This window comes from Hordeum vulgare, chromosome 1H, assembly GCF_904849725.1.
Source record: "Hordeum vulgare subsp. vulgare chromosome 1H, MorexV3_pseudomolecules_assembly, whole genome shotgun sequence".
Lineage (NCBI taxonomy): Eukaryota > Viridiplantae > Streptophyta > Magnoliopsida > Poales > Poaceae > Hordeum > Hordeum vulgare.
The window spans coordinates 503,677,226-503,749,314 of NC_058518.1; the positions used below are offsets into that span (position 1 = coordinate 503,677,226).

The window sequence follows — 72,089 nt, forward strand, 5'->3', positions numbered from 1 at the left end:
CGTGACAAGTTGGTATCAAAGCAGTACCGACCTAGGAGCCCCCTTGATTGATCGAACTTGGCCGAGTCGAGTCTAGTGAAAAACTGCTTGAGTCTAGTTATATATCGGAGAGTAGGATTCTTTTTTCTCCTCTTCTATGCTCTCGTGAGGAATCTTGATGTAATAATTTAATTCTACTCCTCTTCTCACGCAATTTTTTTTTAGGATCACGCGGATATTTTTGGAATCTATATGATGCCGATGTGACGGAGTTCTGTCCTGGTGCCTCCTATCTGCTTTGAGTTTCAGGGGAGTTGAGCTCCAGGGGATTCTTGAGCACATCGTTATCATTCAGGTTTCTTAGTATCTCAGAATGAAGGATGTTCGTAATTGCTTCAATACTAGTAGTGGCGAGATAACCCCGATGTCCCCAGTACTGGTGCAGATTGTTCGGGAGTACTGCCATACTTTGTATCGTTGTGATCACGAGGGTCTGTTGTAGATGAAGGTCCGAGATTCTGGTCGTGTGTTAACGGATGTGATACAAGTGACGGGTTAGTATAGGAATTGTGTGATATTACTCCTTGTATCCGTGTACCAGATTGCATGACCAGATATTTCGGGAATTCATAGGTGGTAATTCTAGTAGTTGCTTATAGGACAATCTTCCAACAAATGCATGATGTTAGGTTGGGGTTCGACATCTAGTGGATTCGTTTGTTGACAGTCGACTTACAGCGGTACACGTTGTGTCTTGAAGAGTCCTTGTAGCTTGCTACGACTCGGGGACGCTTCGTATGTCGGGTGCACTGCCTTGCATTTGATGGCTACTGTAAGGATCGAGCCCGTGCGATCCTGTCCACGAAAATATCGAACGAAAATCTCTCTCATGAGTTTGTTCTGGCTTGTTTCGTAAGCCTCACCCTTTGTTTTGTTGGAATATGGTAATTCAAGTTGCTTCGATGTCAAGTGACGATTTCAGATCTTTCCTAAGACGTGTACTCATATTTTTATGGGTATGCTAATTCTTTTGCTCAAATCAATTCTCTTGTCAATTCTTGTCAACCGGAGTTGTCTTGTTAGTTCTTTTTCAACCGGTGTGCTTCTCTTTAGTGAATTCAATCCTCTCTTATTTTGCAGACCATTCTCTCGATTCTTACCGGAGTTGTCTCATCTGTCTCAAGTTGTCTTTGTTTTTCCCCGCCCTCCCGCCCTTTTCTTCAATGATTAGGTGTTCATCCTGGTGCATTTCATTTTGTTGTTGTTTCCGCTATCTTATTCTTTCTCTCCTATCCGGTGATTCATTGCGAAGTTTATCAGGAGCTTCGTGTTCATCTTTATTCATTCTGTCATCTTTTTCGGTGAATTTAATTTAGCTATCCGTGTTCATTATATCCTATTCATCCTTGTATTTCTTTCTATGTCGGAGATTCTTATCAGCCTATCTTGTTATTATTTCCTCTCTCTTTCTATCCGGAGTGTTAAACATATTTCAAAAGTCCGGGTTCTCGATCCTTCAATTATTTCGAGGTGCTCAACCTCATCTAGTTTTCATTGTACCGGTGCAATATCTCTCTTTCTAGCAATCCTTTCAATGGTGGTTCCTTTGAGTGGGCCCATAACCCACAGGTTTTTCCCAGGATCTTATATAGCTCTTGTATTTTTTTCGGAGATCTTTAATTCTTTTCAACTATGACGTAAGTATGAATTTCTTCAGTCATATCCCTTTGTCAAGATCTATTTGAATTAATTCTCATATTGGCTCAACCTTTCATTCTTCTTTATTCCGGAGTGTCTCAACTATTCTTGGTGTTGTTTCTCGTCATCATTCTCAGCTTGCAAATTCGGTGGAGTGTTTCTCTCAAATCTTGGTTCATTCTCTTGCAGATTCATCATTTCAGCTTTATGCCATCATCTTAATTGTTGTCAATCATGAGTAATCTCTTTCTTGCTATCCGGTGATTTTCTGAGTTGTTTTCATTCTCGATCCTCCGAAGGCCATCATTTTAGAAGATTCTTCATTCTCAGCTTTCAACTTTCATCCTCAATTCTTCTCAGTTGGTGTCTCTTCGTTCGTCTCTCGTTTATCCGGTGCCTTGTTCAAAATGCTTCTCTCAGGGGGCTCATGATCTCTTCATTCTCATGTATCTCCATTAATTCGTGGTGTTCCCATTTATTTGCGAATTCTTACCGGTGCTTCCTTCAATTATGCCTCAAGTGGTGCTTTTCTCTCTGCCCCTTCAAGATTCTTTCAAGAGGAATAAGTTGTATGCTAAATCCGTTGCTGGTCATCAATTAAACTTGATGAAGGATAAACATAACATAATTCTTATTCTTGTTCATAGTAATCTGAATTCTTCTTCCGGAGTGCCTCATGATATCAATTCTTTTCTCAAGTGTTCTTATGTTTTATTTTCCGGAGTTTCAAGTTTTCTCAAGAATCTCTTTGTGAGGCTTCATCTAAATCTTGGCAAGGTCATAATCTTATTCTATTCTACCTTCATATCGTTGCGTCATTCATTTTGATACGGAGGCTCGTCATGCTGGTTCTTCAAGGATGTGATTCATTCTCATGTGTTCTTCAAGATTCCTCTTGGAATACCTCAAGTTTTCTTCTCTTGCATTTCCAAGTGTAATTGTTCTTCCTTTATCCTTTGAGGTGGTATTATAGCATTCTTATTAGTGTAGGAGCCTCGAAGAGTTTTCCTTTCAAGAATAAGATAATTAAATCCACCAATTCTTTGATCATGAGATATTTTCAACCCATGATTCCTTCATTGAGCTATCTTGGTTTGGATTTCACCTAAAGCTTTTCCTATGGATTGTTGCTATCATGGTGCTTGTCATTAATCCAAGTTCTCATTATATCCTCTTGCTGTAAGAAATTGTCCATATCTTGTTTCTCCCAAACAACCCCTGTCCTGTTAGTGGCTGGTTGTCACTTCATTAGTTTGAAAAGGTTTCCATAAGCCCACTACTATCTTGTTCCTTTCGTTGTTGTTTTTTTCAACAACTCCGTCCAATTCTTCTTGCAAGGGTGCTTGTCAAGTTCATTGGAGTTAGTAGTTGTCATTCTTTTCTTCATTCTCTTCTTTCGTATGAGCTAGTTCCTATGCTATTGTTCCGGAGGCTTTGTGATGTTGCTCTTTTGGGTCTATTATGTTGTTCTATCAAGATCATGATGTTCCCTTGTTCTATTTAGTTGTTTGTTATGTATATTGTCGAATTCTCTCTTCTTATCGAATTTTTTGTCCCATTTTCCTACCGAAGTGCTGCCGAAATTTTCCGTGAATTCTTGCTTATTTCTCATATCATTCCTCATCGCCTTGCAACCTTCAAAGATCGTTGGTTTCACTCGTTTGTCAAAGAAGCGACTAAGTTTTCACCTTTTGTTCTTTCTCATCCTCTCCCCCCTTTCATTCTTGGATCTCGGGGCGAGATCCTCTTGTAGTGTAGGAGAGTTGTGACAGCCCGATGCCGACGTTCCAGAAGATTCCCCTTCTATTCCGTTTTTGTCGTGTGTCTATTTTCTTTTGTCGCATCATGTGCATCATCAGCATTGCATCGGCACTCCGTTGCCGCCAGTTTTCAAAAATTTGCATCCGTTGTTAGTTGCCGGTTCTCGTCGTTGTTCGTTCTGAGCCCGACCGCACTCGCACGCGCTCGCGACAACGTTTAAATCTTGTTTTCAAAAGTGTGTTGAAAACTTTCTCTGATCGGGGTGAAACTTGGCATGGGGTCGTAATTAGATATAGCTAGGCCGCCTATCGAATTTCGTCGCGATCGGAGTCTGTCTGGTACCCGAACGGTCGACCGTAGCGGCACCGTATTCGGTCTACCGTCGGAGGGTTGTCGGTGTTTTTAAAATATGTTGTCGGTGCCCGTTTTCCCTCTCATCTCCGCCTAGCCCCTCTGCACAGTGCTTCGACCCTACACGCAACCTAGTCCGGGAACTTTCCCCGGACCTGAACCGGGTGATTGTATCCGTTGGGTCCGGATCAACCCCGTTTTCCCGCAAACCGTCATCGGTTTGTCCATTGCACTCCCGAACCTAATTATCTCGACCATCCGATCTAAATCGGAGGGTCCAAATAAACCTAGACCTAACCCAGTTATATATATATATATATATAGCAGACAAAGCCCTAGAACCTAGGACCCTGTCCCATCCATCAAACCTCCCGTGTTCAGCCGTCGCCACCCACTCCTGGCCTCTCTTCTCCCCTGGGATCTTCCCTGATCCACCTGTCCAAATCAGCCGATCCATCCATCCAATCAACGCCTGATGCCCGCAACCTCTTCCCGAGTCTACCGTGCTCCTCCTCGCGCCGTCGGCGACCGGCGCCGCTACCAGGGACCAGGAGCAGCAGGTCCTGGCCTCTCCCTTGCCCTCTCTTCTCCTCCCTTCGTTTTCCCTCTGCTCCATCTTATATCTGCAGTTATGTCTCTTTTCTGTAGAGACCAGGGAGAGAAGAAGCGGCAGGTACGCTCATGGCGTTGATAGAGCATCCTGCCATGGATCCCGCCCCAACTCCGCCTCGATCCGTTGCCCTGTGGACGGATCTGCGACCTGGCGCCCCATCCCCAAGCATCGGCCTCGAACCTCGCCATTCCCGCGCCTCCAGACCGCAGCCCCAGCTAGCCGCCGCAGCCGGCATCCCGTCCTGGCAACAGAGATATCTCTGTTTCATGATTCAGTTTCGTCAGACTCGCCCCACAGTATGGTTCATCTGGCGCAAACCCTGCAATATACCACTCGAGCATGCATAGGTCAACTGGCTTGTGACAACCGGTTCCATCCCAAAGATCCGGGGCATAATTCCTGTGTAACCAACTGGATAGCCTGTTGTATTGCAACCGTGAGGTACTGGGTTCGAGTCCCTGGTGTGCCCTTTTGTTTTTTCTGGTGTGTTAACTTGGTTCGAGTCATAGCTTCCTTGCCTAATGCCTCTGCTAGTTCAACTAGTATGGGCTAGCCCAGTGTCTTTGTGTGTGCGTGTCTGTAGGAGAGGTGCAGGGTTCGATCTCCCCACCTGCACATTTTTTTTCTTTTATTTTGTGTGTGTGTTGTGCGTTCTAGGCCCACTTGCATACACCAACTAGGGGCCCTGGTGTGCATGGCCAGTGGGACCCCCTGACGATGATATGTATATTGTTTTCTGTAGTATTTATGAAGTATTTCCAAATTTGGAATATTCTAGAAGAGGAATATGGAAAATCTGGCATATAAGAATAGCCCCCTCTTCTTGTTAATATCGGAGCTTGATCCTATGTAGTTTTTCCTTTGCTGTTTGTGGTGTTTTTCTTCATGCATATATAGCACTGTAATATATGGATTTGGGGTAGGAGAACCCAAGGAATCCAATGGAGACACTAGTTTGCAGTTCTGCAGAAGTGTCACTTTGTGATGAGGTGGCACTTGTTTACCGATGCAGGATGGGTTAAGTGCATCAATAGGGGTTGAGCATCCATGCATCATATTGGGTAGTGCATTCGGTTGTGCATGTGTTGTGGTGAATATCGTGTGTTGATGCTTGTTTCCGGTTTGCTCCATCTCGATAGAGTTCCGCAAGCGTGTCGGAATGTGAGGACCCGTTCGACTACATCGGTTCGTTCGCTTCACGGAGTCATTCTTCTTCCAAGCGGGATCTCAGGCAAGATGACCATTTCCCCAGATACCATTATTATCATTGCCATGCTAGTTTTACCGTTTCTACCGTTTACGGCTCGTTGCCTACCACTTGTTATATATGAGCCTCTCAACAATGCCATGATAACCTTCAATTGTTCAACCTAGCAAACCACTGTTTGGCTATGTTACTGCTTGCTTAACCGCGGCATTAGCGTTGCTAGTTGCAGGTGTAGTTGCTTCCATGTGATAACATGGGTCCCTTGTCATATCACCATATTAATGCTATTTAATTTAATGCACCTATACACTTGGTAAAAGGTGGAAGGCTCGGACTGTCTAGCCTGGTGTTTTGTTCCACCTTTGCCCCCTTAGTTTCGGCTACCGGTGTTATGTTCCATAATTGAGCGCTCCTAACACGATCGGGGTTGTAATGGGGACCCCCTTGATAATTCGTTTTAGATTAAAGCTGGTCTGGCAAGGCCCAACATTGGTACTACATTTGCCCAACATAATAACTTTGTTAATACTGAAAGCATAGGGCGTCATGAACCCGAGGAGTAATTTCACATAATACACGGAGGGCCAGTGCTGATGGTGCTGGTCCAAAACAGAGCACTGTGCGGGGCCACCGCGAGGAAACTCGAGGTTTGGCACTCGTACACTTCGCTTATCCGTCGTGTCCTGAGAACGAGATACGCGGCTCCTATCGGGATCGTCGACACGCCGGGCGGCCTTGCTGGATTAGTTTTACCTTTGACGAGATATCTTGTGCATCGGGGTTCCGGTGATGCTTTGGGTAATCTCAGAGTTGAGGTTTTCCACTAAGGAATCCGACGAGATCGCGAGTGTCGTGATTGAGGATTTCTATGCGACTTGTGGTAATTTGTGATGGACTAGTTGGAGCATCCCTGCATGGTTAAATCTTTTCGGAAAGTCGTGCCCACGGTTATGTGGCAACGTGGAAGCTTTGTTTAACACTGGTTCTAGATAACTTGAAGTTAACTTAATTAAAATATGCCAACTATGTGCGTAACCGTGACTGTCTCTTTCTTGAGTTCCTTCTCCGATCGAGGACACGGTGGGGTTATGTTTCACGTAAGTAGGTGTTCGGGATCATTCATTTGATCATCAGTAGATACGTCCGCTATGCGTAGATCTTCCCCCTCTTATTTCTTGTACTCGTAAGTTTAGCCACCAAATATATGATTAGTCGCTGCTGCAACCTCACCACTTAACCGTACCTCACCCATTAAGCTTTGCTAGTCTTGATACCTTTGGAAATGAGATTGTTGAGTCCCCTGTGGCTCACAGATTACTACAACACCAGTTGCAGGTACATGTAAAGGTTACTTGACGCGAGCGCGTTGATTGTTCATTTGGAGTTGCTTCTTCTTCTTCTTCTTCATCGATCTAGGATGGGTTCCAGGCCGGCAGCCTGGGATAGCAAGGATGGACGTCGTTCTTCTTTTGTCGTTTGTTTTCGTCCGTAGTGGGACCCTGCTCTTACTCTTGATGATTATGTAATGAACTGATGTGACTCTGATGTAGCTTGTGGCGAGTGTAAGCCAATTCTATTATATATCTCTTCTTTTCAGTACATGTACTTGTAACGATATCCATTCTTGCGACACGACGAGATGCGCTTCTATCCCTGACGAGGCCCTCGTGCCAAATTGAGGATAGGGTCGCATCTTGGGCGTGACACCCGCGCCGCCGCCTACAACCGGTCACGAACGGATCGGGAAGGGAGGCCCCGTGGACTCCGCCAGGCGCCAGCTCCCGCGACCTCCCGCTCCAGCGCCGCCCGCGGCAGGGAAGCGCCAGCCCAGGCCGAGCCGCTGGCCTCGCCCAGCTGCATGGGCCACCCCTTCGGCCCAGGAGCACTTCGGCCTCCCCAGCTGCCTCCCCAGGCCGAGCCTCGGCCCATCTGCTGCAGCCTACGTCGGGTGGCTCGCAAGGCCCAGCGCCTCCAGCTCCGCTTCGGCTCGGCCGTCCCAGAGCAAGGTGAGCTGCCTATTCCTCGCCCCGAGCGCCTTTTGGTTATGTTGCGCTCATGCAACTGTTGTAGTTTCGGCCCAGTAGATTTTTTTTATTTTTTTTAGTTTTCGAATTAGTGTATTCAGGAAATCTCGTAATATTAGAACGTCCGTAACTTTTATTCCGTAAGTCGGATCGCGACAAGTAGCATATGGTTTTGGTGTAGAATTTTGCGTAGAATCCGAATTTAAAACTTGCATATTTGCTTGACGACGTTTCGCATGCCGTATGCATAGATTAACGTGCTGTCCTAATATGTTTGCGTCTCGTATTTATTTTTCGCGCGTGTCCGGTTTGCCCGAATGCCTTAGATAAAATGTCTATACTCTAGGGACCCATTTGCCATGTATTTTAGAGTAGCCGTTGGTATTTTTGCACGTAGGGATTTGCCGCTAGATTATTTTCCGTGTTTAGGACGTTATCTCGCATTTACGTGTGGTAATATTTTTGTTGCGCAACCCCACATATTTTATATGTTTTTGGGGGTAGAAAAATCCATTTGATTTTTCTGTGCAATTAGTTTTAGCTTTTGAGGAAGTTAGTTCGCGCGATATTTTGCTATGTTGTCCTCTTGTTTATTTGGTAGGATTTATTCCGTGCTTCGTTTGACGGAGTTGACAACTAGAGAGTTGTTCTTGGATGTTTACTCTAGCCCCTGGTATTTTTGGTTGCAATAGAAATGCATGTTTAGGTATGGTTTGATTGCCCTCAAGTTGCTAGAAATAGTGCTGATTTGGAGGTGCTGAGATATTTCTAAGTCTGGAATCTTTTATTTTTTTGTTGCTGTTTTGTTTTGTTTCTATCTTGTGATCTGTAGCTCTTTTGAGGTTGGTGCAATGGAGTTAGTTGTAGCCCTTGTGATTCTCTAGCATGCTGTAAATTTTCATGCCATTTGGAGTCCTGTAGCTTATGGTTTTTCTGCTGTCAATATGCCTTCAGACCGAAAACTGCACTTTCATGAGGTGTAATTTTCACTAAGTCTGAAATAGTGTGTGAGATGCCATTTTGTGTCTTCTTTCCCTAGCAATCCATGATGCCATGCTAGTTGTTGTTAGTTGTTTGTAGTAGTGCTTCTTGCCCTCTTTTGTGTCATGCCTTGCTTGAGTTTATCGGAGTTGTGTAGCCCGTAGTTGTGGGCGTAGGAAATGCTATGTGGTTGATTTTGGCAGATTGTAGTGATTTCGTGTTTTGCTCGTATCTTTTGATCCGTAGCTCCGATTTGATCGTGTCCTACGTGAAACTTGCTTAGAATCTTGTGTAGTTTCATTTTCTCTTGCTGGTTGTATGTTTTGAAGTGCTCGTGTCCGCCGTTGCACACATAGTGCATTCATGCCATCATATCTTGCGGTGCTTGTAACTTTTGATCCGTAGCTCCGTTGGAGATGATCTCTATGTGTAAATTGCTTGTAAAGACGCGTAGATTCACGTGAACCTATTTTTTTTGCTGTTTAACAACCAACTAAATGTGTTAGTTCAGATCTGGACAGAATTGTAAATTAACCTGTGAGGTCGTTTCGGAGGTGCTATATGTCATTTCCGACCTCATTTAAAATGCCTAGATAGGTAGATTAATTGCGCTTCACCTCTTGCCATGTTTAACCACATTTAATATTGCCATGTATCTAATCGGGATAGAACTAAATAATTAACGTGGAGTTTCGTCAATATGCAACTCGTTGCATATTGAACTTCACTTAATGTGTAGTGTTTGTTTGTCGTGAATTGTCATGCCGTGTCTTGCATGTGTTCAGCTGCTCATGCATCATTTGTGTTGTGCATCGTGTGGTGAATATCTGTGTTGATGCTTGTTTCCGGTTTCCTCCATCTCGATAGAGTTCCGCAAGCGTGTCGGATGTGAGGACCCATTCGACTACGTCGGTTCGTCTGCTTCACGGAGTCATTCTTCTTCCAAGCGGGATCTCAGGCAAGATGACCATTTCCCCAGATACCATTACTATCATTGCCATGCTAGTTTTATCGCTTCCATCGATTATGTCTCGTTGCCTACCACATGTTAAATATCAGCCTCTCAACAATGCCATGAACCCTTCAACCTGTTCAACCTAGCAAACCACTGATTGGCTATGTTACCGCTTGCTAAACCATGTTGTTAGCGTGGCTAGTTGCAGGTGCAGTTGCTTCCATGTGATAACATGGGTTCCTTGTCATATCACCATATTAAATGCTATTTAATTTAAGGCACCTATATACTTCGTAAAAGGTGGAAGGCTCGGCCTTTCTAGCCTGGTGTTTTGTTCCACCTTTGCCCCCTTAGTTTTCGGCTACCGGTGTTATGTTCCATAAATGAGCGCTCCTAACACGATCGGGGTTGTTAAGGGGACCCCCTTGATAATTCGTTTTAGATTAAAGCTGGTCTGGCAAGGCCCAATTTTGGTACTACATTTGCCTAATAACCTAATAATAATGCATAGGGACCCGCCGACACCCTAGGAAATTTAATCAATCCCCGGGCGAGTGCTCCGCATGAGTGTTGGTGCAAACTGGCAGACTACGAGGCCACCGCGGGGCAACCCGAGGTTTGGTTCTCCTAGTGTGACCCATCCGTCGTGTCCTGAGAATGAGATACGCGGCTCCTATCGGGTTCGTCAACACGTCGGGCAGCCTTGCTGGATTAGTTTTACCTTTGACGAAATATCTTGTGCATCGGGATTCCGTTGATGCTTTGGGTAATCTCAGAGTTGAGGTTTTCCACTAGGGAATCCGACGAGATCGCGAGCTTCTTGATTGAGGATTTCTATGCGGCTTGTGGTAATTTGTGATGGACTAGTTAGAGCACCCCTGCAGGGTTAAATCTTTCAGAAAGCCGTGCCCGCGGTTATGTGGCAACGTGGAAACTTTGTTTAACACTGGTTCTAGATAACTTGAAGTTAATTCAATTAAAATATGCCAACTGTGTGCGTAACCGTGAGTGTCTCTTTCGTGAGTTCTTTCTCCGATCGAGGACATGGTGGGGTTATGTCTGACGTATGTAGGTGTTCAGGATCATTCATTTGATCATCAGTAGTTCACGTACGTTATGCATAGATCTCCCCCCTCTTATTTCTTGTACTCGTAAGTTTAGCCACCAAATATATGCTTAGCCGCTGCTGCAACCTCACCACTTAACCATACCTCACCTAATAAGCTTTGCTAGTCTTGATACCTTTAGAAATGAGATTGCTGAGTCCCCTGTGGCTCACAGATTACTACAACACCAGTTGCATGTACAGGTAAAGGTTACTTGACGCGAGCGCGTTGATTGTACGTTTGGAGTTGATTCTTCTTCTTCCTCTTCATGGATCTAGGATGGGTTCCAGGCCGGTAGCCTGGGATAGCAAGGATGGACGTCGTTCTTCTTTTGTCGTTTGTTTTCGTCCGTAGTCGGACCCTGCTCTTACTCTTGATGATTATGTAATGTACTGATGTGGCTCTGATGTAGCTTGTGACAAGTGTAAGCCAATTCTATTATATATCTTTTTTTTCAGTACATGTACTTGTAACGATCTCCATTCTTGCAACATGACGAGATGCGCTTCTATCCCTGACGAGGCCCCCGTGCTAAATTGAGGATAGGGTCGCATCTTGGGCGTGACAATGATGGTCCTATCCTTTTTGCAATTTTTTCTCAAAGGATGAAGAAGCTTACTCGGGATGATAAAGCTAGTGTGAAACAAATGTTACCATCCTCTTCGGTGTTCTTGGGGAAGCCCCTTGTGCACCGTCTAGCTAACAAAAACAAACATGGTCAAAAAGTTATGGTGAGATGTTTTATATTATTTCATCTCTTTTTGTCATAACCAAGTATGGTGAGATGTCTAACATTATGTGCTCTCTATTTTCTCTTAATGATGGGGTCTTCAGAAGTTACCTTTGAAGATGTTTTCTGGAGTGTACATCCCCGTCGTCGGCACTAATGGAGTAATCCATGGACCAAGAGGGCCTGCCACGAACGTCCAATACAAGAAAGAAGACGACGGACAGATATCATTCCACAAGGCCGACTGGCAGGAGTTCATCAAGGGAAAGAGAGAACTAAGGGTGGACACCCTTATGGTAATCACTATAAGGAAGAGCAACCGCAAGGACTATCAGATAATGGTTGTTGTTGGCCATGTTTAGAACTAAGTCATGAATTTATCAGCTGGAGAACTGTTAGTTAATTAATTAGTATGTTAAGATGAATGTGATACATTGATGTTTGTTTCTTAAGTTGAACAACTTTCAAGTGATACTGATGTTTCTTTCTATATATTGATCATGACGTTGTTGTGTAATGGTTCTTTCATTGCTATATATAGTAGCTAGCGTCGAGTTGAATGAAAAGCATAAAATAAAAATGGTAAACAAAAAAAAAGGGGAAACATAATATGAAAACCCCTAAACCCTTCATTTAAAAAAAAACAGAGCCTGGCAGCTACTGACGCGTGGCTGTCTTTTAATCCCAGTCGGTGTTACCAACCGAGACTAAAGGTCCTCCTGCTAGGCGTCCCACGGTGGCCACGTGGAGTTCCTTTAGTCATGTGTCGTAAGCCAACCAGGACTAAAAGTGATCGACATTAGTCCCGATCGTTTTGTCCCGGTTGCAGAACCGGGACTAAAGGCCCTCTGAAACTGGGACTGATGCCCTGTTTTCTACTAATGCTTCCTTGAAGTTAGATCTTTGACAAGAAAAAACCATTTGTAAAAAAGTTCAATCGGGACATTGTTATCACTAGTGAGACAATTTATGGTGAGAAGGATCTTCTAAGCTTGAGGGTCATGAAGATCCTTATGTGAAGCAGGTGGTTGATCGTACCGGATATGAATATGTTATGTGTCAATGTTGGAAATTGCCATACGAGATCCGTTCGCTGCATGGACTTGATCCTTGTCGTTGTACACCTCCCGTACGTTGAGTTTTTTTTATCTCCATGGTGATGTGATATGTGGCTCCAAAATCCATGTACCATTCTAGATCGTTAGCTTGATGACCGATGTTGATGTTGTTGGTGAATAGATTATCTTCCCTGGTAGGTCTCGTTGTAGCGGTTGTACGTTGCACTAATACGCGGAAAGGTCGTTCTTGTCGTAGATTTGGCACATCATCGCCCGACTGTTGGAGTTGCCGCCAAAGTAGTGGTCGCCGAGGTTGGTCGCGCATTCGTTCTACCAGCGAGACATCCTACATTCTCACCATCTTTGATAGGGGTGCCCCCCCTATGGCCACCTCCTTGATGTGGTAGCTAGTGTTGGACGCACCCCATAGGGTCTCATAGTCTACCATATGCGAGGAAAGATCACCGAGTGTGATCTTACCTTCCTTAGGTTGACGGAGCTGGTGAAGGCCTCATACGACTTATCGAGACCTGTCAGAAGATATATCATCATCTAACCGTCAATAATGGCGGTTATAGTGGCTCCAACCTGGTTTTCAAGGGACGATACGATCATAGTAATGAGCCATGTTGAGATATTTCTTCTCGATCAATGTCGTTTTCTTCCGGATCTGAGTGACCCGTGTCCGGGATCGGGAGGAAAACATCCTATCGCCCATGGTCCACCCTGCAACAGAGGAGCCCATGCCAAGAGTTTGTGACGACACTTCTAGCTGAGAGGAACACCAAGAGGACTAGTTGATCACGTGTGTACTACATCCACTAGTGGAGACAGGGCATTTAGTCCCGGCCCGTAAGGGGCTTTAGTCCCGGTTCACCAACCGGGACTAAAGGGGCGGGACTAAAGGCCTAACTTTAGTCCCGGCCCTGTTCCAAGCCGGGACCAAAGGTGCTCCACGTGGCCGCCTCGGAGGGAGTACCTTTAGTCCCGGTTCTACTTACGAACCGGGACTAAAGGATCCGTCTGTTTTTTTTTGTTTGACCCGAAAAGGTAGATTTCTTTTTTAATTTTTTCAAAAAAAAATTAAAATATTTTTTATGTTTTATTCCAATTTTCTAATCTTTGAATTATTTGACAATTTAATCTCTATCCTTTCACTGCTTCAGCCCGAGCACGCTTAACTTTCTGGTTCTATCGCCCCTAGTTGCCAAGTGTGCACTTGTTGTTTTCCTGACAATAGTAAGCTATCAATCCTAAACAACTTGGGTCTTGATGTCATGTCACATGATTTAATTTTTTGAATTACAAACAATTATTAAAATAAACTTAATAAGTAACAATAATAGTGAATTTCAATGAAAACAACCTAATATTTTTAAATAAAATTATTTTTCTTTTTTTTGTGTGGAAAAAACTTCTTTTTGAAATAACTTTTTTTCCATTTGGAATTTTGAGCATGTGAGAAAACTTCACCTGGCAAGCCCGGGTGAAATCGAGTACCAATTTTTTTCTAGTTTTTTTTTATATATTAATTTTTTTTGGACGTCGTATGCAAAAGTTATGGCCGTTTATTTTTTTTCTTTTTTTGCAAAAACGATCAAAATTCATATCTCAAAATTTCTATACCGACTAGACACTAAAACCTAACAACATCTCAAAGGATTTTATTTTTTTAAGATTTTATCATTTTTGTTTATTTTTTGAATATTTTACCATTTTTGTTTATTTTCTACAAAACTCAAAGTATCACGGTTTCAGACAAAAACCCATCTGCTACAAAGGCATTTTTTAAACTTAATTGAACTGTAGACTTTTTGTGCATTAAATATGCACCATACTACAACATGTTAAAATCTACAGAAAGAACTAACTAAAAATAATAAAAAACAACAATTAAATGACTAAAACAACTATATAAGCAAAACAATATTTCTTTAATTAAAATCCTAATTTAAATTATTCTAAAATAACCAAATAAATCTTACTGTGACAACAATCTAACACATGAGTGGGAGCAAAAAGAATTAAATTAAAAACTATTTGTAAACTCAAGTTATTTAAAAACTGGGTTTTAAGTAAATTTAAACAAATTCAAATTTAAACCATTCAAATTTGAAAACTAATGGCACAAACAAAAACTAGATTTTTTTTTGAATCTAATGCAACAAGAATCAATCAAAAACATCAAATATCCTAAAAGATATAAGCAATTTAAAACAGAAACTACAAACAAGAATTTAAAAACAAAAAAAAAATCTGAACACCTTTAGTCCCGGTTCAAGACATCAACCGGGACTAAATCCTCCAAACCCTTTAGTCCCGGTTCGAGACACGAACTAGGACTAAAGGTCCAAGACACGAACCGGGACTAAATCCTCCAAACCCTTTAGTCCCGGTTTGCGACACAAACCGGGACTAAAGGCTCCTTACGGGCCGGGACCAAAGCCTCGTGGGAGACAATGCGATTTGGGACGACGTGGCCGGGCCTTTAGTCCCGACCCAGAGGCAGGCCGGGACTAAAGGGTCTAGACCAAAGCCCTCTTTTCTACTAGTGATCGTGCAGGCGAAGTTGGCCACCATTGAAGCTCCAACTACGTCCGCTTCATGGACAATCTTTGCGAGTGCAGGGATGATCTATCACATAACCAAGGAGCTGGTGGCCGCGAATGATGGGGACATCTTATGATTTTCATGGAAGATGGTTGCGAGGACTAAGCTTGACAGTGACCATCAACACCATTGTCGGGATCGCGGTGTAGCTAGCCATTCAAACGCTGAGATAACAGTGCCCGGTGCCATACCGGAGTTTTGCTACCCGATTTGAGGGAAAGGATGGCGTCTCAAGCGGTAGATGATGGGGTCATGTGGAAGGTGGCGTCAAAAGTTAGGCCAACTCCACCGCGTGACCCCATCCTGTCTGCGCGTGTCCGTTTGGGGTAAAACAGACAAAACTGACGGCCTAGCGCGGGGGAGCAAACGAGCGTTTGTTCGTTTTCGACCCATCCCCGGCCCAACTTTGTGTCGATTTTGGAGTGAAACGGACAACACGCGGATGGGCGGGACGCTCACGCTCGTCTGCCCCTGGCCCGCGTGTCGGTGGCACAATGTAAAACCCACCCCGCCCCTTTTGACGCCATTCCCCCCCCCTCCCCCCAAACCCTCCCACTTCCCGCCGTCTCCCTCTCTCTTCCCTCGTCCATGGGCGACGCCCACCCGAATTCCGGCGGTCCGACCATCGACCAGCCCGGAATGGCCAAGAAGAAGAAGGCCAAGGCGCCAAGGAAGCCGCGGGCGGAGTGCACACCGGAGGAGATCGCCAAGTTGGATGCGGAATCGGCGAAGAGGAGGAACCGGAGGGCGGTCGTGAAGGACAACGCCGCCGCGCGCAAGTTCACCGCCTAGCGCGATGCGATGGAGGCCGCGCGACGCAAGATCGAGGTCAAGGAGAAGGAGGCCATCGTCAACAAAGCGCACGCCCTCCTCATGCTTGGCATTTGTCGTTCTGTCGGTTTCTCTGCATCGGCCGTCGGCCCGGCGAGCACAGGCTCTTCGGTCGCCCGGTCTCCGCACTGTCAGTCACCGACGTCGCGGACCACGACTGTGTCGTCCGGCTACCCCCCGCCAAGGCACGACGCCCACACCCGTTTTTCAGGGTCGTCGGACGTGAACGTGATCGCGCCTTACACCCCACGCCCCCCCCGGCCTGCATCGACCTCAACGCCCCAAATCACGTGTGAGTGTCTGGTACCATAGCATGTGAAAATGGACGAGACGATGGTTTTATCTTCCCATGCCCCAAATCACGTGTAGACTCTCTCCATGTGTATGGTGGAGCACTAGGGTTGCGTGCACAGATCGGATCGCCAAAACCACATGTAATTTACAATGCCAACAACATGCTGCACAGTTGGAGAAGCAAGCAAGCGTGTGACGTGGAGATGTACACATATACGTATATTATAACGTCGACGCGCCTATGAAACGGCTGGATACCCAGAAACAGCGAGAGAGACAAATCTAGCTCGTATATTTTCTGTTAGCCTTGGACAAAACCGGATTATTCTCCAGCTCAGACAAGACCTGTCCCAATGCAACTCTGCCACCAACTTGTTGCTGACCGCCTCTTCCCGCTGTCCCTCCATCTTGCTCCTCTCGTCGCCTCCCACCGATCTTGTCGCCACTCCCTAGCTCGCGGTTGCTTGCAGCCTAGCTAGCGTACGTAGCTTGTTGCCTCTGCGATGAACGGCGGCGGCGGGGGCGACGACAGCGGCAGCGACCATGAGGGCGGCGGCGCGGGCGCGCGGAAGCCGCTGCTGCTCAAGAACACGGGGAGCTGGTACAGGATGGCGGGGTCGTCGTCGCGCCAGTCGGTCGGCGCCTCCTCCATGGCGGTGCTCCGCGAGTCCCACGTCTCCGCGCTCCTCTGCACGCTCATCGTCGCCCTCGGCCCCGTCCAGTTCGGCTTCACCTGCGGCTTCTCCTCGCCCACCCAGGACGCCATGATCCGCGACCTCGGCCTCTCCATCTCCCAGGTCCCTCTTCCTCATGGCTCATGCTTGCTCTGCTCTGCCTTCCAGTACTTCCTTGCCTAAAATGTTTGCGTCGATCGTGTGTGCGCGCGTGCGTGATGCAGTTCTCGGCGTTCGGCTCGCTGTCCAACGTCGGCGCCATGGTCGGCGCCATCGCCAGCGGCCAGATGGCCGAGCACATTGGCCGCAAAGGGGTGAGAAGTTTCCACCATTTTTTTCTCTCCCTTTGACTACCACTTAGCCAGAGTTAGGAGTTAATTAGTTGCGTGTGGAACTCTGCGTTAGAAGTTGGTGTTGCAAATTTTCAGCGGATGAAGTATATAGTAAAAAAAAAGCTTAGGCTTCTCTGTTTTATACTACACTGAACTGAAGTTACATGCTTTTACACTAATGTGCTATCTGTCTGACTGAATCTTCAGTCGTTGATGATCGCGGCGATTCCCAACATCATCGGTTGGCTCGCCATCTCATTCGCGAATGTATGACATGATGCACCCACATGTTTCCCAAGCTTATTTTCCTCAACCTTTTTCCTTCCTGCTTGTTGATCAATGTTTCATGTACAGGACTCGTCGTTTCTCTACATGGGCCGGTTGCTTGAAGGATTTGGTGTTGGTGTCATATCCTACACGGTTCGTATAAATTATCTTCGATGCGTGATTATTATGTGCCTAGGATGTTCATGGCCTTATGCTTTCAGAGTTTGAGTACTTATCAGCTGGTTAAAAAATGTTCAGAAAAGAAAGAGCAACTGATATGCCAATATATTGGATGCAGAATGGGAAATAGTCTGTATAAACTTATTTTATTTCCAAAATACTATTGATCTAGTTAATAGTTTCAACACTAACCGCTATGTATGAATTATCTGATGCCATCATGCCAGGTACCTGTATACATAGCAGAGATATCTCCTCAGAGCACGAGAGGAGCGCTTGGCTCTGTGAACCAGGTGCGCCACCTATTCTCACTAGTCACAAGTACATGGATTGTTCATGTCGAGCTGACCGTGAAATCGATCGTTATGTAGCTATCTATCACACTTGGCATCTTCTTGGCCTATGTGCTAGGCATGTTTGTTCCTTGGAGGCTGCTGGCAGTACTAGGTAATGCAACCAAACACCTATCATATTACTAAAGTTTGTTCTTGGTGCTACCATTTTGCAGCTAATATCTGATACCCACTTTTTGTAACAGTTTTCAATTAATTTCAGACACCCGGTTTCTGATGCAAATCTCTGGTATCCATTCTTGTAGGGACCTTGCCTTGTACATTGTTGATTCCTGGTCTATTCTTCATTCCGGAGTCTCCAAGATGGCTGGTGTGTACTTGCACAAGTTCGATATATGAAACAGAGCATATTCTGAAATATGTAATGACATTCTTTTTATGCATGCCTTCAGGCAAAGATGAACTTGATGGATGATTTCGAGACTTCTCTGCAAGTTTTGAGGGGTTTCGAGACCGACATCACTGCGGAAGTAAATGATATAAAGGCATGCACTTGCACTCTTTTTTTCTCACTCTTATTGACTTGGAAATCCTTCTAGAGTATTTTCAGTCTAGTGTAATTTCCTTAACATTGGAAATATGTCTATGTGTGAGTCAATCTTCTAGAAGTAACATCGTCGATTTTAGATCTGAACTTCTGGTTGCTGCTGTGCAGAGAGCCGTAGCGTCAGCAAACAAAAAGGCCACGGTCCGTTTTCAAGAGCTAAATCAAAAGAAGTATCGAACTCCCTTACTAGTAATTCCCTTGCCCTTTTTCAATATTTTGGTCAGTTCCATACAAAAATTACTGCATTTTTAAAATGATAATTATGCTACATTTGGGCAGATAGGAACTGGCCTTCTAGTACTTCAAAATCTATGTGGGATAAATGGCATACTGTTCTATGCAAGTAGAATATTCAGAGCTGCAGGTGAGTTATGATGTCAGGTATTTTTTCATCGTTTAGGCATAGTATAAGTTCTAGGCATGACTTTTCAGATGGAATTAGAATGTAATAATAGGAGAGGTGTTGGCTACATAACCAACCTGACAGTGACAAGTTTCCCTTTGGAAAATAAATAAATTTCTTTAAGTCACATGATATCTCGACAGGTTTATACCCAATACTAATTCCTTAAAATTAGTTCAGCATTATGCTAGCTTCCATAAAGATAATAGCACAAATAACTTCATGGCATGGTCTTTCACTCTGCCTCCTCAATGGAAGATGCCGTTTCATTGTCTACTGAAAAATTATTGATCTTTCGCAAGTACTAGTAGTTTCATCTAATCTGAAGTACAATTGTGATACTTTGGCTTGTAAATTTGACATGCAAAGTTCTTCAGGGTTCACAAACGGTGACCTGGCCACATGTGCACTTGGAGCTATTCAGGTATGTAATGTAACATGTTTTGTGGTCATCAACTTATGCTTTTAGCAAGGTTTGATCTTGTCTCGCTGACAGCACTACCTCTATTAGGTTCTCGCCACGGGAGTTACAACCTCGTTGCTAGATAAAGCTGGCCGACGGATGCTCCTTATTGTAAGTTCCTCACTCCCCTCCCTGAATCTAGTACTCTCTCCGATTCATAATAAGTGTCGTAGCTTTGAACTGAGGTTGTACTAACCTTGGTTGAAAACTGCGACACTTATTTTGGATCGGAAGGAGTAGTAGTTTGTAAGCTGTATGTTTTTCGACAAAGTGTAAGCTTTATGTAACTGTAATATTATTTCGCACTTCAAATTTCAGATCTCCACTGCAGGGACGACTCTAAGCCTTCTTGCAGTTTCTGTTGCATTTTTCCTCAAGGTATATACAGGTCTCTTAGCCTTTGATTCTGATATATAAAAATATCTACTGCTGCATTGCTTTTTAGGATGCTGAGGGGCAATGCTATTTATCACTGAGATTGGTCCATTCTGCCAAGCCACCCTGGTCTTATCATATGGTTGTGATGGTTATCTTTCAGGATAATCTACCGCATGATTCTCACTCGGACTACATCTTAAGTATGGTGTCCTTGGTGGCTCTTGTGGTATGTCTGCAGTTCAGATCATTTCGCCGCGTTACATATGTGTTGAACCCTATATATGCCAAATGTCATCTTAACTTGTACAATTTCTTCAGGCTTATATCATCACCTTCTCCTTCGGCATGGGTGCCATTCCATGGCTCATAATGTCTGAGGTAAGAGCAGCTGGCCTCTCATAGCCCTCAAGAGCATTCAGATAGCCATAATTCAGAGAGATGCCATGAATAACAATTCAGAGCAAGCATCTGAAACAGACAGCCGATGCATAAGTGAAACATTCTGAATTCTCCAGTTCCAACTTTGAACGAACATTTTCAGATCCTTCCGGTCGGCATCAAGAGTTTCGCCGGGAGCTTTGCGACGCTGGCCAACATGCTCACTTCCTTCGGGGTGACGATGACAGCAAACCTACTACTGAGCTGGAGCGCTGGCGGTGCGTGCTCGGTGCCTCTGTTCTCCCTCTTGCCTGAGACCAAGGATTAATTCTGAACCATGAAACTTGATGCACTTTTGCATGTTCATTCATCTTCTCTATAAACAATTTCTGCAGGGACTTTCGCGTCGTACATGGTCGTGAGCGCGTTCACCCTCGTGTTCGTCATACTTTGGGTGCCGGAGACCAAGGGGAGGACCCTGGAGGAGATACAGTGGTCGTTCCGGTGAGCATTTCGTTCCGCAGGGCCACCCGGTCGTCGCAGATGGTGCGTCACTCTTCGAGTTAGTTGGAGGATAAGCCGTTTGTCAGGCAAGAATTGGTTTGCACGATCAGCAATCTTGGTCTGCGAAACTTCAACCCACTTCAGTAGTACCAGTGACATTTTCTTCTTCTTCCGCTATGTATCTTTTGTAAGACAAAAATGCAGAAAATCAAATTTTAGCGGGAACGACCACCCCACGGAAGGCCTCTGTTTCCCTGCAGTGGCCGTATGATTGGGCCTTGAAACATACGGGCTTTGAGGCTCTCTATCTTTTTGGCTGGGCTTCTGCGTCCAAACCATAATGAAGCTAATTAGATGGGAGATCTCCTGGTTAGATTAGTCCCACACTGCTTGCGAAGATTTGGTGGAGCCTGTCAGACAGATATAAGAGGAGGTGCAAGGCTGCGATTCAACTCATACCTTTCTCGGCCTTTTGGCTAAGATCAAGTGTAGTATCTGTTCTTATCAGTTTAATATCTGATATGTGAACTACATGTTCACAACGATATTAAATTTATTTTTTGTGGGGGAGGATCCAACATAGTGGCTTGCCACTAGGGTCCTCGTGTGTTCCCTGGGCATTACACTACAGCCCAGGTGTGAAGCACCCCAACCAAAACCAAATTAAATATTTAACTCAACTAGCAATTTGATTTGATTAAATCTTTCATTTCAAAAGAAAAATAAACTGAGCTGTGAAACCACAATGGCCTAGCTCAGTCAAACTGAGCTCTTGCGGCAGCTGAACCTGAATTAAATCGCTAATCATGACCAAAAGAGGTAATCCGTAGCAACCCTCATAGATTCGAAGGTTTACGAGCAAATATTTCACTGTTTTCATTGGATACCATGCTACTTTCCGTATGTTAGACATTTTTGAACCCAACTACAGAGCAGCTGACAGTCCTTGCGCACTAGCTAGAGGCAGACTTGCAGCGGTACCTGGCCCGTGCATACGTTGAAGCAGGGTGAGAAAAATAAAGTAATCTAAGTACTTCTGTAGTAGTACTGATGATGGTTCACGTAAGTGGTAACTGTTCACCTAAAATAGTACTGTATTTACAAAAGAACATGCTGTCACTATTCACAAAAGGTACCTCTGCATTGGTTAACGTTTTTATGCAACATGTGCTCGTAAAATCCAGTTGCCACAAATAATTTTCCGTGTTTGTCATTTTAATTCTACCTAGTTGTCATGTTATTTCATTATTAAGCTTTTCAGTGCTTAACGAAATTTAGTTCCCACAAATGGTTTTGTTGTGCCTCTCAATTTAATTCTACTTACTCTCTCTGTTTTTAAATATAAGACTTTTAAAATTTTAATTATAAACTGCATATATATGTATATAGACATATTTTAAAATGTAGATTCACTCATTTCGCTCTATATGTAGTGCAATATCTAATATGTTTGATATTTAGGAACGGAGGGAGTAATTGTCATATTGTCTCATAAAGCTTATTGATTATTGCAAAATTATAGGTTTCGTGGTGTTTCATTGTACTACTTGTCAATTTAATTCTATCTAGTTACTGTGTTGTCCCGTAAAGCTTGTCGATTGTTCTAAAAACCTAGTTGCCACGGTGTTTCATTGTGCTTCTCAGTTTAGTTCTACTTAGTTATCTGACAAAACCTCGTCAGTTGTTGTAAAAACTAGTTGTCGCATTATTTTTGCCACGCTTGCCATTTTATTTCTACCTAGTGGCCAGTTACTTCATAACAGAGTGTCCATTTTGAAAAATTAGTTGCCACATCTTCATTGAACGACATGAAAATTTCTAAAGGTTATATGATGAACGAATAATTAAGAGATTAAAACAAGTTTTGCCGCTCAACAAATTTTATAGTACAGAGATGTAGTGCCTGCTTCCGCATATTTTTGATACAGCTGCCAAATTTTGCAACATTGCTACCAGTTTTTGCAGAAGCAAATTGACAAACAAAAAAAATCATCTGCCGGATCGTTTTGGTACACCGAGAGCTAACAAATTGTGTTTTATGATGACATACCAACTACATTTCTTTATCTATTAATAAAGCACCTATTGCTTCTGTGGTACGTCATTAAAATTGCCTCCAAAATTATCTAATACTTCCTTCGTTCATAAATATAGGACCTTTTAGAGATTGTACTATTAACTACATACGGATGTACATAGACATATTTTAGAGTATAGATTCACTCATTTTACTTCGTATGTAGTCTTTTAGTAAAATTCCTAAAAGGTCTTATATTTTGGAACGGATGGAGTATTACCCACCAATGCCACCTATAAATTATAAAAAACGTTTTGCAGGAAATCCTTTCATGGGCCTGCCAAAACATAGGACCAGCTATACTACGCTCTTCTCGTCGAAAAATAAACAGTACGCCCACTTGGGTCAGCCCATCGGAGTGGGCCTGTTTTTTTACTTTTCGTTTTTGAATTATTATTTATCTGTTCCTTTTTAATTTTTCTAATTCAAATAAATCAAAAAAAACTTTCACAACTAAAAAAATTATATTTACATAAATTTTGATAAAACATAAAATGTTTGCGAATTCAAAAATTGTTCGAGATTTTTGTAAAAATGTTTGCATATTAAAAAAAATCGTAATTCTGGAGAAAACATTCGTGAATCAAAAAAAGTCTATCATTTTGAGCAATTCCTTTAATGCAATTAAAAAATGTTTGATAATTCAAAAAATGAATTATTTGCCAATTCACAAGAAAATACCTGAAAACAGTTCGTAATATAAAATATTGTTTGGATTTTTTTTAAATGTTTATAAATAATAAAAGATGTTCACGATTTTAAAATGTTCCCAAATTCGTAAAAGTGTTCGCGAATGACTGAATGTATGCAATTAAACAGTAATGCTTCTGAGGCTTTCTGATTACATACCTTTGTGAATTTTTAAGAATTAATTGTCGGGTGGATCGAAATATTATAGTATATTTTAAAAAAATGATTTTTAAAATGCAGAATAATTTTTTGAGTTACCAAGTTTTTTGACAACCATGATATTTAAAAAAAATACGAACATTGTTTTAACTTGTGATTTGTGAATAAAATTAAAAGAAGAAATATTTTCTTGCATTTATAAATAATTTTTTAAAATCATGCGATGAGATATGAACATAATGTGGTAATCGCCATTGAAGATGGTGGTTTTTTTTCTCCCGTTGCAACGCACGGGCCCTTTTGCTAGTGGTTATCAATTCTTTTATTCTAGAACCGTCCATAACATCATAACAAAGACTCAGAGAGGATGCGTGTACATAGCAAAAATATGTTATTTTACTACTTTAACATGGCCTATTATAAAAGTCAAACAGTTGCCGGTGATATCTTCCAAAGCAAACCTTCAACTTATAGATGAAAGCTAAATCAAACCCTGAACTCCCAATCCTTGAAATTGGCACACCAAACTCTTTTATCCCAGTCTATTTTGAACCTTGAGAATATTTAGGTGGGATTCGCTGAATTGGGCCAGCCCATTGATGCAGTCGCTCGCGCTGGTCTGGTTTTCATTGATTTTTCTCTGGAATTTTCCATCGTTATACTTTACTTTTTTGCCGATTTTATCTGGTTTTTCTTTCTTTGTTATACATTTGGTTTCTCTTGTTTCTTTCTTTATTTTCTTGAATTTTTTACTTTTGTTTTGTTTCTTTACCAGTAACCGGCTTCCTTTTTTACACATGTCTAGTTATTCTCAATGCCATAGTAATTTTTTAGCACAAATATACTTTTAATACATTGTATTTACATTTTTTTGGATACTAGTTTTTCAAAAAATAGAATACACGCTAATATTTTTCAAATAGACGCTTTACATTTCTTCACGAAAATATATTTTTATAAAATTACATGGTTTTTTTAAATTGTTAGACATTTTAAAATTATCTAAACTTTTTCAAACACATGTCACATATATTGTTTTAAGGGTATGACACATTTTTTACATCATGAATTGTTTTTACATTGTATACACTTCTTTCTGAAAATGTCACGAGCACATTTATTTAAACTCGTGAACAATCTTGAAATGCAACGTACTTTTTTCTAAACTCGTGATATTTTTTAGATGTCACAAATATTTCTTTAAAGATTTGTTCAGGTTTTAAACTTTTTTTCCCATTTTTAAAGTTTAGAAAAAGTGTTTGCACTTAAAAAAATTCTGGATTGAAAATAAATATATTTCAGAAAGTGTTTGCTTTTTCGAAATTGATTATTTTTCAAAACAATAGCTTTTTTGGAAGTATTCAAAAATTTCAAAAAATTCTCACACCCTAAAAGATGTTCGGACATTCCGAAATAGTTTACATTTTGAATATTTGTTTGCCCAAAAAATAAATTCGAAGTTCATTGCTTCAGTTTTTTCCAAAACATAAATAATTTACAAAATTGCGAAAACATTAATTGAAAAATGTGACACAATTTTGGAAAATCCGCATCATTTTTCGTAGCATGTGAAAAACTGTTGGAAGTGTGAAGTTTTTTGACAAATGTGGTTTTTTTGATATCACAAACAGTTTTAAAAAATGTGAATAGAATTTCAAAATTCTAAACTTAAAAAAAAAGGAATTGAGTTCTGCCTAAAAAAATAACATTTTTTAACTTCTGGACAATTTTAGTAATGCGTCAAAAAAATTTAAACTTCATGAATTCTTGTTCTGGTAAAGTGGGCTGGCCCAAATTCTCATCCCGGAGAGTAGTACATAATCTCGGTCGGGATTGTAGTATTCCCGACGTGCCAAACAGATCTAAGGTCTAAAATAGACCGGGATTACAAGTTCATAGTGTCAATTTCCGGGATTCAAAGTTCAGGGTTTGATTTAGCTTTCGTCTATCACTTCAAGGTTTGTTTTGGACTTTTTCCAATTTTTTTACCAGACTCGGTCACATGGGTCTATATGAGATCGAACGATCGCGTCTGGCCACCGCACGAGAACACGGTGGTGCGGCACAGCTAGTTATATTTTTCCAACATCTTTTGTAGACAAGTACTTCCTGCGTCCCATAATATAAGACGTTTCTGCAAGCTACGTTAGCTTAAAAAATGTCTTATATTATGAAACAAAGGGAGTATTCTAAAGTCTGGTGCCTATTGGTAAAAACATTATTAAGGTGTAGGGCTCAATTTAAAGTTTGTGGGCCCCATGAGGTCAACTCATTTTTTGGTTTGGTTAAAAATGAATGACTTGGTACAAGCTTCCCTTTTTTATATCGGTTGAAATATGAGCTTAGTGTGGGTGAACCAAGTCTAGCTCGGAAATAGGTTAAGCTAGCGTCGTAGGCATGTTATCTTCTGTATACATAATGAGCTAATGAGGAATAAGGGGGAATTCGACGAAATCATTACAATGTGTCACCTCTATACTTCGGAAAAATAGGTTGCCTTTTGATAGGTGCGACAATTTTTGGGTTCCACACCCCCCCCCCAACACACACACACAAACACAAGTTTATCTTATCAGTCTGGAAACCGGCTCATGATGGGGAAGGTCCTTCCAAACCAAGTATGATCCAACATTGGAGTTCAAACTCTCAAAACAGTCTCTAACCTCACTTTTTATGTAAAGCAATAACCGAGCAAAATACACGAACGAACGATACAAGATGGAGAGGTAGTCCGCTCACAAAGCAGATCCTGTGATAACCGGACCACGCAGAACACACACAACTACACTAGCGAAGGAGGATGCCAGAAGGACCAGGTACAATACCATGCTACTTCGTAGCACACCTAAGCTCGTCGACATCTTTAAAACTAGATTTCATATTAAAAATCCATTTTAACCATTAAATCCGTCTCGGTGAGATCTTCAAAACTAGAGCTCATATTAATATGTTTCGACAACTTTTTTTGGGGCTACAAGTTGCCACATATTACGCTCAAGTTGCCAGAGGGTTTACAATAAAGTTGCCACATTATATTTCATCTAGTTTTTTCTTCTAGATTCAAAGCAATTACTTTTTAGTGCAGTTATGATTAATTGGCCATGGCAAATTTTAGTAATTAACCACGACAAATTTAATTCATGGATCATGGAAATTTTTGGTAATTCATCATAACAAATTGAGTTTATAGATCATGGCAATTTTAGTATTTTGACCATGACAATTCTAGTAATTTGAACATGATAAATATATTTTTATATGAACCATGGTGAATTTTAGTGCATTTATCTTGGCAAATTTAAGTAATTCACCATGGCAGTTTTAGTTTATGGTTCATGATAAATTTGAGCCGGTGACCATGCATTTTTAAAATATCAAATGCCATATTTCTTTTTTTTTACTTATGAACCATGTCAAAATTATTTCATGGATCATGACAAATTTCAGTAATTCATCATGGTAAGTTTAGTTTGTTAATTTCCTTTTTTAAAACATGACAAAGTTTATTTTAAACATAGAAGAAAAAGTAGTTAAAATATATAATGAAAACTTTAGTGTAATCATGATAATAATTTATGTGTGATAAACATGACAACTTTTCACCAAAAAAAGTCGTCGAAAAATATCGATATGAGATATAGTTTCGAAGATCTCGTCATGGCAGATTTAATGATGAAAACAATTTTTCAATCAGATTTTTTAAAGAATAAAACATTTTAAAAACTAAAAAGTCAAAATATTTTTATTGACATCATTTGTCTCGTCACTTGTGCATGCATGCGGTGACGTGATGCAATTTATGATTTATGCGCTATTGTTGCTCCTATAAAAAATGTGATGATTTTGGCGACCCAAAAACATGGTTCTTGTCGCGCTAAGAGGGCAACACACATTTGGAAGGAAACGACCTTCATCGCCTGGCACCGTTGCCGTCTAAGCCTGGTCAAATCGCTAGTCATGTAAGGCAATTTGGATATTGGGGCGTCACTGGTAGAAAAAGAGGCTTCCGTCCAGCCCCATAAGTCGCGAAACTGTAGGAACCGCGACTAATGAATTCTTTAGTCGCGGTTCGGAAGACGAACCGCGACCAAAGGCCTGGGCCCAGGGCGCTCGGTGGCCAGCTGGTGCACGTGAGGGGCTTTAGTCGTGCCTGGCCAACCGCGACTAAAGGTCGTTGCGCGCGGGAACGCAAAAACCCGCCAAAAAACCCTTTAGTCGCGGTTGGTCTGGCCAACCGCGACTAAAGGTTACCCTTTAGTCGCGGGTCGCCTCCCCAACCGCGACTAAAGGTCGTTGCGCGCGGGAACGCAAAAACCCGCCAAAAAACCCTTTAGTCGCGGTTGGTCTGGCCAACCGCGACTAAAGGTTACCCTTTAGTCGCGGGTCGCCTCCCCAACCGCGACTAAAGGTCGTTGCGCGCGGGAACGCAAAAACCCGCCAAAAAACCCTTTAGTCGCGGTTGGTCTGGCCAACCGCGACTAAAGGTTACCCTTTAGTCGCGGGTCGCCTCCCCAACCGCGACTAAAGGGGGGCTATAAATACAAGGGCCCGAACCGTCGCCTCCATTTCTCGTCTTCTCCGATCTCTGCCGCGCCGAAGGCCTGCCGCCGTCGCCCTCGCCCTCGACGCCGCCCGCCGTCGCCCTCGCCGCCCGCCCTCGCCCTCGCCCTCGACGCCGCCCGCCGTCGCCCGCCGTCGCCCTCGCCCTCGACGCCGCCCCCTCTCGCCCACGTACGGCGTCGCCGGCCGCTATCACCGGCCTCCCTCGCCCACCGCGCGCGGTCCGCCTCGCTCGCCCGCCCTCAACGCCGCCGGCCGGCCGGCACTGCCGCGCGCGCACGCGCGCGCCTCTCTCAGTTCTTAGAATTTGTGAAAACTACGGAAAAAAGTTTGTAAAAACTACTTGTAAAGGTTTTGCATTTTTTGTAGCTTTCAATGGTATATTATTTGCCCTATTGTGATAAAATTTGTAACCGTAGAATATGTGAAACTCCTTCAAAATTAAAATAAAGCACAAAAAAAAATAAAACAATACAAATTAAACAGAAAACAGGTTTAGGGGGGGCTGCCTAAACCTGCGGCGGCCTTTAGTCGCGGTTGGCCAGAAGAACCGCGACTAAAGGTCCTCCGCCCCGACGGCCGCCTGACGCCCACGTGGACGGGCCTTTAGTCGCGGTTCTTAAGAAACCGCGACTAAAGGTGGGGGGCTTTAGTCGCGCTTAGTTGGTCGCGGTTGCGCAACCGCTACACGTCCGTCCACTAATCTTTTCAAAATATCAACGGGTTGTGAGCCGTCGGATATGACGTTATATGCAGCTGAGAGGGCCTTTCCACCACTACAATAGAGCTGTTGTTGCCGAAATTTTTACAACAGAAGTCTTGTTGTGAAAATTCTTATAACAAAGGTTTGTTGCATGAAAAAATGTTTGTTCTCTTTTTTTGTAACATAAACGAGTAGGTTATGTTTTGGGAGAGACTTTTACAACATAAATGATGTTGCAAAGTGTGAGATCAGATCGTGTGAAACGTTACCGTGAAAACTAATTGGGGATTGTACTGTACGATCACGTTTAACCGAACGGCGGAGCACACGACGGATTTCATGGGACTATCATCCGACAGAAGTGAAACGTTTCCCATTATCTATGGCTGTCCAACACGTACATGATGCCGTGGACGGACTTATTTTGGACACTTTCTACAGACATTCACCAAACAGTTGAATTACACAACCAATGCATTAGCGAAGCACCGTGAATAGTTCAGTTCCAACTCTGAAGGAACATTTTCAGATCCTTCCTGACGGCATCAAGAGTTTCGCGGGGAGCTTGGCGACGCTCGCCCATATGGTCACTTCCTTCCGCTCAGCTGAAGCCCTGGCGGTGCGATTGCAATTCAGAAGGACTTTCCTGTGTTTAATCGAGGTTCATGATGGATCTACCACGTGACTGACTGCTTGGCGCTTCTGCTCTCCCCACTTGCTTAACCAACGACTAGTTATGAACCGCAAAACCAGCCGCAAACAATTTCTACAGGCACCTTCGCGTGATACATGGTCATACTCATACGCAGAAACCTAGAACGTATTTTTCAGGGAAAAGACAACCCAGAACTGCCGTGTATCATGCAGAAGCCGCATTACATTGGCCATTTTTGATACATGATGGGCTTTCAGGCTTTCTATCTTCTAGCTGGGTTTGGGCCCCAACAGTAATCAACCTAGTTGAAATTAGACGGGAAACCTCAAGGTCAGATTAGTCCCACACTGCTAGCGCAGTTTTGATGGAGCCTGTCGGACGGGTATAAGAGGAAGTGCAAGGCTTCCTATCATACTTTTCTCGGCCTTTTGGCTAAGATCAAGTGTAGTATCTGTATTTATCAGTTTAATATCTGATATGTGGATTACATGTCCACAATAATATTAAATTTATTTTTTATGGGGAAGGATCCATCTTAGTGGCTTGCCACTAGGGTCCTTGTGTGTTCCCTGGGCATTGCACTACTGCCCCGGTGTGGCACACCCCAACCAAAACAAAATTAACCTTTTTATCTGCATTGTGATCTTAATAAGTTTAGTTTAGCTTGTGTTAAAAAAACTCATTTTGGCTATATAGTTCTTCCCTAGATTGCCATGGCAGATGGTAGGCCATTCTATTTGTGTCCAGAATATGGTATGCGGCTGGGGAATCAGATGGTAAAATATCTTTTCAGAGGTTGTTTGTAAAGGCCGTGGTGTTGTAACTCGTAAGCTATGAGCTACTTCGATAAGTATTTTGAGGTACGTGCTTATTGGTCAGTAAAGAATTTACAGGGATTAGGGCTACGTTGAAAGTTCATGGCTTAAGCTCGACTTGGGTTTTAGCTGGACATGAGCCTGAAATTAAAAAGTAGTACAAATGAACTCTAAAAAGGTTTAAACTTGACATGGTATTATCATTTCACACACATAGCATGTGCTAAAAAGTTAAGACGATTATGACAAAAACTGAATGCACTTCGTGCACAAACTTGACCATCTACTTAAGAGTACGAGTGCTTCAGACGAAAACTCATATGTTACACGGGCATTTCACTTTTGTTAACTTATTTCAACTCCATGTTTTTTGTGCATTCAATATGCACAATTTCAAGTCACATTCTTAAATTTCAACACTTTCTAACTTCGGTTGCTATTTTTCATGTATTTAATAATTTTTTAGATAAATGACCCTGAAATTAAAAAGCACTATAAATGAACTCTAAAAAGGTTGAAACTTGGCATAGTATCATATATCACAATGCTCCAGAAATCTTGCTCACATCATATTTAAACAGAGACATAAATAAAAAAAATACTCGTCCGAGCTAGAGATCCTCAAGCAGTACATAATATATAATAGCTAGAAATAGAAGTGTCCGCCGTTGCGAACACTACTCGTCTCAATCAGAATATCCCCAAATTGGTGATGGTGGTGGTGTTGCTTGATGTACGAGGTGACGTTGGCTATAGTTCATGATTTGAATCCTGCGGTACAACTCGTATGCAACATACACATCTTTTACTGCATACTCAATGTTGATACCGTCAAGTGGGGTCATCTCACACTCTTTGTGCTGATCCGAGTGGAATTTGGTCTTCATATCAGCGTACTCCTCGTCGATCATGGCGGCTGCCGTATGAGCTATCGAAGTCCTCGCATGTTGAAGCCTGAATATGTCTTGAATATCAATGTGGCAGTCAGCTGGTATCTCAATACCGAAGTTGTGCCTTATCTTGAGCTTGGCATTCCTTATATCAACGCTAGAAAAACGTATGCCGCTGCGAAGGAAGTCCATGAGTATTGGACAGTGCTTGTCACTACTACAACAACAACAAGTTAAAATGGAACAAATGTTACATACTGCTGGAAAAGAAGTATATTTTGGCAGAAGTATAATAATTAAGAATCTTAACAAGTATATTTTGGCACATATATAATATGAAACTATAAAGGAAAATTCGTTCACTTCAACAAAAGAGGATTCAAAAGAAGCCCTAGATGTTGCTATCCTATGCAATTTTCATATATGAATCAAAATAATAAATATGTGCAACAAGGAAAATTCTTTCACTACAACTAAAGAGAATTTGATATTTTCCATAGGATTCAAATGGAACATATTGCTATCCTATGTAATTTTCATATCCTATGAATTGATCAAGAAACTCTAAATTAACAATGACATATATGTTCTCCGACGGTTTTCCCAATATGCAACAAGGAAAATTGTTTCACTACAACTAAAGAGAAATTAATCTTTAGTATTCAAATGGAACATCTTGCTATGCTATGCAATTTTCATAACCTTTGATAAAAAAAGCCTCAAAACTTACCTCGCCCATTGAAAGACCATAAAATTTCTCTTTAAACAAAGTTGGATGACGACAACAACTTATTGATTGGCCGTGTACTCGAGATCAAGCCCCATGAACTTGTCTTTCTCCTCCGCCACTTCGAGCCGTTCCTCGAAATAGGAAAGAAAAAGCGGCACCATGGTGCGGTCGTTCGTGTAGACGACATTGAGTTTGGTCGTGCCATGTGCTTGCACCTTCCCATAGCGAGTGATTGGATCATCCATGGTGGAAGATATGGGGAAGAAGAGAGGAGAGAGTAGAGGAAGATGAAACAGAATGGCTGCAGTTACCATTTTTCCTGTATTTCATCGTGCGAGACGACGCGGGATGCAAACCGTTCGGACCTTTAGTCCCGGTTCGAGACACCAATCGGGACTAAAGGGGCTCACACCATGCGAAAGGTCGCGGTACTATACCATTTGTCCTATTTTTCATCGCGCGAAACGACGCAGGATGCGAACGGTTTGGACCCTAAGTCCCGGTTTGGGACACCAACCGGGACTAAAGAGGCTCGCACCAGGCGAACGTTTGCCACCACCCCTTTCGTCCCGGTGCGTGCATCAACCCGGGACTAAAGGTCCTTAACGAACCGGGACAAAATCCGTTTGGCCTCCAGCCGCTTGAACCGGGACTAATGGTCATATTAGTCCCGGGCCAAAACCAAACCGGGACTAAAGGGGTGAACGTAAGACCTGTTTTCTACTAGTGTTCATATAGATGTTTTGGATTTGTTCATAGATGTTCATATAGTTGTTTTGAAATATTGTTCATAGATATTTTTTGAAATTGGTACCATATTGTTGCCATATGAACATTGCTTCTTAACTAAACCAGGAATAGAAAAACATAGGATTTTGAGTTTGTTTGATTACATGACATATAGATTAGAGTGGATTTTTCCAAGAGGATATAGTGGATGCTAGATTCTATATGGAATATAGTACATATGGTTATATATTTTTTGTGGAATGCGAATATATATAGATGGTTATACATATGGTTATATATTTTCTACTATGTTTATAGATGTTTTGAAATTCTGTTTATATATAGATGTTCAATTCATTAGATATAGTGTCACGGTTGTTGTTTACGCATTTACAAACATGTTCCATGGATTATAAGTTAAATTACCACATTAAAACAGGAAATGTCTGACGATGATTATTGGAAGTGTGAATATTGCGGCAACTATTGGGGTTTGTGCGACACGCCTCACATGCGAGACGACAGGTTCTTCAGCATGAAACTTGACGAGTCCTTCGAAGTTTCTATGGTACGCAATGATGACAAGTGTTTTTCGTAATTAAGCATGTATGTCTTTTGTTTCTTTGCTTCAACGTGTAATTTCTGTTTTATACAATTCGACTAGTTCCTCCCTTGCCATGCAAGAAGATATCTGTTGGAGAGGCTCGGTTTCGAAGACCACGAGAGTATGGAGACGATAAGAGCTAACCTGAGGAGTGAGGACTATACATGGTCACACATTTGTGATCAAAGTAATGAATGCATTTTATAACTAGAAATAGGGTGCCCAAATTGGGAAGATCTTGGCAAGGCATATGGATTTGAGGAGGGTATGGAAATAACCTTCGATCTTCGTCCTGAAGACAATATGCCAAGTAACATAGATATTTGGGTGGATGTCGATATGCTTCCTGTTTTACGGCCATGTAAGTTTGTCAACCATATTTGTCAAGTAATTTGCATTCTGTATTTAAAAATAGTTGATGTTCATACATATACTAATTTTGTTAAATTATAATTTATAGCTTATTTCGTTTCTTCGAGTGAATTATGGAAATTAATTGACACGACACAATGTACGTATGGATCACATCTATCTTGGGAGGAGAAGGATGTTCTTCTCTACTTTCTTGTTGGTATCCTGGTTGGTAGGGAGACCTTCCCGTATAATTTGGGAACTGACCCAAATTATACATTTTTATATGCCACTACTGCATAGGTTGAGGGCGGATGACATTCGCCGAAATATCTTGGTAAGAGTTTGCTAATTAAGTAGGCTCTACTATTGCATAAATGATGTTGATTATATTGCTAACTAGATTATTATTATGTTCTTCAACACCAATTGCCAAATGATGTAGTGCCTTCGCTGATGCACGACAAAGGTCATAGGAAAATTAAAAGCTCGCTGTGGGCTGAGTTTGATGCTCCATACTCGGTTGACCGCAAATAAAAAATGCTCCAAATTGAAGCATGGAGAGAAATAAAGAAGGATCGCAAGCCACAAATTGGAGACCGTTGGATCTCTGTGCTTCATCATGGAGACATAGGTGTTATTCTGTTTTATGACATCATACCTAGGAGCGAGGACTAGGTCTTCTGAGAGACAAGTTTTTCTGGTTTATATTAACTTGCAAGATCGATTAGGATGCATGCATATGATGACTATTATGATGTTTTTTTATTTTATGAAATTTTAACTTGGTATATGATTAAGATGATGATGAGTTGTTAGATGAGTACGTAAGATGATGATGAGTTATATGACATAATATTTGATTAAAGTGGATGGATGCCCGTGATCGATATATGAAACCCTTAAACCCATCCTTTCAGAAAAAAACAAAAACCCAGCGCAAGGCTGCCTTTTAGTCCCGGTTGGTTCACCAACCAGGACTAAAGGTCCCCGCCCCTGGCGTGCCCAGCCGGCCACGTGGAGGGGCATTAGTCTCGGGTCGTGGCCAACCGAGACTAAAGGGGGTGGGCCTTTAATCCCAAGTTATTAGTCCCGGTTGGCGACTCGGGATTAAAGGCCCTTTCCAACTGGAACAAAAGCCATGTTTTCTACTAGTGGGATATAAGTGAAGCACAAGAGCAAACAATCAAACTACTCTCAAAAGATATAAGTGAAGATCAATGAATAGTTAAGCAATCAAGTTGCTATATGAGGACTCTCTCAATAAAGATTTTCGGATCTGATAACTTTATTTGAACATCAAACTAAACAAAAATGCATTTCAAGAATAGCACATATCATGTGGACAAATAAAAATTTAGGCTTAACATAGGCTAACCGATAGTTGTTGATGAAGAGAGGTGTGATGCGTAGCATCCCCAAGCTTAGATGCTTGAGACTTCTTGACATATTTACTTGGGGTGCCTTGGCATCCCAAGCATGAGCTTTTGTGACTCCTTAATTTCGAGATTTGATGATATTTGTGCCATGACTTTTGTGCCATTACTTGTGTGTATTGCTATTTTCGAGATTTGATGATATTTGTGTTGGATAATGACGATGATGGTACAAATGACGAGACTACTTTAGGTGTATGATATGATGACAATAATGCATGTTTATTATGATACGATGAAACTACTGTTTAAAGCATGCACAAATACGTAAAGGGGGCATAAATACGACGAGAATTAAATATAAAAAGCATGAATATTAGCAGTAGCGCTTTATTTATTCCAACGCTGCTCTAACGTAGGTACCAGTACAGCTTCAATTCCAGCGCTACTGCTAACAGGATAGCTGTAGCACGTTAGCAGTAACACTTCAATTCCAACGCTACTGTTAAGGATAGAACCAACGCTACTACTAAGCTTTCTCCCAGTAATGATACATTGGGTCCTCTCTTTTTTGTCCTCCTTTTGCTTTGTTTGATAAGGAGAGAGAGAGAGTTGCCGAGGGCTGACAAACAACCCAGAACCCAAAAGGGTCCACAACCCAGGACAAACAATTCACAAGACAAAAAAATTGGGCTTCTTTTTTTGTCCTCTTTTTGCTTTGTTTGATAAGAAGAGAGAAGATGCTCAGGGCTGACAAACAACCCAAAACCCAAAAAATCCAACAAACCCAAAAGGCCCACAACCAAGGATAAACAACCAACAAGACAAAAAATACAATTGGGCTGCTTTTGTGTTTTCTGTGGGGGAGAAAAAGAAGCCTCGTTCCATCTGAGAGAGGGATCTTGGGAGGGTGATCTGGCTACCACGTCATCCGACTGAGAGCATTTGTTTTCTCAGTCGACTGCGACAATTTATCCCGAAGACGTATTCGTAAAGTAAAATTATGATTCTTTTCCGATTTGGGGGTAGTTTCTATCACTACCATCACTTTTGTGGTAAAAAATGGAATTAACTCTAAAAATAATAGCATGCATGCGGTCCAAATGAGATTAACTTTCAAGAAGTTGAAAAGCCAACCAAAGAATTCATGCAAAAGCGTTGAGAGCACCATTTTTTTGAAGAAAAAAGAGTACACGACGTTGCACTTGAGAGCTGGTCAACCTCTTTAATATATTGACCGAGATATAGCGGATCACAACCATGTATTCATAACATTGTTAAGTTTTCAAGTTTTTGATATATGTCGAGCTTCTTTATTCAAGTACAATTTGTTGTCACGGCCTTTGCACCAAATCGTGGACAGAACATCACAACAATAATATATGAAAGATAAGTAAATATACTTTGTAAACAGCAGCACATGTGGGGCAAATATGCTTGGACAAGCTATGGCTGGACTTCAATGAGGGACCGCATTCCTAGGACGTTGTGAATTTTGTAGTGACTAAATCCCGCTTCCAGGAATATCTTGTGCCAATTTTGCTCCTCCCGTACTTTACCATTGAATAACATCATCATGGACAAGTCCATGGTGACTTGACTTTCAAGTATTTGCTGTGAGGGCGATCCAACCACCGTGTCGATGATTATCACTTTACCAGCTTTCTCTCCGTGGGAGATGGCCTCCCTACATCGTGTCAATATCTTCACGCAGTCCTGATCACTCCAGTTATGCAGCACATACTGCAAGTTGGACAAACCTTTAACTAATACGATGTAGAATCTTTATGTGTAACTCGAAAATGAAGTTAATTATGTATAGACAAGTGTTATGTATACAGTATACTACCTTGAGAAGAACAGCTTCAGCGGGTGGCACGAACTCCATCATGTCACCAGCAACAAACTCAACCGTACCATGAGAAGAGATTCCTTGTATCACCTGTGGGAGATCCAACACGGAGCACTTGACATAAGGGAAAGCCTCGGCGATGGTTCTGGCGGTGGTGCCGTTCCCACCAGCAACGTCAACGAGCGATTTTATCCCTGCGAACACATCTCTGCATTCACGGACAGCAAGTGCGGCCACGAACTCGCTGCTAGCTCCCATTGCCTTATTGAACACAGTGTTGAATTCGGAGTCACGGCCACCGATGCCATACAAGGTCCCGCCATGAGCCAGCATGAACGGTGTCTCCGTCGTAGCCTGTTCCTCGCTCTGGAGCCACTCGTGCAGCTTCAAGGAGGCGCCCAGGAACAAAGGCACCGTGCCCAGGAGCACGCATGGCGACATAGACGCGCCGCCGTTCACGCTGGCGTCATCGACGAGGAGGCGAGACACTGCGTTGAGATGGTACAGAGTGGTTGGTTCCCCGTCGCCTACGGTGGCAGGGACATCCTCAGCCGTGAAGATTCCTGCCGCAGCTAGCATCTTCATGAGCCGAGGCAGGTAGGGGAGTTTGTTTGGATGTATAGGAACGGTAGAGAGAAGCTCAGGCAATGAGGCCGCACCACCGTAGCGATGCAGGACATCAGGGATTCTAAGCTTCACAACACTTTGCAGTGCCATGGACTTGAGGTAGCCAAAGGAGTGGCAAAAAAGCTCTGCCTCGGCTTGCAGTATCTGCCCGTTCGAGTTGGCTTCCAATGGCATGGATGTGACCATGTCCATCTCAATTATGTTGTTGGGTAAGGACTTGTGTTGGGTACTACTGGTGTGAGGAACGGCTCTCCCTTACTCCTGTTTTATAGGCTGATAGCAGCAATGGTGGACAAGGATTTGCAGCCATCATTTACATCTCCGGCAAACGTTTTGGCTACCATGTACCATCTGAATCTACAAAGTCAATAATGTTTGGACACTACTGGAATCTGCACACCTTGCCGTGTGCAAAGAAAAGTCGTCAAAGCCGGTTCTAAACTTGACACAGGACATTCGGCTTTGACGAACAAAGGCGGTTACCTAGTACTCCCTCCGTTCCATAATATAAGTCTTTTTAAAGATTACACTAGAGAACTACATACGGATGTATATAGACATAATTTAAAGTATAGATTCACTCATTTTGCTCCGTATATAGTCCACTAGTGAAATCGCTTAAAAGACTTATATTTAGGAACGGAAGGAGTAGTTTCGCCGTGTGCTCGGTAAATTGCCGAGCATCAAAAAAGGTACTCGGCAAAGCAAAGTGTTTCGCGGCCACCCTACTGAAACACAAGGTGCCAGATGTACAACACGATTTTCTGAGTGTGCAAACCATGCACTCAGCAGACGCGTACAGCTGCAGTGCGTTAAAATTATTTTATATGGCCGTTTTTGGGCGCGAGCCGGCAGTTGCTTCAGCAGCCACTGCAAATTTTGAACGCGTCTGCGTGCCGCTTCAGTAGTCGGTGTAAAAAAATCAAGCACGCACGCCATGTCGGCGCACATACAAGATGACCAAACATTCAAAATATGTAAAGTTTGCACAAATAAGACTGAGTACATGCAAGTTCATGACATACAAGTTCACTCAAATAAATTAAATGTGAACAATCATTCCTCATCCTCTTCCTCGTCGTCGGCCTCTTCCGATTTGTGGGTTTCATCTTCATCAACTTCATTGGTTTGAGACATATTGTTGGAGCCAACATCCATAGTGGACATATAAGCGTCCTTGTTGAAACTACAAAGTAATATGACAAAGGAAAACTAAAATCAAACTACATATATGCACATTTGTCAACAACAACAAAACAAAAACACAAATTGTACCTTGTGAGCATTTCATCGAGCATTGTGTGTGCATTGGCCACCGGCGCAACAAATTGTGAGGTTTCCGGCGTTTCGACCGGCGGAGGCGCAGCCGATTTCACTCCTGCCTTCTTTTTTATCACCCCTTTCCTCGTCTTTTTTGGCGTTGTCGTCGTTGCCGTTGCGGTCGGGGTAGTGGTGGCCGCCGCGGTTCGTTTGGAGGCGGAGCTCTGTGGCACGGCCGGCGGAGGCTCCACGCCACCTTACGCGCTTGACCGGGGTGGCATGAAAAGCCCGTGCGCGATGCCGTTGCTAGGTGCCGCAGCGGCTCCGGCGATGGTGGCGGAGCTCAAGCCCGCGCTAGGGTTTTGCGGCGGCGACAATAACGGCGGCGGAGAAGAGGTCGCGCGTGTATGGACGGGTTTGAAGAATGTCGCAGCGCTAGTCCATGGCTGGGGTCGTCGGTGGCGGCCTGGGGCGGGGCGAAAGTGGGCGCGAACGAGGAGTTTAACGGTTGTTGCTCGCATCGCACATGATTTTTTTTTTGTCACGTGTGGTAGAGGAGGACTGAAAAATACAGCGCGCGCGTGGAATAGGTTTAACATGTGTATGATTTTAACGCGCCCCTTGGAGCGTGCCGCGCGGACGCTCGCGCGCTAAAGTCGCTGTTTTTCGCGCGAGCGCTTTATTCGTCCCAGCCGCCGGAAAGCTCCAAAGAGCAAGGGCACCTCCATCATCGCTGCAGCAGCCGCCACTTGAACGCTAATAGGTCGGGTGATGAGGCCGCCGTTGTGCCTTGTTGTCGATGACGGAGGATGCAGCCGGTTTGTTAGCCCTCAGCCGAATCGATGTGGCCGTGAGTGTTATATACACTAAACGATGCCGCGCGTAGCTGCAAAAAACTTGTTAAAAAAATATCTGAATAAATGTTAAAAAACTGATGATAATACAAAAATTATTATAAAAATGTCTTGCTTAATTATTTAAAAGTTCATGCATGCGGATATGTTTTGCATGAAGAGATTAAAAAAAATACTTATTACTACATGCATGACTTTATGATGTGGTATTGTTGTATGGTGAGAAAAATTGAATAATGAATTCTAGCTATTTAAGAATAAAAGGTAACATACATAGAGAATTGCTTATTTAACACCGTATTTAAATTTTATGTCTTATTTGATATTGATAAATAATTTTTCCTCGCCACTTCGTTGAATGCGTCTACATTACTCGGACGCCCCACACGTCGCCATTCAGATGAACGCGTCTACATCGCTCGGTCGCCCCGCGCGTTAGACGCGGCTTCGTCACTTGGCTGCAACGCGTGTTGCCACTCAGCTGGACGCATCTCCATCACTTGACCGCCCCACGCGTCATCGCTTCATTAAACACGTCTTCGTCATTGGGCTACCCCACGCATCGCCCCTCATAACGCTCAGGTCAAACTCAACCGTGTCATAAGAACAAATGTGTGTGGTAAACATCAAGGGGTACTATCCTCGTTGGCTTACAAATCTTGGGCCGGACCAAGGACCCCAGAGAATCCTATCATGGGCCATGTTCATCATGGTCCGCGACGTACTCAAGATAGAATCCTTCCAAGACATGACGTGCACCTTAAGACATGTAGGGTTCATCGGCAAGCTTATCCCTGGATAAAACCGACATACATGTTACACTAAGGACCCCCCATCCCTATATAAGTCATGGGGTTTAGTACATAAGGTTAGGTTAAGTTTGATTAATATATACGATATTGAGGTAGATCATCTTGAACTCTGTACCAACACAATCAATATAAAAGAAGCAGGGCATATGGCTTTACCTCTTTGTTCGTCCTATTACCATCAAGCTAATATCGCCAGCTCAGAACCACATACTTGAGATGTATGGCTGCATGCATCACTCGATGCAGAGGCCGGGACAACGCCTCCTTTTTGAAAAAAATACTTGAGATGTGCCGGATTTAGCTTCATCAGATACCGCAGAAGTTTCCGTGATGCAAGAAGTGCGGCAGCTGAAGTGAGGAAGTGTGAAGCACGATCCACCAATATGATTGCGCCATGACATGAGTCCGCCCGTCTGTAGAGGTCTCGTATGTGCCTATATTATGTGCCCCACCATTGGCTCCTTCATCGGCTCTGCCACCTCCGTCGCTGCCATCCCCGATAACACCGTCGTGGTGATGGTGGAAGGAACAATCTCAGTCTCGCAGCAGACGAGTTGACAGAGGCATATGCAATGGTGAAGACACCTACTAGGGAGGCACCTCAGTGGCCATAAGAAGCTGCCGCCACTCATAACGCTCAGCTCGGCTCTCCATCGGGACTTAGGATGACTTGGGCGCCCTGGACACCATGGTCATGGTCACTATGAAATGAAACACCTCAGTCCCCTACATAGCACGCTAAATGTTGGTGTCTAGGAACTAAACACTTGGATGTGTGCAAACAATCCTTCCTGAGATCAGCCGGAAACTGAACACGCTACATTTCCTAGGAAGTGTATCGTCGGGCGAGGAAGTAACTCTAAGTAAAGGACACATAAGATTCATATGTTTGGGCTACCATTGAGGTGTAATACTCAACTCCCGTTGTTGATGGTATTGATGTGCTCCAGACGAACTGGTAGTGTAATACCCAACTCCTGTTGTGGATGGTATTGATGTGCTCCAGACGAACTGGTTACCATCTATGAGGTAGATAGGGAATGGGTCCATCCTGTGTCTAGGTTGTGCAGTGTTGCCACATACTAGTATCCCTTTATCTCCACGCAGCCGCAGGGTGGCAAAATTGACAAAAATGACCCCTGGTGAGAAAGAACTCACGGAGTGACCCCTCGGGAAAAATATGTCACCCGGCTGACCCTTTTGTGTGGCGCCCGACACCTAGACGCCACACTACACTGTGTGACGCCTAGCCGTTCGGCGCCACACCCCCCGACCACCTGGCAGAGAGGGCCCACCCCCCAGGCCGTGTGACGCCTAAGCCTCAGGCGTCACACATTGTAATGTGTGGCGCCGAGCGCTTAGGCGCCACACAATGACTTTACTGGCCACGGGCCAGCCCCCCTCCCCACCCCCTCCCCACCCCCTCCTCATTCCCCTCCCCCAGCCCCCTCTCCCAGCCACTGGCCCCTCCCTCAAATCCTTCTCTAAGTCACCAAATCTGAAGGTTTGGACCGGGCATTTGTTGTCCAATCACTCCCCTAAGGTAATCCCCACCTCTCCCCTCATTCTCATCCAAAGAAAAATCTTTTGTGGTCTTTTTTTTTTGCAAATTTGAGGAAACCCTAGTTTTTCATGAAATGTGGGATGTATATGATATTGTTGTATTTGTTTGTATGTTAGGATAATGGGTATGATGGGGTTAGGATTAGGGTTGTTTGGATGTTTGCATTATGGTTGTGTTAGGGTTAGGCTATGGTTAGGATAGGGTTAGGGATGTTTGGTTGTGTTAGGGTTATGATGGGGTTAGGGTTATAGTTGTTTGGAAGTTAGGCTAGGGTTATTGTAATTGTATGATTGCTTATAAAAAAAAGTTCTATGTTTTGTTGTTTAGGGATGGGAAGAACATGTGTTTATGTTCATCACGTGGACAAGGATGCCTTTTTAAAAGGCAATATTGATTCGGACCCGGATGAGCTTGACATGGTGTTCGATTTGTGTCCTAGCTATGGTGAATTGTTGGAACAAGTCCGAAAGGATTTGAATTGGATGGACCCTAGTGATGTAGTTGAGTTTGATGGTAGGCATAATGTGGGATTCGGAATGCACATTCGTTGGAAGATCATGCGTGTCAACTCCGAGCAACGTTGGCTTGCATACAAGGATACGGTGGCCGAATCACTAGACAAGGCTCTAGAGTTATTTGCTTGTTCCTAACTTGTTGGATTTGAACCGGGTTGCCTCTCCGATTGTTGAAGCTATTCCTGCACCCATCAACAAAGAGGCCAACATTGAACCTCTTTCTTGTGTCGATGAGGCCAACGAAGAGGTCAACATTGAACATGAACCATTGGTAGAGGCTAATGATGAGCACGATGATGATGAGAATGATGGTAATGTTCTTCATGACAACAATCTTGGTGATTTGGATAAATATAATTTGCAAGAGAAAATGGACCATTCTATTCCGTACTCACGTGGCTATGCCTCTGAGTCTGACGATGAGGGTCCCGATGAAGAAGTTGATGAGGAAGGGTTCACGGCAAAGGAGGCTGAAGCTTTCACGAAGGTATTAAAGCGTGATCACCGGACACCATTCTTCGAGGATCTTAGCCTTGCGGATGAAGCCGTGGTTGACAGAGGCGAAGGCATATTGTTTGGAGTTAGGCCACCTTATCATCGGGACACAGATGGGAAGAATATTATTTTGCCGGGGTCAAAGTTCAAAACATTCTTTGAACTGAAGATGTGGTTTGATGAATATTCTGTTACGCATTATAGGCCACACAAAGTTGTTCATTCAAACATGAAGCTGCGTTACACGGTTGCATGTGAGGATAGAGGGTGTCCTTGGATTGTCCGTGCAAGACCATGGAAAGGAGGGCCATGATGGAATATTGTCAGTTGTATGCCTCACATGTGTCGAGGCAAGAGGGTTGATGGTGCCCTTTCGTCGCAAAGCCATAGACAACTCACCTCCGAGTTCATCGCTTATAGGCTTTCCAACTCCATCTCCTCTCTTCCTACAATGAACATAAAAAGCGTACAAGACCTTGTGAAAGCCCTCTTTCACTACGAGGTGAAATATGGTAAGGCATGGAAAGCAAAGCAAGCCGCATTCAAGATGTTGTATGGTGATTGGGAGGAAGCATACAACCGCATACCTAGGTTGTTGGGAGCTATTGCCCACACTAACCCGGGCATGGTTCATGTGGTCGAGCCGTATGGGGAGAAAACAAGGATTCTCAATGGAAATAGGGTCCGCGTATTTGGCCGTGTATTTTGGGCATTTGAGCAATGTGTGAGGGCTTTCCAGCACTGTCATCCTGTCATCTCCATTGATGGCACGTTTTTGACCGGAAAATTCAAGGCACTTTGTTGGTTGCAATAGCAAGTGATGCCAATAACCGGTTGATGCCTTTGGCTTTTTCTTTGGTTGAGGCAGAGAACAATGTTAACTAGGAATGGTTCTTGCATATTTTGAGAACCAAAGTATTACCGTTTGAGAGGGAAATATGTGTCATATCGGATCGCCATCAAGGCATACTTAACGTGGTTGACATTGTCATTCCCGGCCATGCTCCTTTGCATCATCGATGGTGCATGAGGCATTTCTGTGCAGACTTCTACCTGGCATGTGGTAGCAAGGAGTTGGCGGATGATCTTCAAGATTGTTGTCAAGCATTTCCGGACAAACGATTTGCAAGATTGTACAATGCTTTGCTTGTAAACAAAAAACTTGATGTAGGTGGGCTTGAGTTTCTGAACAGGCACATTGAACTTCGGGCCAAGTGGGCACGAGCTTATGACGAAGATGGCCGAAGATATGGTCAAATGACAAGTAACATGGCAGAATGCTTCAACCGGGTGTTGAAGGGTGTCCGTGCGTTGCCGGTGACGGCAATAGTTCAATACACATTCGACAAGTTGAGAGCATACTTTCTAAAGTACTTGCAAGAAATAGATGACCAGATTGCGGGAGAGAACAAGAAAAAGTACAAGTACCAGTTTGAGCTTTTAGGGCGTCCAACAGGTAGGCGTTCCCAGCTCCATACTGAAAGTAGGAGCATACAACCACCAACTCCACTGTCCTTTGTGGTCCTGCGACAAGCACCGTCCAACTACAAGTAACAACAAACATGCATCAGTTTAGCAGAAAAAGATAACAGAGAGTACTTAATATTAACAATTTATTACCTGCCGATACAAGTAAGCTAGTGCGGCCGAGCCCCAACTGAACTTGTTGTCGAAAACAGTCAACGCCTTCAGCCACATCCATGAAGCATTCTTGCCAGTGCCGTCAGCAAAGATAGTCCTAGAGATGACGTACCACATGTACATGCGAGCATACCTCTGGATCACCTCGTCATCTGCGTCCTCAGGACAATGGGCAAAGTTCGCGGCAATCCAAGTGAAAGGAGCGCCGGCCGGGGCTCTATCTTTCTTCCCTCCATCTTCTACCTCCGGCTCCTGCGGCGACATACCAATAAGGGCCTCCATTTGTTGCCGCCATCCCTCGGAATCAGTGCTCATACAAAGAGGCTTCCCCTCGATCGGAAGTGCGGTGATCATGGAAACATCTTGAAGAGTAACTGTCATCTCTCCGGTCCGGAGGTGAAAACTATGTGTCTCTGGCCTCCAACGATCAATAAGTGCTGTGACTGCCGCAGCGTTCAGATTGGGTGTTGACCGACTCACAAGCTGAATGAATGGAAGGCGTCCTGTCATCTCGATGTATGGGGTGTACCGCTCATCGTACTGCATTACAGACGATGCCCCATGAGACCGGATCTTCAAGGCGTAAGCTCCTGCAACAGATAGGAGAAGAAGATATCAAGTGCTTATTACATTTTCAAGTGCTTATTAAATACATGTTTTTTATCATATGATCTACTTACCATTTTCTTCTCCGACATGAAATAGGCCCGGTGTTCAACGTCATAAACATTATTCAGAAGCCACACCATCCCACAAATCACAAAAAAAATACTCATATTCAAAAAATTACTCATCTACTAATCCACTCATCTACATATCCTAACTACTCAAATCCTAAGAACTCATATGAATCTACTCATATACTAACTACTAAAATCCTAAGAACTCATATGAATCTACTCATACCCTAACTACTCAAATCCTAAGAACTCATATGAATCTACTCATATACTAACTACTAAAATCCTAAGAACTGATATGAATCTACTCATATCCTAACTACTCAAATCCTAAGAACTCATATGAATCTACTAATATACTAACTACTAAAATCCTAAGAACTAATATCCTAACTACTCATATCAATCTAGTCATATACTAACTATTAATACTAACTACCAATATGAATCTACTAATATACTAACTACTAAAATCCTAAGAACTCATATTCTAACTAGTCAAATCCTAAGAACCTACTCAAATCAATCTACTCAACAAAAACCTATTCCACTTGGATAGAAGGATGGGAAACGAAAGAGATTACCTAGTAGCCAACCTTGGGGGATCAATCCAAGGAAGAAATCACCAGATCTGAAGGAGATGGGGGGAGGGGATTAGGGATTCGAAGAGAGCCAGCCGCCGTCGTTGCTGTCTCTGTTTGAATGAGGGAGGGGAATGGGGAGGGGGTGGGGAGGGGGGCTGGCCCGTGGCCAGTTAAGTCATTGTGTGGCGCCTAAGCGCTCGGCGCCACACATTACAATGTGTGACGCCTGAGGCTTAGGCGTCACACGGCCTGGGGGATGGGCCCTCTCTGCCAGGTGGTCAGGGGATGTGGCGCCGAACGGCTAGGCGTCACACAGTGTAGTGTGACGCCTAGGTGTCGGGCGCCACACAAAATGATCAGCCGGGTGACATATTTTCCCTGAGGGGTCACTCCGTGAGTTCTTTCCCCCCAGGGGTCATTTTTGTCAATTTTGCCCCGTAGGGTTGCCACATACCGGCCATCCATACCGGCCCGACTAACCAGGTTGTGCAGGGGTTGTCCTTTATCTAGGTTGCCGGCTCCTTTATCTACTCCGAGAGGTTGTCCTTTATCTAGGTTGTGCAGGTTGCCACATATCTTCGCCATTGGCTCCTTTATCTACTCCGAGAGGTTGTCCGGGGCCAAAACCCCGCCAAACAAGAAGTAGTCCTTCGTGGGGCAAACCACTGCTCCCTCCGTGTCTCAGTCGACCCATGGTACCTTGGTTTCTATTGGGCCGACAATAATGCCCAACGCCGAGCTCCTCCGGAGGGAGATGCCGGCAACGACCTAGTAGGAGGCGAACGGTCGTTGTCTCTCTACATCGGGCGAGACAGAGTTGTGGGTTTTAGGGTATGAATGCGTATTTTTTAGATGATGGATGTAAGATGGAGAAATAGATGGATAGATGGATGGATGTGTAACACCTATGCAAGGCACAAAATATTTCAATCAATAAGAAGTAAGCTCTTCTAACAATAATCCTACACCTACGTAATCTGGTTACGTAATCTTACTTAAGCTTCATAATCTAAATCTCCACCGTCCCGTGATTTTCGTGGGGTGGGGCCTAGGCTGTTTTTTCATCCAATCTAATCACCTCTTCTAATTGTGCTTTCTCCTTTTATTTTTTTACCCTCATATTTAGAGTAAACACTTAGCATATTTTCTAGTGAAATAAACTTTGGAGAGTGTCATCAGTTCGGAGTAAATTCTGATCGTTTCGTTCATAAAAAGATTGTTTCATGCACCCGGAGTAAACACCGATCACTCTGTGCCATCATGAGACTTCGGATTTTTGTGTGAGATTATCGGGTTCCATGGTTGTGTTACCCCGCTTGTGATACTCGGAAAAAGTTTGGAAAACAAGCGGTGAACGGTTTCCATCCGTCTGGCCGTCGAGCACTTTTATGTTGCTGATGACCGGCGTTTTATGCTCACTAAATCGGAGTCGAGTGTCCGGCGAAGAAAGCACTCGATAAAGAACCTGTGGTTGGATGGTTAGAGAAACAGTGATATCTTCAACCCAACAGGGTTCAAGTCCTAATGCTTGCGTTATTTTTGAACATATTTCTGGATTTTCGGCGATATATTTCAGTGGGAGGAGACTTCCCGTCGACGATGATGCACCTACGGTGACTTCGCAAATCTTAAGATGATATGTCATCTCAATCTCTTGAAGGTGCTCATAAGTATAGGATATGCGTATGTGCGTTTATGAAAATAAGTGTATGCGCGAGTATATAAACACTTGCGTCTGTACCGTGTTAAAAAAAGAACCCTTTGCCAAGAGGATGCATGGTGGCTCCTCTTTGTCGGGCTGACAAAATGGACCTCATTTACATGTGGTGGCAGTTTTCCGTATAAGGGAAAAACATTTCTTCGGTGTTAGTGCCGTCGGTAAAGCAGGGCGGCCACCTGAAATGTTGGGCTCTTATTTTCATTTTTTAACTTGAAAGTAGAAAAAAAGGAAAACCTTTGCATTATGGTATTATATAAGACCTATTTTCAATAGGAAATAAAAAAACTTGAAATACGTCCAACAATGTTGACGAATGGAGTATTCGTTTTCTTTGCGCAGAAAAACCATTTTCCAATTCCCGAGTCTTCGAAAAGTTTTTTTTGTGAATAACCTAATAAATATTTGATGCAAAAAAGGACCGTGTCAATTTAAAAAAATATTAAACCACATTTATGTACAAATTACCAAATAGTTGCCACTCAAAAGGTTTACATCCACCTATCGTCAAATTTACAGATTTCAACTTATTTAGTTGGGACCGGTATAATTTGAAACATAGTTGCCTAATTATTTGCTCATGATTTTCCCAAAAATCATTTATAGGTGAAATGCAGCTATTTCATAATTGATCCAACAAATGTTTTGCACGATTCTACCGATAGCTACGACGGTTATGCCAATTATTTTGAACGCACTTTGAAATTGGCATAATTGTTTTAGGAAAATCATAAAAATGGAAATGCTTCTCATTTTATCATTACATGTGACCTATTTTCCATAAGACGTAACGAAGTTGAAGTACAATACTTGATTTTGAAAACATTTCTCAGATATGAGCTACCATATATGAAGACTCATGACTTAAAAGCAGAATGACCAATCTTATAGCACCATTCATGCAATAGTTTCTTCAAATGGTATCATATTGCGTACAAGTCTACATCTTTGAATTTTAAACAATGTTTATTAAATATTTTTCATTTTCTTTGCACAAAAAAACCATTTTGCATTTTTTTGAGTGCCAAAAATGGATTTCTGTTGTGTGAAAAACATATCAAATATTTGTTATAAAATTGAAGAAAATTCATTAAAAAATATTATACCATATTTAGTGTTCAAATAACATAATGTTTGCCACTGAAAGGGTTTCCATCCATCTCTCATGAAATTGATAGATTTCTGCCGATTCTGTATGAATCGGGTCAAATTTAAACTAGATATGTATAATAATTTGCTCATGATTTTTTTCCAAAATTAATTTTGGGTAGACAGGTAGCTATCCATTAGAGATCCAACAAAAGTTTTGCAACATTCCACCCCTACATATGAACTGTTATGCCCGCCATTTCTAACGTATTTTCAAATCGGTATACTAAAAACATAAGAAAATCATAAAAAATAGAAATATTTTGCATTGTCATTATATTGATCTATTTAAAAATAAAATAAAATAAAATACAACAATTAGTTTTAATAAGTGTTCTCAAAAATGAGTTATCATGTATGAATTTTGCTTTGAAGCCAAATAACCAATGTTGTGGTCACATTTGCAAATGATCTCATATTTTATACAAGTGTGCATCTCAAAATGGCAAACAATGTTGACGAAGGTAGTTTTTATTTTCTTTCCACAAAGAAAATCAATTTCCATTTTCCTAGTGCCAAAAATTGTTTTTTTGTATAGATCCTATCAAATATTTGTTGCAAAATTTAACCACATCCATTTTAAAAATATTATACCACATTTTATGTACTTCCTTCGTTACAGTTTTGAAAGCATGCATGTGTACCTAGATCGTCAATTGAAGTTATATAAAATATATTATTTAACATAAAAATTATATCATTAAAAAATAAAATATCAAAAGTTTTTTAATGATATATTTTTTGTAATATATACCTCTCATTAAATTAATTAAATTGATGATCTAGATACATGTGCCGGACTTGTAAATTGAGACAGAGGAAGTACAAAGAACCAAACGATTGCCACTCGACATGTTTTCATCTATCTCTCATCAAATTGACAGATTTCTGCCGACTCAGTAGGAGTGGGATCAAAATGTGGTGTAATTTAAAAAAAAAAAACACTATGCCGCCAGCCGCAGTGAGAGGCGCCGCGCGCGGACGGCATTTCACTGACCGTCGGTATGCGTGTCGCCATAGAATTTGATGTCGGGATATTCAGTTATTCGAGTAGTGCGGACATCAGGACTTGGTAAGTAGCAATGCATTCGACAATGAGGGTGATTCCAGTAGTGGACACATTCTATCAATAAGGATGAAAATACAACTTTGATGGGTGAACGTTTACAATATACTGTAGACACAAATCACGAGGTACGTACATCTATGGTTTAACAGGCAGGAGCGCCCCCAGCCAGGTGCTCGTATTGTCGGACGTGGTTCATATTTGTGGGCCGCTTATTTTATTGTCTTGACCCAAATAAGCTAAATATGGCATGCGTCGATCATGCACTAGCGGCGGTGGGGACGGGGACGGGGACGCTGTGGAGGACGAGTGTCTCGACGGTGAGGCCAGGGCCGAAGCCGAAGAGGACACCCCAGTCCTTGCCTTCTCCAGTTGTGGCGAGGCCATCCTTGGCGGAGCTCTTACGCATAACGTCAAGGACGAAGAGTACACTTGCGCTGGACATGTTTCCGTACTCCGACAGAACCTCCCGGCTTGCGCGCATGCGCTTCTTGTCAAGGCCAACTCTGTCCTCGACCCTGTCAAGGATGGCAGGCCCCCCAGGGTGAGCAATCCAGAAGATGGAGTTCCAGTTGTGGATGCCCAGAGGCTCAAACGCGTCCTCTAATGCTTGCTCGATATTCTCAGAGATGAGTCCCGGCACGTCCTTGAGAAGGTGGATGGTCAGGCCCGCCTCCGTAAGGTGGCCGTCGATGGCTCCCTCCGACTCCGGCAGGATGGTCTGGCTCGCTGACACCAGCTGGAACACTGGCTGCTCGTCCAGCTGGTCAGGGTCAGCGCCGATGATGGCAGCAGCTGCGCCATCGCCAAAGAGTGCATGGCCGACCAGCGAGTCGAGATGGGACTTGCAAGGACCACGGAAGGCCATGGCGGTTATCTCCGAGCAGACAACCAGCACACGAGCGCCGCGGTTGTTCTCAGCGATGTCCTTGGCAAGGCGAAGAACCGTGGCGCCGCCGAAGCACCCCTGCTGGTACATCATCAGGCGTTTCACCGTCGGGGAGAGGCCGAGCAACTTGGTCAGCTGGTAGTCGGCGCCTGGCATGTCGACGCCAGAGGTTGTGCAGAACACGAGGTGGGTGATCTTGGACAATGGCTGGCCCCACTCCTTGATTGCCTTCTCCGCAGCTCCTTGCCCCAGCTTCGGGACCTCGACGAGCGCAATGGCATGGCGCGCGTCAAGCGAGGTCTCCATGTGCGCGCAGATCTTGGGGTTCTTAATTAGTATCTCCTCGGTTAGGTGCATGTGCCTCTTTCTGATCATGGACTTGTCGCACATCCTCTGGAACTTCTCCTTGAGGTCCGCGAGGTGCTCGCTCTTCGTGACTCTGAAGTAATAGTCTGGGTAGGTCGCCTGGTACACGCAGTTGGCCGGCACGGCGGTGCCAATGGCCAGCACTGTCGCCAGGCCCTCAGCCCGCTGTGCCATTCTCACTTCCTTCAACCTCACCGCAGCCATTAGCAGCACTAGCGACTTCCTAGCTTGTGTTCAGGTCAGGTATGTTATCAAGTGTTTGAAGAGACTCAGACACATTCCTTCTATTATATAGAGAAGCGGGCAGAAGAAAACCGGGGAAATCAAGTGTGTCACTAAGAGCAACTCTAGCCGATTATCCCTATGTCCGATTAGAGGAGTAAAAGTACCGGTTAGCTTCTTTCATGAGAGTGTAGTTTTAGCACCCGGATGCCTAGGCACCCTCTATGAACACTAACATCAAAACAAATAAAATTATTTAAAAAAAATTAAACTTTGCAAGATTGAAGATGATCAAACTTTCTAGGTGCATGTAAGTTTTCATGGAAAAAACATTTGAGGAGTTCTACACAGGAAAAAACATTTTAGTACTTCAAATTTTGAGCACTTTTAGCACTGAAATCTGAAACTTATTTGTACACCTTTCTTTACATGATATTTTGACATGAAAACTTGTAAGAACCTACAAAGTTTGATCATCTTATATGTTGCAAAGTTTCAGATTTTTTTTAAACTTATTTTTTTCACTATTCAGAGAGGGTGTCTAGGCACCCGGGTGCTGTTACACCTTTCTCTTCTTTCATTCACGCCTAGACGAACACTTAAAAGGAAAAAAATTGACTTCTCCGGAGTAACTCCTAAATATGCTCGACCTCCACCCACGCGAGAAAAGTTGTAGCCTCATTTTCATGCCCCCACCCCAACTATGTCGTCATGGCCCCAACGACCGGCGACTATCCACCAACTCGGCTGCTACCCGGCCGCTTCCCTTCACCCTTGTGGCCCTAAGAGCATCTCCATCCTTTCGGTCCTTCAGAAGCGTGAAATAACGCTGTCTAGAGGCACGTTGGCTAAAAAATCGGCGTGGGGGATCGGATTCCTAGCCACCCCCTCAAGATCGCTCCCCCACCCGTCGATTTCGGACCATTTGCGTCGTAAATTGGTCCACCTTCGACGTAAATTGATCCACTTTTGGTCCATACTGGACGTGCTTTGGAAAATTAAATAGCTCCTTTATTTTTATCAAGAACAAACTTATAAGAATCCCATGGGCATGTCTCCGTACAAAATGGTTTACGGTAAAGCATGTCATTTACCTCTTGAGCTAGAGCATAAGGCTTATTGGGCAATCAAAGAGCTCAACTTTGATTTCAAACTTGCTGGTGAGAAGAGGTTATTTGATATTAGCTCACTTGATGAATGGAGAACTCAGGCATATGAAAATGCCAATTTGTTTGAAAAAAAAAGTTAAGAGGTGGCATGATAAAAGGATACAAAAACGTGAGTTCAATGTAGGTGATTATGTCTTGCTATACAATTCTCGTGTAAGATTTTTTGCAGGCAAGCTTCTCTCTAAATGGGAAGGTCCTTACATTGATGAGGAAGTATATCGTTCCGGTGCCATCAAGATCAACAACACGGAAGGTAATTTTCCGAGAGTGGTAAATGGGCAAAGAATCAAGCATTATATCTCAGGTACTCCAATAAATGTTGAAAGCAATGTTATTAATACCATAACTCCAGAGGAGTACATAAGGGATATTTATCAGCCTGTTTCAGACTCCAAAAACGAAGAGGTATGTGATTCGGTAAGTAAACCGACTCCAAAACTTTTCGAGTAGCAATTTTTCTCCGTTTTGGTATTTTTAGAAAAATAGAAAAATTTAAAGTAGTCCGGAAAGCGCACGAGGAGGCGACAAGCCTGCCAGGCGTGGCCTACCCCCCTGGCCGCGCTTGGGTGGCTTGTGGGCACCTCGTGTGCCTCCCGGACTCCGTTTTCTTGCGGAGTACTCCTTTTGGTCGGAAAAAAATCATTATATATTCTCCCGAAAGGTCTAAGCCTCGTATCACGCAAATATCCTCTGTTTTCGTTTCGAGCTACTGTGTAGACAGATCTAGATCGCTATGGCATCCCCAAAAGTTCTGAAGGACAAGTTCTTCGAGAAGGTCATCAATCCCTACCTCGCGGGAGTGCTGCAACACCCTCAATCTATCGAGATGCATGAGGTGGTGTTGCACATCCGTGATGTTGAGGGCCCCAAGAAGACCGGAAGCGTGGAGGCTAGGCTCGAAGGAATGGAGCAACAAGTATTCAAGTGCCAAGGGATGGTGGAACGCGGACTCAAAGCCAACCACATGATGATCACGGAGTTCACCAATGATGACCCACAAGTATAGGGGATCAATCGTAGTCCTTTCGATAAGTAAGAGTGTCGAACCCAACGAGGAGCAGAAGGATCTAACAAGTGTTTTCAGCAAGGTAATATCTGCAAGCACTGAAATTATCGGTAACAAGTGATTGTATGGTGAGATAATTCGTAGCAAGCAACAAGTAACAAAAGTAGCAACGGTGCAGCAAAGTGGCCCAATCCCTTTTGTAGCAAGGGACAAGCCTGGACAAAGTCTTATAGGAGGAAAAACGCTCCAGAGGACACACACGAATTTCTGTCATGCTAGTTTTCATCATGTTCATATGATTCGTGTTCGTTACTTTGATAGTTTGATATGTGGGTGGACCGGTGCTTGGGTACTGCCCTTACTTGGACAAGCATCCCACTTATGATTAACCCCTCTCGCAAGCATCCACCACTACGAAAGAAGAATTAAGACAAAGTCTAACCATAGCATTAAACTAGTGGATCCAAATCAGCCCCTTACGAAGCAATGCATAAACTAGGGTTTAAGCTTCTGTCACTCTAGCAACCCATCATCTACTTACTACTTCCCAATGCCTTCCTCTAGGCCCAAATAATGGTGAAGTGTTATGTAGTAGACATTCACATAACACCACTAGAGGAAAAACAACATACAACACATCAAAATATCGAACGAATATCAATTCACATGACTACTATTAGCATGACTTATCCCATGTCCTCAGGAATAAAAGTAACTACTCACAAAGCATAATCATATTCATGACCATAGAGGTAATGAGTAGCATCAAGGATCTGAACATAAACTCTTCCACCAAGTAATCCAACTAGCATCAACTACAAAGAGTAATTAACACTACTAGCAACCTTACGAGTACCAATCGGAGTCGCGAGACGGAGATTGGTTACAAGAGATGAACTAGGGTTTGGAGATGAGATAGTGCTGATGAAGATGTTGATGGTGATGAGTCACCTCCGATGAGAGGAGGATTGGTGATGACGATGGCGACGATTTCCCCCTCCGGGATGGAAGTTTCCCCGGCAGGACCGTCCTGCTGGAGCTCTAGATTGGTTCTGCTCAAGTTCCGCCTCGTGGCGGCGGCGAATCCTCCGAAAAGCTCCTTTGTGATTTTTTCCGGACGAAACCCTTCATATAGCAAAAGATGAGCGCCGGAGGGGCAACAGGGGGCCCACAAGCCCTCCAGCCTCGGCCAGGGGGTAGGCCGGGCCTGGCAGGCTTGTGGCCTCCAGGTGGCGCCCCTCTGGTACTTCTTTCACCCAGTATTTTTTATATATTCCCAAAAAATTCCACGTTGATTTTCACGGCTTTTGGAGTTGCGCAGAATAGGCATCTCAAACTTGCTCCTTTTTCAGGCGAGAATTCCAGCTGCCGGCATTCTCCCTCTTCATGTAAACCTTGCAAAATAAGAGAGAAAAGGCATAAGTATTGTACCTCGAAGTGTAGTAACAACCCAAAAAGCAATAAATATCAACATGAAAGCATGATGCAAAATGGACGTATCAACTCCCCCAAGCTTAGACCTTGCTTGTCCTCAAGCGAATGCCTAGCTCATTAAATATGTCCACATGTTTAGGGAGAGAGGTGTCGACAAAACAAGATACGAACATGCAGGCATCATGATCATGATCAGAACATAAATACCAACATATAATCTCTCATGCTAAAGTGATAATTCCTTCACAAAGTAAAGCATGGATCAAGAACCTTACCGATAGTCAACAACCGATAGCCTTTAGTCATAGAAGCAATTGCAATTTATCACAACATCAGAAAGAGTCAAATAAGATCTTGTAAAGCAAATCCTCATACTCAATCATCTTTTCGTTCTCTACAATTTCTACTACTCACGTGGTACTCATGAGATCAAAGTTTGAGGTGGACACATAGAAAGATAAGGGCTTATAGTTTTGCCTCCCAACTGCTTACCTCAAGGGTAATGTCAACAATAATAATTCATGAATACTTACCTCCAAGTTGACATGTGAATATAGATCTTTCCCTAGCATGTGACTTTAGCCAAGATAAAGGCGAAACAAGGAATTGGTGAAGATCACCATGACTCTTTCAAGGGCAAAAAGTAAAGGTACAAGATAGGCCCTTCGTAGAGAGAAGCAGAGGTTGTCATGCGCTTTTGAAGTTTGGATGCGTGTCCTCTTAGTGCGGAGGAACGTCACTTTATATTGCCTCCTGTAATAAAGAACTTTATTATGCAGTCTATCGCTTTTATGTCTTCCTCATCACAGGTTCGTACAAAGCTTATTTTCCACACACTAATAGATCATACATATTAGGGAGCAATTTTTATTGTTTGCACCGATGACAACTTACTTGAGGGATCTTATTCAATCCATAAGTAGGTATGGTGGACTCTCATGGCAAAACTGAGTTGAAGGTTTATGGATGCACAAGTAGTATCTCTACTTGGTGCGGGAGTCTTGGCTGATATGAGGTGGAAGCAATCGTCACATGCTAAGGGATCTCTAATCATATAACATTGTTCGAAACCAAGCAAACACAATTCATTATGTTGTCTTCCTTGTCCAACATCTACTTCTAGTCATGTAATAGTTTAGTGAGTGTTCACAATCATAGATGGTTTCAAAGATGATATATTTATATCTGAACCTCTCCTTCTTTGTCACTTCCTATTAATTGCAAAAATGACCAAGGTCTACGTTTGTCTACCCTCAAAAAGTTTCAATCATCATCCTTTTTATATGTGAAGTCATCACTTCCCATAAGATCAGTATATGATCTCTCATGTTTTTGTTCTTTCTCGATCTTTTGATCATGGCAAGAGGCAAATCTCTTCAACTAAGATACTCTTTATTATATGGCTCACGAGGTCGAATACATCGGGGGTGACACAAAGCAAAACTCAAGACTAAAACACTAAGACCTTTATTCTACTAGAGAAAGAGAAAACTGAAAAGGAACAAACTAAAACAAGGGTAAAGGCAAAATATATGCTGGTGATACGATACCGGGGCAACTCCCCCAAGCTTGGCACAAGCCAAGGGGATTGCCCATACCCATGCTCAGTTGTATTCCTTTGGAGGTGATGGTGGCGGAGTTGTTGAAGAGGTCTTGAGCTTGTTTAATTTCCGCTTGAGCATAAAATTCTGCTCCCTCAGATCGTCATTTTCCTCTTGAAGCTTCAACACCCTTTGGCATAATTCCTTCTTGCTCTCCTGCAAGAAACGAGAAGGGATAAACAAGGTCTTGGGCTTCTTCCTTGAGTCGGGGAGGCTCGACTTCTTGAACTCCACATGTGTGCCTCCAATTTGAGGTAGAGGAGCCTCCTCCTCATTGGAACTCGTTTGCTCCTTCCCCTTGGAATCATAATCTTATTCCTCATGAGTGGTCCAGCCATAAGGATCCAAGTCCCCATAGACCTTGGGGTTAGCAAGGTAATCTGCCACATAGCTCTCCCCATGTGAATCTTGGGAAGACATCTTGCCCTAATTTTGCGGCAGAAAACAGGCTCGAAACGAAAACAGAGGGAATTTGCATGATACAGAGGTTAGACCTTTTGGGAGAATATATAATGATCTTTTCCAGACCAGAAGGAGTACTCCACATGAAAACGGAGTCCGGGAGGCGCACGATGTGGCCACAAGCCCTCCAGCCCCGGCCAGGGGGGTAGGCCGGGTCTAGGAGGCTTGTCGCCTCCTCGGGCACTTTCCGGACTGCTTTAATTTTTTTCTATTTATTCAAATATTCCAAAACCGAGGAAAATTGCTACGGGAAAAGTTTTGGAGTCGGTTTACTTACCGAATCACATACCTCCTCGTTTTCGGAGTCTGAAACAAGCTGATAAATATCCCTTATGTACTCCTCCGGAGTTATGGTATTGATAATGTTGCTCTCAACATTTATGGGAGTACGTGAGATGTAATGCTTGATTCTCTGCCCGTTTACCACTCTCGGACAATTACCTTCCGTGTTGTTGATCTTGATAGCACCGGAATGATATACTTCCTCAACAATATAGGGACCTTCCCATTTAGAGAGAAGTTTGCCTGCAAAAAATCTTAAACGAGAATTGTATAGTAAGACATAATCACCTACATTGAACTCACGCTTTTGTATCCTCGTATCATGCCACCTCTTAACCTTTTCTTTGAATAACTTGGCATTTTCATATGCCTGAGTTCTCCATTCATCAAGCGAGCTCATTTCAAATAACCTCTTCTCACCAACAAGTTTGAAATCAAAGTTGAGCTCTTTAATAGCCCAATAAGCTTTATGCTCTAACTCAAGAGGTAGATGACATGCTTTACCGTACACCATTTTGTACGGAGACATGCCCATGGGATTCTTATAGGCAGTTCTATAAGCCCACAGTACATCATCGAGCTTTTTAGACCAATTCTTTCTAGACTTGTTGATAGTCTTTTGCAGAATCAGTTTAATCTCTCTATTGCTTAGCTCTACTTGACCACTGGACTGAGGGTGATAAGGAGACGCAATTCTATGGTTGACATCGTACTTAGCAAGCGTTTTACGGAAAGCACCATGAATGAAATGTGAACCACCGTCAGTCATTAGATATCTAGGGACTCCAAATCTAGGGAAGATAACTTCCTTAAGCATCCTGATAGATGTGTTGTGATCATCACTACTAGTGGGGATAGCTTCTACCCACTTAGTGACGTAATCAACAACAACTAGGATATGAGTATACCCGTTGGATTTTGGAAAAGGTCCCATATAATCGAAGCCCCAAACATCAAATGGTTCAATGACAAGTGAATAGTTCATAGGCATTTCCTAACGTTTACTAATATTACCTATTCTTTGACATTTGTCACAAGACAAGACAAACTTACAGGCATCCTTGAAGAGAGTGGGCCAATAGAAACCTGATTGCAATACCTTGTGTGCAGTTCTATCTCCCGCATGGTGTCCTCCGTAGGCCTCGGAGTGACACTTCTGTAGGATCTGTCCCTGTTCATGTTCAGGTACACAACGTCTAATAACACCATATACTCCTTCCTTATAAAGGTGAGGATCATCCCAAAAGTAATGTCTCAAGTCAAAGTAGAATTTCTTCTTTTGCTGATATGTGAAACTGGGTGGTATATATCTGGCAACGATATAGTTTGCATAATCAGCATACCACGGTGCACTACGTGAAGTATTGATGACATTCATTTGCTCATCGGGAAAGCTATCATCAATAGGTTGTGGGTCATCAAGAACGTTCTCCAACCTAGACAAGTTATCTGCTACTGGGTTATCAGCACCCTTCCTGTCGACAACGTGCAAATCAAATTCTTGTAGCAAGAGAACCCATCTGATAAGTCTAGGTTTAGCATCTTTCTTCTCCATGAGGTACTTAATAGCAGCATGATCAGTGTGAATAGTGACTTTGGAATCAACTATGTAAGACCTGAACTTTTCACATGCAAACACGACTACTAAAAATTCCCTTTCCGTAGTAGCATAGTTTCTTTGGGCATTGTCTAGAGTTTTACTAGCGCAGTGAATAACATTCAACTTCTTATCAACTCTTGGCCCTACGACAGCATCAATAGCATAATCACTAGCGTCACACATGATTTCAAAAGGCAAGTTCCAATCAGGTGCAGTTATCAAGGCCTTCTTAAGTATTTCGAAGGCTTCCTTACACTCATCGTCAAAAACAAAAGGAATATCCTTTTGCAAGAGATTGGTAAGAGGCCTAGAAATCTTAGAGAAGTCTTTAATGAACCTTCTATAGAAACCAGCATGACCAAGGAAACTTCTTATACCTTTGATATCTGTGGGGTATGGCATTTTCTCTATTGCATCAACCTTAGCCTTATCGACTTCAATACCTCTTTCAGAAATTTTATGTCCTAAGACGATACCTTCATTGACCATGAAGTGGCACTTCTCCAAATTCAAGACAAGATTGGTGTCTTTACATCTCTGCAAGACTCGATCAATGTTGCAGTGGCAATCATCAAAAGAAGACCCATAAACGGAAAAGTCATCCATGAAAACCTCAACAATCTTTTCACAAAAGTCAGAGAATATAGCCATCATACATCTTTGAAAGGTGACAGGTGCATTACATAAGCCAAAAGGCATACGTCTATAAGGAAAGGTACCGAAAGGGCAGGTGAAAGTGGTTTTCTCCTGATCAGATTGTGCAACTCGTATTTGGGAGAAACCAGAATAACTGTCTAGAAAGCAGAAGTGTGTGTGTGTGTTTAGACAGTCTTTCTAGCATTTGGTTGATAAAAGGCAGAGGGTAATGATCTTTCCTAGTGGTTTTATTCAATTTCCTAAAATCGATCACCATCCTATAGCCAGTAATAATCCGCTGCGGGATCAATTCATCCTTATCATTAGGGACAACGGTAATGCCTCCCTTCTTAGGGACGCAATGCACCGAACTCACCCAATCGCTATGAGCAAGAGGATAAATAATACCTGCCTCCAGGAACTTTAGTATTTCTTTTCTTACTACTTCTTTCATCTTAGGATTCAATCTCCGTTGATGATCAGCAACTGGTTTGGAATCAGGATCAGTCTTAATCTTGTGCTGGCATAGAGTGGGACTAATGCCCTTAAGATCATCAAGAGTATATCCAATAGCAGCATGGTGCTTCCTCAGAGTTTTTAGTAATTTCTTTTCTTCATGCTCTGAGAGGCTAGCACTAATTATGACATGATATATTTCTTTTTCATCAAGATATGCATATCATTTTCAAGAAACTGTTTAAGCTCGAATACAGGATCACCCTTTGGTGGGAGTGGATCCCCAAGCAGTTCAACATGCAGATTATTCTTAAGGATAGGATATTGTTCTAAGACAACTCTATCTATCTCATCCCTTTCATCCATATGCATATCATTTTCATGCTCAAGCAAGTATTGCTCTAAGGGATCAATAGGAGGCACAACAATAGAAGCTAAGGCAATAGTTTCATCCCTACCAGGCAACTCTTTTTCATGAGGTTGTCTACCAAACTTGGAGAAATTGAACTCATGTGAGACACCTTCAAAGCCAACAATGATAGTTTGCTTCTCACAATCAATATGAGCATTGGCAGTATTGAGAAAAGGTCTGCCAAATATCATGGGACAAAAGCTATCTTGGGTGGTAGCAAGAACGAGGAAATCAGCAGGATACTTCGTTTTACCACACAAGACTTCAACATCCCTAACAATTCCCACAGGGCAGATAGTATCTCTATTGGCAAGCTGAATAGTGACATCAATAGGTTCTATCTCAATAGGTGCAATCTCGTCTTTGATTTCATCATATAAGGATTGAGGTATTGCACTAACACTAGCACCCACGTCACATAAACCATGATAGCAATGATCTCCTATCTTAACAGAAACAACAGGCGTGCCAACAACAGGCCTATGTTTGTCTATAGCGTGAGGTTTAGAAATTCTAGCAGCATCTTCACAGAAGTGAATATTATGTCCCTCAACATCGTCGGACAAAAGATCTTTGATAATAGCAATGCTAGGTTCAACTCTAATTTGCTCAGGGGGTGTAGGTGTTCTAGTGTAGCCTCTACGTATCACAGTTGAAGCTTTAGAATGATCCTTTATCCTAACAGGGAAAGGTGGTTTCTCAATGTAAGCACTGGGAACAACAGGATCATTATAGGCAATGACTCTCTCCTCAACTGGATTGGGTTTAACTACATTGACTTCTAAAGGAGGATGGTATTTAAACCACTTCTCTTTGGGGAGATCAATATGAGCAGCAAATGATTTACACATTGAAGCTACTATCTCAGAGTCAAGTCCATACTTAGCGCTAAAGTCACAAAAAGTATTTGTTTCAACAAAGGATTTAACACAATCAAACTGGAAATGCATACCTAACTCCTTACCTTCTTCAAGCTCCCAATCTTTAGAGTTGCGTTTAATTCTCTCCAATAAATTCCATTTGAAGTCAATATCTCTCTTCATAAAATAACCGGTACAAGAAGTGTCAAGCATGGTGCGATCATCATGAGAAAGCCGAGCATAGAAGTTCTGAATGATAATTTCTCTCGAGAGCTCATGGTTGGGGCATGAATATAACATTGATTTAAGCCCCCCAAGCTTGAGCGATGCTTTCACTGTCACGAGGCCAAAAATTATAAATATAATTCCGATCACGATGTACTAAATGCATAGGATAAAACTTTTGATGAAATTCCAATTTCAACCGATGGTAGTCCCATGATCCAGTATCATCACATAGCCTATACCATGTCAACGCCTTATCCTTCAAAGATAGAGGAAATACCTTCTTCTTGACCTCATCCTCTCGCAAACCTGCAAGCCTAAATAAAGTACAAACTTCATCTACATAGATTATATGCAAGTCTGGATGTGATGTTCCATCTCTTGTAAAAGGATTAGCCAGCAGTTTCTCAAGCATACCCGAAGGAAATTCAAAGCAAATATTTTCAGTAGGTGCAGCAGGTTGAGGGGAAACTATTTGTGCTTCCATTCGAGGTGAAGATACCCCGAACAAGCCCCTCAAAGGATTAGTATCCATAGTGACAAGTGACAATGAATTTCTGCACACTATATGAATGTTTCCTTACCAAGTTCCACTTACCAAAGGCGCTTCACTACCCGGCAACGGCGCCAGAAAAGAGTCTTGATGACCCACAGGTATAGGGGATCAATCGTAGTCCTTTATATAAGTAAGAGGGTCGAACCCAACGAGGAGCAGAAGGATCTGACAAGTGGTTTTCAGCAAGGTAATATCTGCAAGCACTGAAATTATCGGTAGCAAGTGATTGTATGGTGAGCTAATTCGTAGCAAGCAACAAGTAACAAAAGTAGCAACGGTGCAACAAAGTGGCCCAATCCCTTTCGTAGCAAGGGACAAGCCTGGACAAAGTCTTATAGGAGGAAAAACGCTCCCGAGGACACACGGGAATTTCTATCATGCTAGTTTTCATCATGTTCATATGATTCACGTTCGTTACTTTGATAGTTTGATATGTGGTTGGACCGACGCTTGGGTACTGCCCTTACTTGGACAAGCATCCCACTTATGATTAACCCCTCTCACAAGCATCCGCAACTACGAAAGAAGAATTAAGACAAAGTCTAACCATAGCATTAAACTAGTGGATCCAAATCAGCGCCTTACGAAGCAACGCATAAACTAGGGTTTAAGCTTCTGTCACTCTAGCAACCCATCATCTACTTACTACTTCCCAATGCCTTCCTCTAGGCCCAAATAATGGTGAAGTGTTATGTAGTCGACGTTCACATAACACCACTAGAGGAAAGACAACATACAACACATCAAAATATCAAACGAATACCAAATTCACATGACTACTATTAGCATGACTTATCCCATGTCCTCAGGAACAAAAGTAACTACTCACAAAGCATAATCATATTCATGACTAGAGAGGTAATGAGTAGCATCAAGGATCTGAACCTAAACTCTTCCACAAAGTAATACAACTAGCATCAACTACAAAGAGTAATTAACACTACTAGCAACCTTACGAGTACCAATCGGAGTCGCGAGACGGAGATTGGTTACAAGAGATGAACTAGGGTTTGGAGATGAGATGGTACTGATGAAGATGTTGATGGTGATGAGTCCCCTCCGATGAGAGGAGTGTTGGTGATGACGATGGCGAAGATTTCTCCCTCCGGGAGGGAAGTTTCCCCGACAGGATCGTCCTGCCGGAGCTCTAGATTGGTTCTGCTCAAGTTCCGCCTCGTGGCGGCGGCGAATCCTCCAAAAAGCTCCCTTCTGATTTTTTTCCAGACGAAACCCTTCATATAGCAAAAGATGAGCGCCGGAGGGGCAACAGGGGGCCCACAAGCCCTCCAGCCCCGGCCAGGAGGGTAGGCCGGGCCTGGCAGGTTTGTGGCCTCCAGGTGCTGCCCCTCTGGTACTTCTTCCGCCCAATATTTTTTATATATTCCCAAAAAATTCCACGTTGATTTTCACGGCTTTTGGAGTTGCGCAGAATAGGCATCTCAAATTTGCTCCTTTTTCAGGCCAGAATTCCAGCTGTAGGCATTCTCCCTCTTCATGTAAACCTTGCAAAATAAGAGAGAAAAAGCATAAGTATTGTACCTCGAAGTGTAATAACAACCCAAAAAGCAATACATATCAACATGAAAGCATGATGTAAAATGGACGTATCAACCAACAAGCACAAGATCGATGCCAACGATATCGGGAAGCACCTCTCCAGGCTATATGACAGAATTGATCACCTCGAAGCCCAGATCTATGACCTACAGAACCAAAACTGTGAGTATGAGTATAGATTTAAATCAATACGGTTAGCTGCAGATTTGAGGATTCCGGAGACTCGATCATCTTTTCATGATGGAGCACCTATGCCTTGGAAGACGGAGGATCAAACCCAGGTTGCAACAACTCCACCACCATCACCTTTGAAGGAAGACAATTAAGCAAGGGTATGGGCACTCCCCTTGGCTTGTGCCAAGCTTGGGGGACATATAATAAAGAGTGTTTTACTTAAGGGCCTTGCCTCATGCCATGATCTAAAGAAAAGAATAATAAGAGAACAAAAGCATGAAATATCATGTAATGATCTCATGGGAAGTGATGACTTCACATATAAAAAGAATGTTGATTGAAACTTGTTGTAGGTGGACAAACGTAGACCTTGGTCATTGTTGCAATTAATAGGAAGTAATAAAGAAAGAGAGGTACACATATAAATATATCATCTTTGACACCGTCTATGATTGTGAACACTGATTAAACTATTACATGCTTAGAAGTAGATGTTGGACAAGGAAGACAACATAATGAATTATGTTTGCTTGGTTCCGAACAATGTTATTTGACTAGAGATCCCCTAGCATATGACGATTCCTTCCACCTCATATCAGCCAAAACTTTCGCACTAAGTAGAGATACTACTTGTGCATCCATAAACCTTCAACCCAGTTTTGCCATGAGAGTCCACCATACCTACCTATGGATTGAATAAGATCCCTCAAGTAAGTTGTCATCGGTGCAAGCAATAAAAAATTGCTCCCTAAATATGTATGATCTATTAGTGTGTGGAAAATAAGTTTTGTACGAACCTGTGATGAGGAAGACATAAAAGCGGCAGACTGCATAATAAAGTTATTTATCACAGGAGTCAATATAAAGTGACGTTCCTTCACACTAAGAGGTCGCACATCCAAACCGCAAAAGCGCATGACAACCTTTGCTTCCCTCTGCGAAGGGCCAATCTTGTACCTTTACTTTTTGTCCTTAAAAGAGTCATGGTGATCGACACCAATTCCTTATTTTGCCTTTATCTTGGATAACGTCATGTGCTAGGGAAAGATCTATATTCATATGTCAACTTGGAAGTAAGTATTCATGAATTATTATTGTTGGCATTACCCTTGAGGTAAGTAGTTGGGAGGCGAAACTATAAGCCCCTATCTTTCTCTGTGTCCAACTGAAACTTTGATCTCATGAGTACCACGTGAGTTTTAGCAATTGTAGAAGACGAAAGGATGATTGAGTATGTGGATTTGCTTTACAAGTTCTTATTTGACTCTTTCTGATGTTATGATAAATTGCAATTGCTTCAATGATTAAAGGCTATTGGTTGTTAATTCTCAATAAGTTTCTTGATCCATACTTTACTTTGTGAAGGAATTGTCACTTTAGCATAAGAGATGATATGACGATATTGCTGTTCTAGTTATGATCATGATGCCTACATGTCCGTATTTTGTTTTATCGACACCTCTATCTCTAAACTTGTGGGCATATTTATTGATCTCGGCTTCCGCTTGAGGACAAGCGAGGTCTAAGCTTGGGGGAGTTGATACGTCCATTTTGCATCATGCTTGTATGTTGATATTTATTGCTTTATGGGCTGTTATTACACTTCACGGTACAATACTTATGCCTTTTCTCTCTTATTTTATAAGGTTTACATGAAGAGGGAGAATGCCGACAGTTGGAATTCTGGTCTGAAAAAGGAGCAAGTTTGAGATACCTATTCTGCGCAAATCCAAAAGCCGTGAAAATCAATGAGGAATTATTTTGGATTTTATAAAAAATACTGGGTGGAAGAAGTACCAGAGGGGAGCCACGAGGAGGCCACAAGCTTGCAAGGCGCGCCCTACCCCCTGGCCGCGCCTAGGTGGCTTGTGGGCCCCCTGTTGCCCCTCTGGCTCCCATCTTTTGCTATAAGGAGGGTTTCGTTCCAGAAAAAATCAGGAGGAGGCTTTCGGGAGGAATCGCCGCCGCCACGAGGCGGAACTTGAGCAGAACCAATCTAGAGCTCCGGCAGGGCCGTCTTGCCGGGGAAACTTCCCTCCCGGAGGGGGAAATCGTCACCATCGTCGTCACCAACACTCCTCTCGGAGAGGACTCATCACCATCAACATCTTCATCAACACCATCTCATCTCCAAACCCTAGTTCATCTCTTGTAACCAATCTCCATCTCGCGACTCCGATTGGTACTTGTAAGGTTGCTAGTAGTGTTAATTACTCTTTGTAGTTGATGCTAGTTGGATTACTCGGTGGAGATCATATGTTCAGATCTCTAATGCTATTCAGTACCTCTCTGGTCATGAACATAATTATGCTTTGTGAGTAGTCACTTTTGTTCCTGAGGACATGGGATAAGTCTTGCTATAAGTAGTCATGTGAATTTGGCATTCGTTCGATATTTTGATGCGTTGTATGTTGTCTTTCCTTTAGTGGTGTTATGTGAACATCGACTACATAACACTTCACCATTATTTGGGCCTAGAGGAAGGCATTGGGGAAGTAATAAGGGTTGGGGAACGTCGCATGGGAAACAAAAATTTTCCTACGCGCACGAAGACCTATCATGGTGATGTCCATCTACGAGAGGGGATGAATGATCTACGTACCCTTGTAGATCGTACAGCAGAAGCGTTAGTGAACGCGGTTGATGTAGTGGAACGTCCTCACGTCCCTCGATCCGCCCCGCGAACAATCCCGCGATCAGTCCCACGATCTAGTGCCGAACGGACGGCACCTCCGCGTTCAGCACACGTACAACTCGACGATGATCTCGGCCTTCTTGATCCAGCAAGAGAGACGGAGAGGTAGAAGAGTTCTCCGGCAGCATGACGGCACTCCGGAGGTTGGTGATGACCTTGTCTCAGCAGGGCTCCGCCCGAGCTCTGCAGAAACGCGATCTAGAGGAAAAACCGTGGAGGTATGTGGTCGGGCTGCCGTGGAAAAGTCGTCTCAAATCAGCCCCAATACCTCCGTATATATAGGTGGGAGGGAGGGGACCTTGCCTTGGGGCTCAAGGAGCCCCAAGGGGGTTGGCCGAGTCCAAGGGGGGAAGGCTCCCCCCCAAACCGAGTTGGACTTGGTTTGGTGGGTGGGAGTCCTTCCCTTCCTTCCCACCTCCCTTTTTTTTCTTCTTTCTCTTTGATTTTCCTTTGTATGGCGCATAGGGCCCTTTTGGGCTGTCCCACCAGCCCACTAAGGGCTGGTGCGCCACCCTTATGGCCTATGGGCATCCTCGGGGTGGGTTGCCCCCCCGGTGAACTCCCGGAACCCATTCGTCATTCCCGGTAACTCCGAAAACCTTCCGGTAATCAAATGAGGTCATCCTATATATCAATCTTCGTTTCCGGACCATTCCGAAAACCCTCGTGACGTCCGTGATCTCATCTGGGACTCCGAACAACATTCGGTAACCAACCGTATAACTCAAATACGCATAAAACAACGTCGAACCTTAAGTGTCCAGACCCTGCGGGTTCGAGAACCATGTAGACATGAACCGGGAGACTCCTCGGTCAATATCCAATAGCGGGACCTGGATGCCCATATTGGATCCTACATATTCTACGAAGATCTTATCGTTTGAACCTCAGTGCCAAGGATTCATATAATCCCGTATATCATTCCCTTTGTCCTTCGGTATGTTACTTGCCCGAGATTCGATCGTCAGTATCCGCATACCTATTTCAATCTCGTTTACCGGCAAGTCTCTTTACTCGTTCCGTAATACAAGATCCCGCAACTTACACTAAGTCACATTGCTTGCAAGGCTTGTGTGTGATGTTGTATTACCGAGTGGGCCCCGAGATACCTCTCCGTCACACGGAGTGACAAATCCCAGTCTTGATCCATACTAACTCAACTAACACCTTCGGAGATACTTGTAGAGCATCTTTATAGTCACCCAGTTACGTTGCGACGTTTGATACACACAAAGTATTCCTCCGGTGTCAGTGAGTTATATGATCTCATGGTCATAGGAATAAATACTTGACACGCAGAAAATAGTAGCAATAAAATGACACGATCAACATGCTACGTCTATTAGTTTGGGTCTAGTCCATCACGTGATTCTCCTAATGACGTGATCCAGTTATCAAGCAACAACACCTTGTTCATAATCAGAAGACACTGACTATCTTTGATCAACTGGCTAGCCAACTAGAGGCTTGCTAGGGACGGTGTTTTGTCTATGCATCCAGACATGTAAATGAGTCTTCATTCAATACAATTATAGTATGGATAATAAACGATTATCTTGATACAGGAATTATAATAATAACTATATTTATCATTGCCTCTAGGGCATAATTCCAACAGTCCTCCACTTGCACTAGAGTCAATAATCCAGCCCTCATATCATCATGTGAATTACATTGTAATAAATCTAACACCCATACAGTTCTGGTGTTGATCATGTTTTGGCCGTGGAAGAGGTTTAGTCAGCGGGTCTGCTACATTCAGATCCGTGTGCACTTTGCATATATTTACGTCCTCTCCCTCGACGTAGTCGCGGATGAGGTTGAAGCGTCGTTCGATGTGTCTGGTCCTTTTGTGAAACCACTGTTCCTTTGCTAAGGCAATGGCACCCGTGTTGTCACAGAACAAGGTTATTGGATTCAGTGCGCTTGGCACCACTCCAAGATCCGTCATGAATTGCTTCATCCAGACACCCTCCTTAGCCGCCTCCGAGGTAGCCATGTACTCCGCTTCACATGTAGAATCTGCTATGACGCTTTGCTTGGAACTGCACCAGCTTACCGCACCCCCATTAAGAATAAATACGTATCCGGTTTGCGACTTAGAGTCGTCCGGATCTGTGTCAAAGCTTGCATCGACGTAACCTTTTACGGCGAGCTCTTCGTCACCTCCATACACGAGAAACATCTCCTTAGTCCTTTTCAGGTACTTCAGGATATTCTTGATCGCTGTCCAGTGATCCACTCCTGGATTACTCTGGAACCTACCTGCCATACTTATGTCCAGGCTAACATCCGGTCTAGTGCACAACATTGCATACATGATAGAACCTATGGCTGAAGCATAGGGGACGGAGCGCATATGCTCTCTATCTTCATCAGTTGCTGGGCACTGAGTCTTACTCAATCTCGTACCTTGTAAAACTGGCAAGAACCCTTTCTTAGACTGTTCCATTTTGAACCTCTTCAAAACTTTATCAAGGTATGTGTTTTGTGAAAGTCCTATCAGGCGTTTTGATCTATCCCTATAGATCTTAATGCCTAGAATGTAAGCAGCTTCTCCTAGGTCCTTCATAGAGAAACTTTTATTCAAGTAATCCTTTATGCTCTCTAAAAACTCCACGTTGTTTCCAATCAGTAATATGTCATCCACATATAATATTAGAAACGCCACAGAGCTCCCACTCACTTTCTTGTAAATACAAGATTCTCCAACCACTTGTATAAACCCAAATGCTTTGATTACCTCATCAAAGCGTTTGTTCCAACTCCGAGATGCTTGCACCAGTCCATAAATGGATCGCTGGAGCTTGCACACCTTGTTAGAATTCTTAGGATCGACAAAACCTTCGGGTTGCATCATATACAATTCTTCCTTAAGGAAACCGTTAAGGAACGCCGTTTTGACATCCATCTGCCAGATTTCATAATCGAAAAATGCAGCTATTGCTAACATGATTCCGACGGACTTAAGCATCGCTACGGGTGAGAATGTCTCATCGTAGTCAACTCCTTGAACTTGCGAAAAACCCTTTGCCACAAGTCGAGGTTTATAAACGGTCACATTGCCGTCAGCGTCCGTCTTCCTCTTAAAGATCCATTTGTTCTGAATAGCCTTGCGGCCCTCAGGTAGTACCTCCAAAGTCCACACTTTGTTCTCATACATGGATCCTATCTCGGACTTCATGGCTTCTAGCCATTTGTTGGAATCTGGGCCCACCATTGCTTCTTCATAATTTGCAGGCTCATTGTTGTCTAACAACATGATCGATAAGACGGGATTACTGTACCACTCTGGAGCAACACGTGGTCTCGTCGACCTGCGTGGTTCGACAGAAACTTGAACTGGAGTTTCATGATCATCATCATTAACTTCCTCCTCAACCGGCGTTGCAACGACAGAGGTTTCCCCTTGCGCTGCGCCACCATCCAGAGGGATGAGAGGTTCGACAACCTCGTCAAGTTCTATCTTCCTCCCACTCAATTCTCTCGAGAGAAACTCCTTCTCGAGAAAAGCTCCGTTTTTAGCAACAAACACTTTGCCCTCGGATTTGAGATAGAAGGTGTACCCAACTGTCTCTTTTGGGTAACCTATGAAGAAGCATTTTTCCGCTTTGGGTTCGAGCTTTTCAGGCTAAAGCTTTTTGACATAAGCATCACATCCCCAAACTTTAAGAAACGACAACTTTGGCCTTTTGCCATACCACAGTTCGTATGGTGTCGTCTCAACGGATTTTGATGGTGCCCTATTTAAAGTGAATGCAGCTGTTTCTAATGCATAACCCCAAAACGATAACGGCAAATCAGTAAGAGACATCATAGATCGCACCATCTCTAATAGACTACGATTACGACGTTCGGACACACCATTACTGTGGTGTTCCAGGCGGTGTTAACTGTGAAACAATTCCACATTGTCTTAAGCGAGTACCATACTCGAAACTCAGATATTCACCCCCACGATCAGACCGTAGGAACTTGATCTTCTTGTTACGATGATTTTCCACTTCACTCTGAAATTGCTTGTACTTTTCAAATGTTTCAGACTTGTGCTTCATCAAGTAGACATAACCATATCTACTAAAATGTCAGTGAAGGTGAGAAAATAACGATATCCGCCGCGTGCCTCCACGCTCATCGGACCACACACATCGGTATGTATGATTTCCAACAAGTCACTTGCACGCTCCATTGTTCCGGAGAACGAAGTCTTAGTCATCTTGCCCATGAGGCATGGTTCGCACGTGTCAAGTGAATCAAAGTCAAGTGACTCCAAAAGTCCATCAGCATGGAGTTTCTTCATGCGCTTTACACCAATATGACCTAAGCGGCAGTGCCACAAAGATATGGCACTATCATTGTTAACTCTAACTCTTTTGGTCTCAATGTTATGTATATGCGTATCGCTATCAAGATTCAATATGAACAATCCTCTCACATTAGGTGCATGACCATAAAAGATGTTACTCATAGAAATAGAACAACCATTATTCTCTGACTTAAAAGAGTAACCGTCTCGCAATAAACAAGATCCAGATATAATGTTCAGGCTCAACGCAGGCACTAAATAACAATGATTTAAGTTCATCACTAATCCTGATGGTAACTGAAGTGAAACTGTGCCGACGGCGATTGCATCAACCTTGGAACCATTTCCTACGCGCATCGTCACTTCATCTTTCGCCAGCCTTCGTCTATTCCGCAGTTCCTGCTTCGAGTTGCAAATATGAGCAACAGAACCGGTATCGAATACCCAGGCACTACTACGAGAGCCGGTTAAGTACACATCAATAACATGTATATCAAATATACCTGATTTTTCTTTGGCCGCCTTCTTATCTGCCAGATACTTGGGGCAATTGCGCTTCCAGTGACCCATACCCTTGCAATAGTAACACTCTGTTTCAGGCTTAGGTCCAGCTTTGGGTTTCTTCGTCGGATTGGCAACAGGCTTGCCGCTCTTCTTCGAATTACCCTTCTTGCCTTTGCCGTTTCTCTTGAAACTAGTGGTCTTATTCACCATCAACACTTGATGCTCTTTACGGAGTTCAGACTCTGCGACTTTCAGCATCGCAAACAACTCGCCGGGAGACTTGTTCATCCCTTGCATGTTGTAGTTCAACACAAAGCCTTTATAGCTTGGCGGCAGTGATTGAAGGATTCTGTCAGTGATAGCCTCTTGCGGGAGTTCAATCCCCAGCTCAGCTAGACTTTTTGAGTACCCAGACATTTTGAGCACATGTTCACTGACAGACGAGTTTTCCTCCATCTTGCAAGCATAGAATTTATTGGAGGTCTCATACCTCTCGATCCGAGCGTTCTTCTGAAAGATAAACTTCAACTCCTGGAACATCTCAAATGCTCCATGACGCTCAAAGCGACGTTGAAGTCCCGGTTCTAAGCCATACAAGACTGCACATTGAACTATTGAGTAGTCCTCCTTACGTGCTAACCAAGCGTTCTTAACATCCTGATCAGCCGTAGCGGGTGGTTCATCTCCTAGCGCAGCATTAAGGACATAATCCTTCTTCCCAGCTTGTAAGATTAGCTTAAGATTACGACCCCAGTCTACAAAGTTGCTTCCATCATCTTTCAACTTAGCTTTCTCTAGGAACGTATTAAAATTCAGGATGACTGTCGCGTGAGCCATGATCTACA

General features: G+C 43.1%; 3 protein-coding genes and 2 non-coding genes across 5 annotated transcripts; 3 read left to right on the forward strand and 2 right to left on the reverse strand.

The window, feature by feature from the left end:
• The first annotated feature begins 16,524 nt into the window (after positions 1-16,524).
• Positions 16,525-20,918, forward strand: LOC123420026 (sugar transporter ERD6-like 4). The gene is made up of 17 exons (XM_045107257.1): positions 16,525-16,995; positions 17,097-17,186; positions 17,412-17,471; positions 17,559-17,624; positions 17,879-17,944; positions 18,023-18,098; positions 18,250-18,314; positions 18,397-18,489; positions 18,660-18,740; positions 18,831-18,915; positions 19,332-19,378; positions 19,466-19,528; positions 19,736-19,795; positions 19,956-20,021; positions 20,114-20,173; positions 20,337-20,451; positions 20,569-20,918. The coding sequence occupies exons 1-17, from the start codon at positions 16,702-16,704 to the stop codon at positions 20,679-20,681; spliced, it is 1,500 nt and encodes a 499-aa protein (XP_044963192.1). The 5' UTR covers positions 16,525-16,701; the 3' UTR covers positions 20,682-20,918.
• Positions 20,919-21,132: 214 nt separating this feature from the next.
• Positions 21,133-21,329, forward strand: LOC123422540. Its single transcript, XR_006620543.1, has one exon. It is a non-coding gene; the product is annotated as a U2 spliceosomal RNA (small nuclear RNA).
• An 8,603-nt stretch (positions 21,330-29,932) lies between these two features.
• On the forward strand, positions 29,933-30,129 carry LOC123422551. The gene has a single exon (XR_006620553.1). It is a non-coding gene; the product is annotated as a U2 spliceosomal RNA (small nuclear RNA).
• Positions 30,130-36,261: 6,132 nt separating this feature from the next.
• LOC123420042 (flavonoid O-methyltransferase-like protein Os11g0303600) lies at positions 36,262-37,735 on the reverse strand. The gene is made up of 2 exons (XM_045107258.1): positions 36,866-37,735; positions 36,262-36,759 (listed from the first exon to the last, which is right to left on the reverse strand). The coding sequence occupies exons 1-2, from the start codon at positions 37,685-37,687 to the stop codon at positions 36,463-36,465; spliced, it is 1,119 nt and encodes a 372-aa protein (XP_044963193.1). The 5' UTR covers positions 37,688-37,735; the 3' UTR covers positions 36,262-36,462.
• Positions 37,736-49,896: 12,161 nt separating this feature from the next.
• On the reverse strand, positions 49,897-51,342 carry LOC123420058 (chalcone synthase 2). The gene has a single exon (XM_045107259.1). It carries the CDS (start codon positions 51,289-51,291, stop codon positions 50,092-50,094), a length of 1,200 nt encoding a protein of 399 aa, XP_044963194.1. The 5' UTR covers positions 51,292-51,342; the 3' UTR covers positions 49,897-50,091.
• Positions 51,343-72,089: the final 20,747 nt, after the last annotated feature.

Excerpts from the sequence above, each read along its gene's own strand:
- LOC123420026 (XM_045107257.1), top strand. The coding sequence starts at position 16,702 with ATGAACGGCGGCGGCGGGGGCGACGACAGCGGCAGCGACCATGAGGGC. Across the intron at positions 18,099-18,249 it reads GAGGCTGCTGGCAGTACTAG|GGACCTTGCCTTGTACATTG; the intron begins GTAATGCAACCA and ends CCATTCTTGTAG. Across the intron at positions 18,916-19,331 it reads TAGAATATTCAGAGCTGCAG|GGTTCACAAACGGTGACCTG; the intron begins GTGAGTTATGAT and ends AAAGTTCTTCAG.
- LOC123420042 (XM_045107258.1), bottom strand. The coding sequence starts at position 37,687 with ATGGACATGGTCACATCCATGCCATTGGAAGCCAACTCGAACGGGCAG. Across the intron at positions 36,760-36,865 it reads CTGAAGCTGTTCTTCTCAAG|TATGTGCTGCATAACTGGAG; the intron begins GTAGTATACTGT and ends TCCAACTTGCAG.
- LOC123420058 (XM_045107259.1), bottom strand. The coding sequence starts at position 51,291 with ATGGCTGCGGTGAGGTTGAAGGAAGTGAGAATGGCACAGCGGGCTGAG.